This window comes from Lepidothrix coronata, unplaced genomic scaffold (genome assembly GCF_001604755.1).
Source record: "Lepidothrix coronata isolate B3197 unplaced genomic scaffold, Lepidothrix_coronata-1.0 Scaffold7, whole genome shotgun sequence".
Taxonomy (NCBI): domain Eukaryota; kingdom Metazoa; phylum Chordata; class Aves; order Passeriformes; family Pipridae; genus Lepidothrix; species Lepidothrix coronata.
The window spans coordinates 5,916,693-5,988,434 of record NW_016690187.1 but is presented as its reverse complement, the minus strand read 5'-3'; the positions used below and the strand labels follow the sequence as shown (position 1 = coordinate 5,988,434).

The window sequence follows — 71,742 nt, the reverse complement described above, 5'->3', positions numbered from 1 at the left end:
GGGGGGAAATTCATCCTCTGTAAATAGGTGGGATCTCTACTAGCATAGATTGGAGCTTAATATGGTTCATGTGTGAGAAATTTAATTGAGATGTAGGATAACAGCACACAAAACTCACTAAGGCAATTTGACTAAGTTAAAGAATGTTACAAACAGCCATACAAACTGTACCTATAGCTATCTTCTCACAGAGCTACTGTTTCTTTTATCACAGTATGAGCTTAGCAAGATTTTCGCTGTTCAAAAGGGCAATCTGGCTTCATTGAGAAATTATCCAGAGTTAAAAAGTTTATTTTAATCAGGTGTTAGACCAAATTGTTCCTATTAGACTACCCGTGAAACTGCCGTCTCTAAGCTGTTACATTAACCAGAAGAATCTAAAGAAAATGGGGTTAACTTCTTTAATTCTTTGGCATGTCCCTCTCATCCAGGGATTCAAGTCCCTTTGAATTATTTCCACTGCATATGTATTGGTTTACACCCATGATATGCTCTGGAGCAAATTAACCAGACCTCTCTGTAGGCAGGGAACAGGTTTTTCTGCTCTGCTTCCAAGTGTGGACAGTTAGGATAATGTGCGTCAGAAACCAGGACCCACATGAAATGCAATTGTGAGCCAGTTTGCACCACTTATTCCAAGAATCGTGGCAGGCCACCCACACAAATAACAAAGACAGTGTAAAATTAGCCCTCTCTCTGGAGGTGTCTGCGTGTAAAAGCATTAGCTGCACAAAGTGGTTGTGCAAAAATACATCAGAAATTCAAATTACCTTTCATAACACACTGTGTGTATTAGCTTTTCACTGCATCTGTAGCACTGATATGGCAGTGACTGAGGCATTGCCTTCATTAGAGGCTGTGTTATTACCCTAAATAAACTTAACTGGAAACTCCAGTGTCACAAAAACAAAGCTAAGTTCTTCATCTGGATCTCTCCCACTAATGCCCTTTGCAGCTGTGTCTAAACAGTGAATCACAAAGGAGGAAAACCACGGAGGTAAGCAGAGAGCAAGAGCTCTTCCAAACTGAGCAGCCTGCCAGGGGTACAGTAGTGGATCCCACATGCTGTAGCCCACTTGTGGTAGCTGGTCCTCAGCTGTGGTGAGTGAGCAGAGAGCACTGTGGCTCTCAGAGAAATAAAGATCTGAAAATACTACATCTGTGGATATCCATTTCAAAGATGGCAGTGCTGTCTGGGGAGAGAGGAATTGTGCCAGAGCCACAGCATCAGGACATTTGACTTCCTATGTAATTTGTGAATGCACCCTAAAAGGTTGCAGAAAACTGGATCCTGTGCTGCTGAGCTTCTGGATAGACAGGGATTCCTCCAGGTGACCCTATTTGGTACTATGGGAAGAACAGCCTTTGAAAGGGGAACATGGCAGAAGCTAAAAATTAAAAAAGATGGTGCAGTACAGTTGAGCAATGGCTGGGCAAATTCCATTATTGAGACATTAATGGAACTGAAAGGATAGAAATACCTAATGTGTCAGAGGCAGAGGATGTGTTAAAAAACCACCTGTACTAACAGGTTTAAAAAAAAAAAAGGAGGGGGAAGATGCTTATGGTTAGTTGTTTTCCCTGTCTCTCCTCTAGTGTTTGCTCATGTTTCTTGCTGCTTTGATGTTTTGAGCATCAGAATTATTGTCATCTCCTTGAAGCTTAAAAGCAAATGGGAAATTAGCAGTCCCAGTCCTGACCTTATTTCCTGTGCTGTGATGCAGAGACAAACTAAGGGACCTTTAAGGTCATTAAAATAGACATTCTTTGTCCTTCTCTTTAGAGGGTTTTTTACTTCTTGCTCAGCCTCAATACTGGCAGCCGGCACTGTATGTATTTTATCATCTTTTTCACTGGCCTTACCTTCCATGAATGGTCAGCTCTATATTCCTGTCCTCATCCTATGCACTGATGTCTGTAGTTAAAGGCAACTTAGCTGTTGCTAAATGGAAAAAAAAAAATAAATAAAAAAATCTTGTCTGGAGTGGAGCATTGGTGCTTCTACAAAAGTGCTCTGGTATAACAGGAGGAGGAACTGCCAAACGTTCTTCTTTCTCCCTTGCTATCCCATCTTGCTCTCCCCTGGGCTGGATGTTCACTTGTGCCTGTGATCTGACACTGGCAAAGCCAAAACCTTGTGTTTGGCCCCATGTCTGACTACACAGCACGTATCTGTGGCTACATGCAGATGACGTGATGTGGGAGAGGTAGAACTCATCCTGAGGGAAGATGTCCACTGAGAACAGCACAAAGGGAAAAGCTATCTTTTTTCCTATGGTCAGAAAGTTTCAAGGAGTTGGAGTGAGATGAATATTGACAGTCAGGGAATTCTTAAATAAACAGATCTCCTTAGCTAAGTTTCTGCTGGAAAGAAAAATGTACCAGAAAAATATCTTTGATTTTTTCTTTATTTTTAACAGCAGCATAAAACTGTGTTTAATCCCAGTAAAATAAACTAATGGATGAGATAAAAAGGTGTTCTTGTCATATGCAATAACTCTGACAAAGCTGATGGAAAAGTGACTCTTGGTTCAATTGAATAAGCTCTGTTTTCCTCACTAGTACTATTTTGTGGTCTGTTTAAGCAGAAGACAAGGAGTTCTCTTCATAGGTTGCACATTTATGATCAAATCTCTTGAATTCAAACTTTCCAGTTGGTTGTACTTAAGTGAAACTCTATAAAACTAGATGAGGGAGCTATCCCAACTTTTTTTATAGGAACTTTTGACTGTTGCAAATGAACATTACACTCTTTTATTCAGAAAATTACATACTTTTACCAGGTGTACCAATTCCTAATCGATTGCCTACAAGATTGTCTCTAGAGTCCTCTGAAGAAATTTGTGCAGAACTTAATAACTACTGACTTAAATGAATTATTTGGATAATTATTTAAAATCTCATCTCTCTGGAATGAATAAGTAGCATTACTAATTTGATAAAAGTTGTATGGCCTCTCTTGAAATAATAATTTTTCATTGTTACTTTTAAAGTATCTCTGGTAACAGCCAAACAAATATGCAATTTATGAGATCACTTAAAGCTGTTAATCTGCTGGCCAGCTTCAGATTTTAGTTAAAAATGTCTGGTAGCACTGGAAAAACATACCTATTTGGCAAACTGTCAGCTTTCTTCTGGATCAATGCTCATAAAAATATCTTTTATTTACCAAGATTAAACAATAACAGTTTGTTTTCCATTTACTATCATAAAACAATCATGGCATGAAATCTGGTACATTCTGCTAAGAAATATAAGTCCAATTAGTTCATTTGTTTCTGTCAACTCTTTGTCCAGGTCTGCTTTTACAGCCTTGGATGGTTCCAGATTTATTTTTATGGATTCAATTTTAACTCTGAAGGCTGCAACAGTCTTAATGTACAATCTATCACTCCAGTAATATTTTTTCCAAAGATGAAGCAAGACCAAGTAATCTGTTGTATTATATATTTGTTTCCTTTTAAAGAAATGGCAATTATATTTACCTGAATTTGATTGATTGAACATTTCTGGGTTGTTACGTTTCTGGACTGAACAAATAGTTCCGCACTGTGGATCCTCAGCTGAATATTGTTTTCTTATAATAACTGATGCTTTAAGCAAGTAGAGCCTCAATGTGATGTTAACCAGAATATTATCTGTTTGGGTTACAGGGTTTTCTTACATAATACTCTTTGCTGTTACTTCCAGAGTTCGGCAGCTGTTAAACAAATATTGCTCCAGAGTGTCTGCAGATTTCAGTGTTTAATTTCCCCTAGGCTTTTGTTTGTCATTCAACAAAATATAAGTACGTAATATTGATCAATAGGAAAAGAAAGTGGCTTCATCAAACGCAGTCCTGGAAAAAACTATCATTTGTAATAAAAGTTTTCTGTAGCTTTCACTCCAAAAAGAGGCAGTGTAGGAAGTAATAGTTATTCTTAAGGTAGGAAATACTTTTTTACTTGATGGCATACTAAAAATATCAGGAGGTTCATGGATAGGCCAGGTCAATAATAGTGTCTGTGGTGCTCTGTGAGGAGCCCAGAATAGACTCTTGGTGAAGGTTTCTTTTCTAGTGGAAATTTGGAGCTCCTGGGCCCAAGGTATGATTTTTTTAAATGTTATTTACTTAAAACAGTTTTCTGACTTTATTGTGAATTATATTTACTTTGTCTCAAACAAAGTGACTGCCCTGTGTAGTAAGAATTTAAAAATGGAATCAGCGTATGAAAATTGCAGCAGGAAAAGAAGCTTTAGAGTAGAAAAAAGCCATCAAGTAGACTGAGGACAGTGCATCCCTCTTGTTTCTAGAAATCTCTGACAGTTCCTTTTAGTTGGAGAAATGTGTTTACAAGTTCATTAGGGACATTTGCCAACTTTTGAACTTTGCCTGAAAGGCAAAACTCCCACCACCTTTGAGGTTTAAACCATAAAATGGAGAGAGTTGCCTGTGAGCTCTAAGGCAGGAATCTGGCAGCAAATGTTAGCATTTCACAAGGGGGGAAAAAGCACAAGGAACAGAGTAATACTCCCTCTCTGTGAAAAACAAAAACTATATATATATATATATATATATATATATAAAACTATAGGCACTGAAGACAAAACACAATGCTCTGGCCAGAATGAGCCTTGAACACAAGACTGTCAAGTGGCCTTCCTAATCCTTTTGCTGCATGTGACTTTTATTGGACACATAAGCAAGTAGGTATATTTCAACAGATGTTCTAATACTCTGCTGTGAATTAATTGGGAAAAAAAAAAAATAAGTGTTTTTCTTCTTTCTTTTTCATAACTCCACAGCAAGAGATGCTACAGAAGAGAGAGGAAATGAAACATGAATCATGGACTTTAGAAAGGGTACAAATAAAATGTGCTGGCTATTAATTAAACCAGTTTCCAAATGAACAATCTAATATCTTGTCTGTGTAATTTCATTATCAACAATCTGAAAGGGCTCAAATATTTCTGCTAATGTTTTAACAACAGATGTGGACTAGACTATGTTAATTGAGAGAGACTGTTTATCCAGTTGCCAAGAAACAGACAGTTTTCTTTGAGAATGCAGTGTTGTGCTTACAGCCTCAGCATCCTCCTGTTCTCCTGAAAGGTTTAGGAAGTCGAAGTTCTGGTAACTAAGTTACCCCTGACAGCACTGGAACAAGCTCAGCTCCACAAAGGGATGGAGAGTACCATTAGGCAACAGCTGATGTTCAAACATGTTGCACATTAAAAGAGAATACCTTTTGTTCTGTCAACGACTTTATACCTTCAGGAAAGGGAATTAGGTTTTCATGATGACAAGAAGGGAAGATACATGTTTAAGTGAAGATTGCTGTTAAAAAAGAAAGGCTTAATAGACTAATAATAAACCCATTCCAAACTGGCTGCCAGGTACTGTGAATAATTATCTGCTCATGTTGTCTGAGTGCTGTGGTTACACTTTGTGAGTTTGCTCCCTGATGCCAGTGATCCTGCTGTATTGTTGTTGACCTATTTCTAACATAAGAATGTGGGCCGGGAAATCTGGAATTTTTAACTCGTAAGACTAACAAGCTAAGAATTATGATTAGCTTTGAGTTAAGAACGTTTAATTGAATGAATGATGGATGTTTGATAACCTTTTCTGATGTGGTGTGCTTTTTATTTTCCACTTTGTAACTGAGGTATTTGTGTCTCTTAAATCACAGTCATCACTTTTGTCATTTATGCCTCCTTTTATTCCCAGCTGCTTGTTTCCATCTCAATCTTCTCACCTTCCCACTTTCAGTCTATCAGCTTGCTGCTTAAGGTACTTCTGCTCTGTGAGTCTTTACTATGGCCTCAAGGATGAACAGTGGAACAAACTTCCTTAAGGTGCTAATTTCTCAGCTTAATGTGGAACTTCTGCTCCTCCAACAGTCTTGGTGTCAGCTGACACTAAGGAATGAGAAGTCTGCTTTTGTGTACTGAGCAAGAAACCTTTTTTTCTCCCCTCTTATTCAGCTCAGACCTGCCTCATCCTCATCAAGATGCCTGATGCCCTGGACGGGGGGCTGTCACTGGGCTGCCCTCACTCAGTACAGGGGCACAGACCATACAGCCACAGCTTCAGAGGGAGCCATCATCCCCTGTGGGTGCTTGTGTCCCTGGGGCTGCCTACCTGGAGAGCAGGAGAGGCTTACTTTGCCTGCTGGCTTGTGGCATGTCTCTGGGTTCTGCTGCTACCTGGATTTTTCAGCATTGATGACAAAAGAAGTTTCCATTGGAAGCATTTAGTTTGAAAAGGTTTACAATCTGTTTTAGCAATCTCTTTTGCTTGGCCTAGTGGAAAACATGCCATCCTCTACCTCTCCATGTCCCTTCATGCCTTTTGGAGAGGCTAGGATTCCTGACCGAACAGTATCTGTCTTTTTGTGATGTACAGTCATCTGTAACAATTACCTTTAGAACAAGATGACTTGACTTTCAGCAAACTTTATCCTGAACGATCTGGAGAATTAGTATGACAGTTTGTGTTACAGAATGTCACACCAGATTCTAAAAGGGATCTAGAGAACTAAAGTGCAAATTAAGGGAGAACCTATTCACCTGCATCTAAGATCAGATCGAAAGAGCTCTGGCACTTAAACACCTGGACATCCATGGGTATCCATGTTTTTGCCAGACAAGCTATGTAGGCTCTGAGAGTTGCACTCAGCCTAGTCAGAGCCACTGCATTTATAAATAAGCCGCTTTGTCACCTGGGATCCCTCTTGCAGAGCCTGCCTGTGAGGCTGATTTGTAAAATGTCATGTAAGCATGAGTAAGATTTGGTGATTAAAAGAAGGTCAGCAAAAAGCACAGAACTTTCATACCCACTGTCATTGAAAAGTACAGAAGGTTGCAGAGGGAAGTATCATTATCGAAAAGCCTGGAGATAAAGTGGGATGTGAGAAATGAGCTCAGCACATTTGCAGACAAAAGGAACTGCAGGTCATGTTTTCTCCAGACAGGAAACCTTGGAACTCTGCAGCTCTTCTGCTAAAGGGACCCCTTCACCCTTCTCTGTGAAGACCATGAAGCTGTGGGGTACCAAGAAGATATGCACAGTGCCAGGAGAGCCTGGCACTGTGGTCTCACCATAAGAGACATTTCTTCTGGGGGCACATAAAGGTTTTGTTTCTGGTTGCTCAGGAAGAAACTGCTTCTACATTTTGTCTGGATGCTGGGAAAACAAGAGGGCCATCCCAGTATCTGTACAAAGCAGACTCAAGAGTCCCTGTCTTGTGCCCTGTGTTCCTATTGTGGTATCAGGGGCAAACTTGTTCTTTCCTGAAGAATGATGTAGGCAATTCACTCCAAAGCAGATTTGGTCTATGATTTGGTATTTTGGATGGTGTTAAAATCTGGAGAAGCTTTTCAGGCATTTTTACATGTGGGCATTGTGCATGGTAACCACAGGCATTGAAGCCTTTCAGGGCACAGAGGATGTAAGCATTCAGTTCAGGCTTGCAAATTCCATTCCTGTGACTAAACACCACCTATACCATCAAATGGAGCAGGCATCCTACAAGCCTCAGCAGTATATAACGGGTTTTAACATAATGCTCAAATAAATTGTGAGATGGGTTAAGGCAGTAGGCCCTGGAGATGTGATTTGCAAGATAATGTAGTTACTGGCTATACAATGGAAGAGCATTCTTGGTGTCTTGTAGATAAACATTGCAACTTGGCGTTCCTGAGTGATGAGTTTGTGCCTGCAAATAATATTACACCTCCTCTTTATCAATACTTCATTGTAATTGGAGCTGTCTATAAGCTGTGTCTCTTCTTTCAATTAGAAGCTACTGGACAACTCAACTGAAATTCTCTTTGCATTATCAAACCACAGGTTCACTCTTCAAAAAGCAAATATTTTAAATATTCTGTGTAAACTACAGCATTAAATTCTCATGTTTTCTGTTCCTCTGACAATCTGTTAGTCATAACAGGTAGAGACAAATATGCCCTTTGTATTAGTAATAGTGTTTGCTAGTTTTCCATTTAACCAAAGTAATTTTTAAGCAGCCTGCTGTGGGCTCAAAGTATCCATTATTGAAAATCAGACATGTTTAACTTGAAACTACAGTAGCTAAATATAAAAAGTGTAATATTCTCTTTTCCTTCACAGTGCTGGGAAAAACTCCAAAGGCCTGAGTTGAAGAGGAGAGATGTCATGTCCATACATGGGGGTAAAAATAGCATGAGAGACTGAATGGAAATCATACATTCAGCCTACAGCCATTAAAGGGAAACAGTAAGTTGAAATAAATGCCTTTTGATGCTTTGCTTATGTGACTTCTCCAAAGTACTTGTTCTTTACTCTGCCACTCACTATCTTCAAGCTGAGGTTATTCTCCCAGGCAAGGGAGCAGTACTTAATGTGTCCCTGTCCCTCTTTCTCTTAGTGCCTGCCCACACTTGCCTTCAGTACCCAAAAATGTAGCTTGCCTATCAAAAAACTGTTTACTAAATCAAAGCATCTCAAAGACTGACATTGTTCTACCAGCTACATAGTATGAAGTTACCCTTTGTTACAACAAAAAACTTGCATCTCCTATTCCTGAATGTATCTCTTCTGTTTCTGTTGTTTTCTTTCTGTGTCTCTTGGCAGTTGGCCCTTCTAGTTCATTGCTGACTGATATACACCATGGATACAGCTGTTCTCAAACTTCAACTACAGCAAAGCCCTTCAGGGGCTACGTTTTGATCTTCTCAGAAAAGTTTTGTTTTGTCACTATCACATCTGTGGCGTTTTTCTCTTTACTGTGTTAAAGATGAGTCAAATTTCATTTTTTTCCAGTTTTGACACATCCATAAACTGTGAGAGCACCAGGCTATGAAACTGTGAAAGATATCCTGCTGCTCACTTGTTTGGTGATTGGTTTGTTTTTTTTCTTTTTTTTAAAGCCAACATGTTTCAGTTACTACCTTTCCTTCAGTCACCCCTCCTCTAAGGTGTGCTACATGTAGCTGTAATATGTTCATAGCAAGAGTCTTCTCTGCAACCACCATACACACGACAAGCTGATTTTTGTGGTGGTTCTGCAGTGGGATACAGCTGCAGAGTGCACCCAGCCAGGTAACATAAAGGAAACTTTTCACCCGTTTCATAACAATGCCTGGAATTACAGGATCCTGATCCTTTTCAGACTTTAAACAAATGGCCTTGAGCTTCTTAAGAAGGAATTTTTGGGCTTTGTTATTTTAAGCTAGTTATGTCTGAAGGGAACCGCATGCCTCGTAGTCTCAAGTCTAAATTTACAAGCTGTAAAAAAACTTGCACAACTGTGTTCAAATAAACAGCTGTTTAAAATACCCAAGTAACAGAAAAGCCAAATCTGACAGAAATTATGTTTATATTTATTCAAACTCCAAGATAACATCTGATTTTTTCCTCTTATTTTCACTCCTTCCAGTGTAGGTGGAACTGATTCAGATGCTTTCCTAGGGAAGAGGGGGTGGAGAGCCCCGAGAAGCACCTGGTTTATGGAGAAGTAAGAGCTCTCTGAAAATGATAAAAGCCAGGCTGTGCTATTCCATTTGGGATTTTTTTGCAATTGTGTCTTCCTGTGCTCATATATATGTGTGTGAACCTTTGAGGATTACTACTATTTTACATCCTAACTTTCCCTCAGATTGTGATTATCCAGAAAGAAATGTGGAACACTCAGCCTATCAATGAATTACAGTACCCCATCATTCAAAGGATAATATTGGCCTCATACAGGATGCATTTGGTATACAACATGCTTTTCTTAGAGTCAATCTTATCATGACATTTGCATATTCTGCAACACCCATTTCAGCTGCTCTTTTCTGAAATGCCCTTACTTGCTTTGCAGAGAAAAAATAGTGAGGAATGTTTTCCTTGTGTAAGCAAAAAGAGGTCGAAGAAACAATGAGCTCTTGCATTTGTTAGCACTATAACTGACTGAAAGGCACAGAGCCACACTGTTCCCTATGGCTCTCTGCACATTCACTAGCTCAGAGCACAGCAGCTGGAGTTTGGATCCATTTTATCCATCATGTACTTCTACTAACCAAAACTGCATGGGTGACTGTATACCTGCTCTTTCTGTGCTTGTGATAGGTCCTTGCTTGTTTTACTGAGTAATATGGAAGAAGATTTGAAAGTAGATCTCCTAAAGCCAGGTCACAGCCTGAAAAATCATTTCACTTGTGCTCTCATTTCTCTTTCTTCTCCTCAAACCTGTCTCTCAGAATCAGAGGACACTGATCTTCAAGCTTTCACAAGCATTTCTGGAAACCCTGCCTGGGTTTGCCTATACACACTGCTTTTGGAGAAACAGCCAATCAGTTTCTGTTATTTTAATCCTGGTGCTTTCATATAAATATGTACCATTACTTGTAACATCTCTGCAGAAGGAAAGTATGTCTACAAGCACCAAAAATTGTGTCTCCAGTACAAAATGCAAATCTGAAAAATAGTGATGGAAACTTGATACAGGCTCAAAGAGACTGTAAGGTAATGCCACTGGTGTTCATGCTGCTTTCATTGGTTCTGATTCTTATTTCTTCTTCTATCTGTGCAAAATATAAAGGAGGTGTCTATGATATCTTTTCATGGATATTACTAGTAGATTTTTTTTAGGGATGGTTGAGTTGTATAATTAAAGGGCTGAATAATTAAAGGTTCTTCATGCCTTACATCCTTCACACTCTGGTCTGAAGCACAGCCGTAATCATAGCAAGGAACTTTGCTGAGAAGAAATTAAAGTGGAAGGATAACATAGTGGGAGTTCCTTCAAGTCTCTCACTACTATAATTTTATTCCATCCAAATGCTTATCGCAAGTAACCACAGTATGTTTCACTACAAATTTTACTGGACACATTAACTGCACATTAATGGCTCTTGCATAGCTCATATATTTGTAGCTCTAGGGAAAGGAAAAGCAAGGCCACTTTGATATCAGTTTATGTAACACAGAATTTTTTTCTTGGAAGGCTCGAGGCCATTAAGAGTATGAACTATACTGGAATATGTTCCGTATGGCAGTTTCTCAGGTACTGTGATAGCTAATCCAAGTTAATAATTAAAATCCTCTTCTATCCCTCTTTCCTTCAGGATGCAAGAAAGGCCTAGGCTTTCTTTTAATACCATATCATCTTTTCTCGTGTATGTGATCCTGTCCTCATTACCACAGCATACTTAATATTGTAGCGAGTAATATTTCATCTGGGTAAACAATCAAAGGGGAGAAGGGTTGGTTTGTTCTTTAAGATATATTTTTATCAAATAAGCCCACAGTGATATCAGTGATTGATGGAGCACTATTAGCACTGGCAGCCTTAAGACCCTGTTTCCAGAGTAGTAGTGCACATTTAGCTGAAGATTTTATCTTGGTTTGGGCAGCCAGAGAGCATGTTGTCCTTGTGCCCAGCCGCTGCTGCACTCAGCAGGCGATATTTTGGGATTTCTCTGCGTTGGAGGGACTTCTAGAGGTTGAAGGTGTAAGAGTAGCCATGAAAGGGAGATTAAGCCCAAAAACCTGGTTTCACGCTCTTGGGATATTTTACCACTTCTTCAGTTATAAAACATGAGGTTTTTTTCTGCTTGCCTGGTAGGATGCTGTGATCTCACAACTGCTGGGTGGTGCCCCCCCTACATTGGGCTCATAAAGGAACCATCACCATTACAAACAAAGGAATTAGCTGTAAATACTCAGAAATCTGAGCCTTAAAAACTAATGTACTTCAGGCTTGTTTGTTGTTTTTTTCCCCCCCATAAAATGTTCTGCTAGGCAAAGTCATGCATAAAATAGAGAATATTCGTGTTCTCCCTCAGTATATGAGGATGGGTCTTTAGAGTCCTATCACCAAACCAAAGGAAAAGGTTTGGACTGCGTTATATAAAATATGAAAGAAAATGAGTCCAATTCTCCCACTTGGCAGGGTAGCTCTTCAGCTTCTCCTCATAGGGGCAGGTAGAGCTGTAGAGGTTTGCTCAGAGCTGCAATTTAGTGACTCCTGGATTTGACCACCAGCTAATCTTCACAAAGACCCTGCAATATCAACTGTTTGCCTTTGGCCTCCAAATGTCAAATAAAACAAGTTTAGTTTAAAAATTCCAAAGAGCTGTTGCAGGAGCAATTGGAGATGCTGGAATATCTGCTTGCAGATGATTTCACAATTGTAAGGAATGGCATCCAACCTGCTCTCTGGCTGATTGACTTGCTCTGAGCCAAACATTTTCATGTTCTGTGTTTTTTCTACTACATAACTGTCAGATAGCTTTGGAGTTCATGGTGGGAGCATTCAGATGTAGTGCAGCTGTTCCTGTTGCTCTAACAGCTACTTTATATCCCAGACAGGTCACAGAACAGGACAAAAAGCAGCTGTGCTGCCAGTCTGTGAATCACAGAGCATCTTCCACCTGGGAAGAAAACTGTTATGTCAGAAGATTATGTATCTTAATTCTCCAAAGTTACTAGGGAGATGCTAATCAGTTAATTTCTACTCAATATGGTAAACTGTGTGACTAGAACTATCTCATAATGCCTTAAATGGGCAATACTTTTGGATTAAAGGGTTTTATTTCTGTATTTTCACTTTTTTTACAAACATGAGAGAATAAGGAGCTAAGTTAAACACCTTTGCTAATGAGTGTCCATCTGAATTCACAGCTTTAGCAATTTATTACTGAAGATGACAATTTAATAATGGAAATAGCTAATCAGAGAAAACAAAGTTAATGGTTTTCTCAAATAATGCTGGTCAATGACAGTGTTTGGGCTTGTGATAGAAGGAAACAAGTTGCTGAATTTTGAATTCTGGCACAATTTTTCAGATATATGAAAACACTTGCTTTCTCTCTTCAAAGCCTTGAGTGTTTGTAGTCGGAAGACCAGATGGGCTGATACCTGGGACCAGAGCTACTGCCAGTGCCTGCACATCTGCCTCAGCCACAGTGTAATGTGTGCAAATCTAGGTGAGAGACATTGGTTTGTGAGATTTATGTAAAGCCTGGTAGATTTACCAGATTTCTGACCATAGGCCGTGTCTGTTTGTGTGGGTGATTGCTGCACATTCTTACAGGGATCTTGCCGAATTTCCTGTTTTATCTTGAATTAATACTTTATGGGAAAATACATTGTGAATCTGTATAACTAACAGGTTTAGTAGCGCTCATCGAATAGCTTAACATTCAGAAGAAGCAAGCACACATGCTGTTCTCTCTGGGGAGCAAACCTATTCTGCAGGAATTCAACCCATTACATTTATTTAGCAGATCTGGAAGAAAGGACTTAATTTGATTTTGAATCGCTTTAGTTTTCATATTAGAGAAAAGCAATAACAGAAATCAAGTTACCTGGCACATTTTACATCAGCTAAAACTACCCCCAACAGGGTGTTGCTCAGGAACAGCAGCTTGCCAAGTCTAGTCTGGAGCAGCACTGCTGCTTCTGTAGCAGATCACTGTTTTTATGATGTTTGGACTTGCATTAAAGTTTTCTATCTGTTGTTGGGAGATAGTACATATATATCCATTTCTTAAAAACACCCCAACTCCACAGTGGAGTTTTTTGTAAGCTTTAGGTAATGGGCTAATCTGAACAATTTAATTGGTTTTTCTACGAAGCTGCCTTATCATCCTGTGAGGAGTGTGCCCAAAACTCTGAGGTGCCTTTTTGTCCCTGCTAGTTTTAAGAGCAAAGTTTTCTTGTGCCCAAGGACAAGAATTCCTTCCCCAAATCCTTCTAGAGCAACAGGATGCATAATGTCTCTTGGAAACTGGTGAGGACAGTCCATGCATCCCTCAGAATGTGTGGGTGGGTGCAGAATGCTCCCTCCAGAGCAAACTGTTTGGAAAGGCTAAATTACTTAAAATCCCACTCATCCACAAAACTGGTGCAGTCAAGGAAGAGTAGAAGAGTCAATAATCTAGCTGTTTAATATATTTTTGCAAGGATTATTTGGCAGTATCTGATTTTTTATGATGTTTAGCAGAGGGACATGCTGTCTTTCACTTCCTTCTCTAATCCATTTCCTATGTGTTAGCAAAGGGTAAAAAGTACTCGGGTACTGCACTACAACTGAGGTAACCTTATATGACAACAAATTCCTGAGGCTGGAATATTGTGACTGGTCTGACAAAATGTTGTACATTCCTCTTTTTTTCATTTAAATAGAAGAAGCATGGAAAGTTTGCAAAGGATGGGGGTGGAAGAAATGTTCTCTGTTCTCCAAAACTGGGTGAGAGGTTGAAATACAATTGAAATTAGATTGTTTGGATGTCCTTGATGGTACAGATGAAGCTTGTCTGGATGGAGTTTTTAACTACTTTATTTCAGTTTTCTTAGTCATAGTTTATGAAACGTTTTACGGTTTACTTAGGTGCATAGGAGCTTAGCTGGAAGCCCTGTTGAAATCTCAGTATCTAATTTTCCAGCAAGCAGTAAGCTCAGCTGACAGATTCACAGCATAAGTTCTATCACAGCATTGGCTTTCAAGAACTGATAAATTAAGATACACATTAATGCACAAAAGAATTGTAAGTGGCTGCAGTTTGCACGTTGCAAAAAATAATAATCTGTATTTAGAGCAATTGATTTCCTCTTCTGACGGACTTCTGAAGTGAGAATGCTTTATCAGTCTTTACTACTGAGAGCACTAGCACCTTTTTTGTAAGTAAATCAACTCTCATCTGGCAGAAGTGGGTGAGGAGGGTGGTTTGGAATCTAGAGCAGTGGCTGGCACAGATCCTCAGTGCTGGACTGACTCTGCTGACTTTGAAGTCAGACAGAAAATACAAACTGATGCAAAGTAGGTTTTTTGAACCATCACATCACTCTTTGTCAGAAAGCATCAATTCCCTGGACACCATCAGTTTGTTGGGAATAAACATGAACTCCTCTGCTCTGCTTTTATTAATTGCAAATGTGCTTTGTGAAAACCAGTAAAAGGGTGTTACCAGCTTAAGACTTTGCCAAGGCAGTAAGGTGGAGTTGCATGTGGGAATGAAGCCTTGTTTAATCAGGTTTTGTAATTACTTTGATACAATTTTAGCTGAAGCATGTTGAGTCAAGCAGTTCCTGGTTTAATACACCTACTCTTTAGTCTTCAGTTGCAAATTTTAGAATTTACCAAATACCTATTTAATAACCAATTTTTATTGTTGCACGCTGATCATCTACAAATATGCCTGTAGTAACTACATGTTGTACTTTTATGTGTTTTTACTTAAGTAACCAGTTTTAGATGTCAAATCTCCCCTGAAGTCTACTAAATTTTTGGATAGGTTTTAAAGATGAAAAAAAATCAATCCTCATCTTGAACTCACAACAAAGGGAAGTGAGCACAGCAGTAGCAGAGGTTTTCCCCCTCTCGTACCATGGATTTGGTTTAGTTTTACAGTGTTTTCTTGACTCCCCCATTAGATCTAGAGGAGGAATGTCCTCCATGGAGAGGTATATTGGAGATAGGGCTGTCTGAACGCAGAGGCACCCACGAGACACTTGCAGGTGAGCTGGGTTGGGGAGGAGTGGGTGTTACACTGCACAGCAACCTGAAGGTTCACAGCACTGATAGTTCGCTATCAGGACACACCTCACCTATTGTCAACACATGCAGAGGCTGTAGAGAGTTTGTAGCAAGAGGAGGTTGTTATTTATAGGCAATGGAAAAGTTTATGCCTCTTGTTTGCAATTGCAAATATACAGCAAAACTGTACATTCCTTTATCATCTTTGTTCAGTTGTTAAATCCCCAAGTTTCTTCCCCAGGAATCATCCCTGTTTCTCTGGATTTCTTGATTTAACATCTATAATCAAGGCACCTGACAATTACTCTGAAAGTTTATAGAGCTGCTTTTTTGGTTTTCTCTTACTTTAAAAAACAAACAAAAACCTGTAAAATCCGAAAACTCTGGGGTGTTTCTGAGGAAAAAAAGATTGTTGCTTTGTTGTTTTTTTTTTTAAATGAGAAAGGAACATCTTATAATTAGGAATAACAAGACATTCGTGTTTGTAATGAGTGAATTATAGCCTACAAAGTAGCTTGAATATTTTCAGCTGAAAGCTGCTTTGGAAGCTTAACATGGGATTAATTTTTGAAGTATACCTGGACTACCAAGAAGTTAATCAATGGAGTGTGAGCTATACCCACTTAAAAAGCAAGGACATGAAAATCAGTGCATTCTCCATGAGAGGCTCTTAATTATTTCCTTTCAGAGAATGTGCACATTATCTTAATTATACAGGAGCCTACGTAAAGGTACCATTGGATTGTATCCAATGAAAGCTAAAGCAAACAATATGACAAGAAAAAGGGCACTTGCGTCATTTCACTTTAGCATTTAAAATACAAACAATAACTAGCAAATAAAAAGCTCCTAGCTCATGGTGTGCTTACCAGTGCCAGCATACTTATTCCTTCACATGTAATCTTTAAAACAAAGAACTCCATATCAGAAAATGCTTTGACAGTCTTTTTTTTTATTTGTCTGCACAAAAGCAAGACCACATTTCAGCAAGGAGGCATGTTTCCTGTGGGGCTCTGCTGGCTTCATGCGATTAATGACCTCTGCATTTCCCAGATAAGTCTTTCTGTGTGAATGTGATCTTCTCCTGTGTGCATGAGGGCACACAGCCACTAAAAAAAAAAAGGCATCAGAACAGAAGGGTGATAAAGCTGGTGGTAAGACTGAGGTGCTAGAGCATTTTTGTTAGAGGTGCTATTGCTTTCTGTAAGGAGTAGATTTTGAGATGCTCAGTAATGGTGATTAAAATGATGAGTTATTCTACATGGTAAGCCTGTCACTCTGATCAAATCCACCTTGAGAAACTAAAGTTTCTATATCTGTGAGATCCCAAGATACTGTTTTGGAGACCTCAGCTTTAACATGTATGTTCAGCTGTGACTATGCACTGTTAATGTGCTTTCTTGAACAACCGAGGGGAAAAATGTCCAGATCTTTGTCCATTATCCCCTGAAAGGATACTTATACAGCTTCAAATGTCAGGCTGCTCTGGCATTTCTCTGCATCTTTGATCACTTTAAGTATATTTTGGTGATGCCATTCAAATGTTTCTCAGTATTGCCACAAAAAAATGTTATCACAATGTTACTTAGCACCATGGCTATTGCCACAAAAAAATGTTATCACAACGTTACTTAGCACTGCCAAATCACCTGGATGGTGTTGGGGAACTTCCTTCAGAGGATGGAAGGTAGAGGAAGGAGTTCTCCCTCATCAGCCTTTCTTACTTTCCTCTGACCACTTTGGGAGCAGCTCCTATCCTTTGAAAACTTTAGCCTTTCATGGAAGCTGCAGAGTCACTTCCTCCCACTTATGGGGAGGAAGACCCTAGTGTAGTCTCCTATGCTCCCTTCCTCTGCTCCCCAGACCTACACTTGTTGCACATGCGGCACTTTGCTGTGTCCTAGCGTGTTTTGAGGAGTGAAGAGCACATTTTCTGTGGGAAGACAGGAGGACACACAATCCTCCTCCAGCTTTGCATGAGTCAAAAGCTCTGAAAAGGTGTGTATGTGTATGTGTCAGGACAGGCACAGATGAAAACACTGCATGACATTTTAGAGATTAGTGTACAACACCTCTGATCCCTACATCTACTAAAGCATGGTACAGAGGAAGGGAGGATCACAAATGGCACGTTTCTAAGCACAAAACAGCTACCTCCATTCATGGAAAGGTCAAAATAGTCCTTAAACATTACTAATGAATTTTTTCCTATATTTAATGTTTTCCAGTGCTAGTGGAGCCTGATATATGAGAAGTGTTTTAAAACCAAATTCTTGTTGCTGTCAGGAAGCCCCAATTCAAGATGCACTGATCCATTCCTTCCTAGAGTGAGGTTAGAAGTCTGTTGAAAAGGACATGCGTCAAATATACCATCACAGTCCAGTGCATCCTGCTCTAGCAGTAGGGATAGAAGTCTTGGTAAAAAAAAGTCATGTTATCCTTTAGCTGTGTTCTGTAGTATCTCCCCTAATCAAACTAACTCCTAACTTATTTACACAAAAGGCAGAGTCTTTCTCTTTAGTGGGACTTTTTTTTCTAACCCTTCGATATCTCCTTCTCCTAATTTTCTACCTGTAATAATTGAACCATTCCCATATTAAATGACTGTACTTGGAGAGAGGCACAGGTACCAGAGTGCTACATAACTGCAGGGAAGTGGAAAACAGTGCAGTGAGACCTCTGTGGGCTTAATCAGCTTTGTAGGGAACATGCAGTCATTGACTCTTCCAAGTGCACAGCAAGGAAGGAAAGTTTTTCTCTGGCTGACAGCTAACTTTAAAGAGATGAATTTATATTTTTGGACACTGCACTTGGAATTCCAATTAATATTTTAATCTAGTAAATGGATGTGGCAATTGATGGCAGAGTTCAGGGGTTGGAACTATGTGAGTTTGAATTAATTAATGCTCTCAAAGTCAGTACTACTTTTGCATCTAAAGGGGGCTGAACAGATAAAGTCCTCTGATAATTTAACACTAGAAGGTTTGAACTTCCTTATAATAGAATAATTTCTCTGGGAAGGACAAATTCTGCTCCCATTTATTTTTGGTGTCACATTTACCACTACCAGCACTTTCTATGCTCTTTAAGGAGCTAATTTTAAAGTTAATGGGATTTTTGTGCACAAAGGGTTGGCCAGCCATAACTGCAGACAGCACTGACGTACCTGATTAGTAAGAAATGTGACGCTTTTGCCACTTGGCCTTCTGCCCAGTGGGAGCTACTTCTGTTGAGCACATCAAATGAATTCATGTAAGTCACCAAAGAACTGCAGGCCAGGAATGGCTGTTGGTTGCTACTGGATCAGACCAGCTTCTGACCAGTCAGCTAGAGAAATATCCTGTACTTCAAACAGTGGAGTATCCATTTAAAAGCATTTAAAAATACATACAACAAGATGGAGTTGTTAGACTGGAAAATCCTCTTTAGCATGATACCATCTGACCATTAAATATCTATGGAAAAGAGTTGAAATACCATAGTGACTCATCAAGAAGTTATTGAATTGTGTAAATAAATCTTTCTTTAGAATTTATTCATTGGTGTGGATGAGCTAACGAAGTCAAACATGCCTTTTTGTCTTTATGAAGCTTCACACAGAAAATCTGGCCTTTACACAATTCTCTGACTACTCTTAAATTCAGAGTAGTCACATTATGCATACTGCAAGAGAAAATTACTATTTTCTTCCTTTTATTCCAGCTTCATTTTAATGGGATTATAAACTGGCTTTTTAAATACAGTAAAAAATTTCTTCTGTTTCCTTCTACAGTAGTTTTTAATTGACAGTCTATTTTTGGCCAAGTCTTTGCTCAAAGGAGCTGCAACACCTGAATCCCCTCCCTCCCACCAACCTCCCTCCCTCCCATGTTCCCACTGCCAAAGATGAAGTAGATAGAAATGCCTTTCAGAACTGAATTGTTTGAACTAATGTCTCAGCACTGAGTGAGTGAGGTTTATAGCAAATAATGTGAATTTCTCAGGACTGTCTAGCCCACCTTAGCTGTGGTTTTATTTGGGAACTCTTATTGGTTTCTGTTTCGAATTTTCTCCTGATGCTTTTGTCCTACCACTTGTCACAGCTATAGGATAATTTGATCAATGCCTCAAGGCAATATTCTTATCACTTTGGAACTTCTTGTACTTCCCAGGGAAAGGAAATGCATTAATTTCAAAGCTGAGTCAACTCCTGAAATGAATTAGCACATTGGGTAAATATCTGAAAGCATATTTTTACAAGTAACTACTCACGTGCCCTGAGCTGTTCAGTTTCAGATGCAAGCAAGGAACATGTCCTCTGGGCTCACTTATGCACAGCTTTTGTGTCGACTTTGTGTGTTTGGGTTTTTTTTAAATCTTACTTTCTACAAAATCTGTTGTTATATAGATTATTTTCTTCTCCTCCTCTGGTCATAATTTCTGATCTCACTGACCAATTTCAGCCCAAATCTAGAGAGGGAAGAAGATTCAATGATGCTAAGTATTCATTATGTTTCATGAAACAGGTAGTTGGAGGTCTGAGTTGCAAAGGCTGTACCATGAAGTTGCTCATTATTGGACAACAGGCAATATGCAGAAGAGAGACACATTACAAATGCTCTGAGGATTGAAGACTTAGGGGAAGCAAAAATATCCAGCCTAAATCCATAGGAAACTGTCTTCATTCTAGAGCTGATGGAACTTTATTTCACTGATTCATTGCAAAAAAAAAAAATTCTTTCAATTAATTTTCTAAGAGGATTTTGAAGGAAACATACGGTATGTTGGTCAGACTTGGATGTGCTGAGTCTCCTTGTTTTGTCTTTGTGCAGATCACTGTGAGTGTGGACAATGTAATGGCTATTCCCTACCTCAATGCATGTTAGAAAGCTTAATTATTCTAAATACACAGTTTTATCAGGGATCCCAATGAGAGCAGAAACAGGACTAAATAGGGCAAAATATTAGCTGAGTGCTTTTGAATGTGAAAGATAAGATAAAGAAAGATCTTTTAAGTGCAGGTAAATATCTCTCTCCTTTATTTTTCATGTATAGTTCTTCTATCAGCCATTTAGAACACACAAGATTTAAAACATATGAGCAGAAACAATATTTGTAAATGAAATACCATGTTAAAGTTATTCAACTGTAAAAGTAGAGAACAGAATCCTACAGTATAGGACACAGATGTATAAACAGACATGGCCACAATGCCATAGTCTTGTAAGGGTGGTGCTCAGAAAGGGAACGAACACAGTCTCTAAATTTAAAGAAAAACAGTATTGAATGAGAAAATGCACAGGAGTGGCTTAAAAATTAAAATGAACCACAGCCTTAATTTCCTGCATCTGTGGATTTATTTCCTTAGCCTGCTCTCTTGGTAAAAATATGAACATCAAAAATTACAACTACCCACTGACATAATTTGCTGACACGAAGTGCATTTACATCTTGAAAGATTTAAAGCCACTTTTACTCTTCCCTCTTCTCCATGCTGTTTGTTTTCATACATTTATGTATGTTTGGCCTCAGTGCTCTCCATCTGATTCGGTGGTGCAGCTGTAATCCACTTCAGTACAGATATCCGGCTCTTCCTTTAGAAACTTCCTCTTGCTATGCTATAGCTCTTGTAAACGCCCTGACGGAAGTGGCTTTTTTCCTCCTTCCTACTGCTGCAAGAGGTACCAGAAGTACAAGTCGCTTAATAAACCAGACAACATTTGGTTTGAAAAAAGCCTGGAGAGATGCGGTTTTGCATTAGTTTTAAAGCATTTGTTTCTTACCTTATAGAAACACCATGCATATCACTCATGTTTAAACAAAATGACTGGCAAAGCCATAGACACTGTCCTAACACTTTAATTTATTAGAGTAAAACTACCAGGTTACTTTCCATCCTTTCTACTCCATGTATTTGAGAAAGAACATCTGTCTGGTAACAGTGATGGTTCCAAGTCAAGTATATGATTTTTTTTCTTTACAGAAAAATATATTTGAATGTGACTCCAGATGAAATTATCTTTATCTTTCAGCATTTCACTTTAAATATGTAATTTTAAAAATGAAAATTTAGGAAAAATAAAGGATACATAATATCATTTTTTCATGGCATAATTTTCATTATTTATCATCTTATGCCTTATATATAGGATACCAGGGACACTCTGTTCTGCCTTAGAAACACAGTATTCCAGTTACTCAATTTGGTTCTGGCAAGACATGATGATATGAAATAAGTGGAGTTTCCATTTCTAAGTATGTTAAGAAAATCCCAAAGGTCTGAAATGGCAGATGTTATGGGCATGATTGATATCAGCACAGTGAGAGAGACAAGATTCTCAAAAGACCTAAAACAATAGATAATGGCTTATGAGGCAAACAAAAAAAGGAGAGAAAAAGAGGCATTTTCTGCAGCAGACTACAGATGCTCTATAGGAGAAAGAGGGGCTGGTCAGTCTCCTACCATCACTAGAATGGAAAATCTGGGAAGTTGCTAAAGCAACTTGAAGAAAGGCAGCAGCACCTTCCCAACTACCAGGACCTTGGAGGAGCTCTGCAAAGAACAACTTCCAGCCTTTTGCTTTCATTTGCAGATTCAGGATGTGTAATGGAAAAGCCAGGAGGCCAAACTGCCCATACCTGTAGTGGGCCATCTGAATCATTTGAATAGAATATCACAAAAGGCAGTGGTGGGCCCTTTCTCTTAACGTGGAATGGATACTACCCATGTCTGGCCAGATTGTCTTTCTCTTTACAGCATAACAGAGGCCTCAGTAGACTTTTTCTTTTTTCTTTTTAAATAATCTTGGCTTAGAAAGAAATTGCTTAATTTAACAAAGTGCTTTCACTAAGATGGAGCTGTGGAAACTTTAAAGATGTGCATGACACTGGGTTGTGTGTTTCTTCATGCATTCTCCAGCTCTTAAACACAGACCCTGCCAAAGCAAATAACTGCACAGTATTTATCATAGTTTTGTTACTATGTAGGAATATTTTTTTGTTACAATGCTTGTGAAGGTGAACTATTTGTTAGCTCTTCCTCCCTTCCGTCTGCCAGTAACATGGAAATCCAATTGTGGTCATGAAACATTGCTGACTTGGAGCTGCAAGTCCCAGAATCAAACCTACATTAGGCAGCAGCATGGAGTTTCTCCCCTTGTCAAGAACCAGTTCTGCTGCCATGTGAAAGTCCAACAGAAGGTTTTTGTCATATTGCACTACTTCTGTAAATGTTACAACCTGTGAAATTACTCCCATTTCTTCTGTGAAAGGAAGACACTAGGCACAGAGAGTTTTGCTTGGGTTTTCTGGTTGTGTTTTTTGTTCTTGGTGGTGTTTTTTTTATTTTGAACTATAAACCTATTCCTAGTTACTCTGTCTAGTAGTTTCTGTGTGTGTTACCCACTTGCATGGTCTCTCCTCTGTGGTGAGATCTGCCCAGTGGGGCTTTGGTGGCTGACTGGCAGCATGTTGTCCACCTCCAGATGGTCATCCTGATGGGGTAGGCTTAACCATCTGCTGAGCTGGAAAACGGAGGAAACAGCTTCCAAATCTGGCCATTCCAGACCTTACCAGCACCTCTTGATCCCATTTGCTTCCATCCTGGGAGCAATGGTTGTCTGTTGTTCCTGGGGAGGCAGCAGAGGGCAAAGCGCAGGCTGTGACCATGCTACCAAGAGCCCAGCTATGCAGCCTGTAAATATTTCTTTGGTTTCCAGAGTTATGCTTATCCTTCTATTCTGTATGGAGGAATATAGATAAATTCTGTAATCCTTCCTGAGCACTGAAGGATTGTACAGATCTATTAGGAAAATTATGTGCTCAAAAGCATGGGGAAGACCAATCCTACTGTAGCAGGAAAATGCTACTTACAATGGACTCAGATATGGGAACAAGGTCCCATGGGAACTGGTGGAAGCACCTCATTTATATCTTTGAGTTATGTAGGAATGTATTTTTTTAGACAATGCTGCATCTGAAAGAATCCTTTGCAGGCAAAAATTGAATTAAGTCTTCTTCAAAGGTTTTTGCTCTTTTAAGAACAAAAGACAGTGACTTAGTGACATTTGTTGGGCTAAATTGTATTTCTCTGTGTGTATTTATACACACATTCATATGTTCAGGGCCAACACCCAGATGACAAATGTGAGAGTTATTATTATTCTTAAAATGTCTGTGTGTTTTTTACTGTGATGCTTGGTAGTACTGCTAATGGTCCTGTGGCTATAAGTCTTCCTGTAGGGATTTATAATGTAAAGCACAGTTTATCCCTCATCTAATTACTGCCTATAAAATTTTTTATTTGAATGTTTTCAAAATAATTTGGGAAAAAAGAAGTTGGCCTGATTTAAGTGACAGAAGACTTGAAACGACTTTTTTCCCAATCAGTTATTTCTTTGAAGTACAACTAGCAAATTACATTCTGAAGCAAGAGAAACTTTCATTACAGAACAAACTCACTTTTTGGTTACAAATATTAGAAGAAATAATAAGCCAGATATTATCCTAATAAGTAAGAGCCCAGTGCTGTACTGGCAGGACTTCATTGCAAAAAGCTATTGGCTGCTGTTTACATTTCAGACATTCTCTGAGTAAGTGTTGTCACAACAGACAAGCAATTATAGACAATAATGTCAGTAATTTGTGGATTAAGAACTCCTTAAGGATGTATTGGTACGCCCAGACAGTAGCTGCTTTTAGCTTGTAACTTAGCTGTGCTAGTGAAACTGTAACTTCTCAGAAGCAATTGTGCTCCCTCTGAGGTAGCAAAAGCATGGCAGGGGTTGAACTTCTCTGGGCTCTCCCTGCCTCCCTCACAGCTCTCATCCAGACACCTCAGCCTCAAAGAGCCATCTTAAATAGATATATCTATTTATGCATACTCATAAAATGGAAATATTGGCCATTATGTCAAAGTAATGCTGTGCTAGGCTCTTGCCAACAAAGCCAAAAAAATTAGATTTTAAGATTCCAGTACTATAAACACACCTGTGAGGAACTTCAGCTGAAGTCCAAGTCCCAGTGTGCTGTGCTGAAGGGCACAGAACCTGTGTTGATCTTCTGACTCACCCATTGGGACACCCATGGCTCAGGACATACTCCATATTAGCTTATGCAAAATATGTAGCGTGCGAAACATGCTCTACTGAGAAAATGTTGATTATTTTGAAGATCAACAAGAAAGATTCAAGTGTAGTTTGCACTTTTAAAAAGAAATCCTGGCATTTAAAAAGACCATCCCAAAACACGTATAGCAATGAACATTTTCAGGGACAAATTAAATACAAATAGACTTTCTTTGTGCTACTGTTCTTCTAGTTTAATTTCAATACAAAGCATTCAGAAAATTAAGAGCATGTTTAGGAAAATGACTTATGATGAGGGGAAATTTATCTTAGTAAGGCTGTAAATATGTGAAGTAGTGGGTGGCTTGGAGGGGTTACGAAAAAGAAATGTTTTTTTTCTTATCAAGTCAATTTTTCATTTTATAGGGGAAAATTTCAGAGAAATGCCTTGAAAGGTTTTAACTATAAAGGTAGAATATGAAAGGATATTTACTGGGCACCGCTAACCTGGTTCTTCCAAAGGCAGATTTGCCTTTAAACAGGAGGTATCTCATGTGCCTGCCTGTCAACGCTGGTTTAAAACCCCAGAGGACTCAGGTCCTTTTTGCTGTTTGTGCTTACTAATTCAGCATCTTTTCCTGAAGATGCTGTAATAGACCTTTAACAAAAGCTTATTTTGCCCACGGCTGCAGGTGAGCTTGCTGGGTGTTCAGGGTTCATTCAGCAGTGGCTGGGATGTGACAGTCTGACCCCATGCAGGAAGGCAGTGGGGTCCTGCTGCCCAGGGTGGCACCAGCTGGCCCATTATGCCCGCAGTGACTGACTCAGCCATGCTGTGGGCAGGGCGCCTGGCACAGGGCTCTTGCTGCAGGGACCTTAGCTGGCACTTCAAACAGGAGACAGTGGTTGAGAAACGGCTCTACATCCCTGACAGTGAAAGCAGCCTTTTGTCTGGTATCTCCTTCCCAGACATGGAGACTTTGTTTGCCTTTTGCTGGATTTTCAGTTGATTCTGGCGGTTTGAGTAATCCTGAAGGAGACTAGAAAAGTTTCAAATGCACCTAAAATTTTAGCAGGACATGTTTGGTGCTGCTGGTGTCCCTGCAGATCCCTGCCTATGTCCGAGCAGAGGCTGATCTGATTTCACACCCTTGCAACCGAGACAGAAGGCTGTGTGTGCTAAGCCAAGCTGTTCCTCTCCTTGTGCCTCCTCTCTCCTCGGCACTGCTGTTCGCCTTGGATAAAACCTCGCAAAGTCTCTCTTCGCCTCTCTGCGTCTCTTTTCGTTTCGAAAAATCCTTTGCGGGCCCAGGCCATAGTCGGCACCTCCGAGCCCGGCCAGGCCCGCGGGGCCGCACTGTCCCAGCGCCAGCCGGTCCGACCCCCGCATCCCTGCCCGGCATCCCGGCCCATACCCCTGCCCCGCGGCGGCCCGTCCCCGGCGGGAGGCCCCGCGCTGCCGCCGGCCCCGCTGCCGTCACGTGGCCGCCGAGTTTTGTCCCCGCAGCGGTATGAGGAAGTCAGAGCCGCCGCCGCCGCCGCCCGCAGCCCGGGCGGGCGCAGCCTCCGCCGCCGCCTCCCCGCGGCGCGACATGTGAGTGAGTACCCGCGGGCAGCCGCGCCGGCGGAGCCCCTGCCCGCCCGCTGCCTCCAGGGTGCCGGCGGGGCCAGGAGCCCCCGTCCGAGGGCAGCCGGGGGCGGCGGAGAGCGGGTCTGGGGGCGGGCCGGGTGCGGGCTCGGGGCGGGGCGGGGGCGCTCCCGGGGGCTGCGCGGACGGCGTCCCCGCGCCCCCCGGTGGCCCCCCCACGGACGGACGGACGGACAAACGGAAGACACATCTTCCCTCGCTCAGCAGGCTGGCTCTCCCCGGCACTCGCCTCCCGGCGTGAGAGCCCCGCCGGCGCCGCCGCCTCGATGGAGCAGCCCCCGGCGGCGGAGGAGTGGCAAGGGGCGACACAGAAGAGGAAGGCCTGGGCCAAGAGCCGCGACTCCTGGCAGGCATCGGAAGCGGAGGATTTCTCGGCAGCGGCGCTGGCCCGCGGCGAGGAGGAGGAAGAGGAGGAAGAAGAGGAGGAAGAGGAGGAGGAGGATCTCGCCGGCGGAGAGCTGCCGCTGGCCGCAGGAGCAGGTCGGTGCTGGGGGCGGCAGCTCGCGGGCCACGGGGATACCCGCGGGGTGGCCTCGCTGGTACTGACTGTCGGCTTCTCTCTCCTGCTCTGTCCCTAAGGCTGTCACAGCGTTCCCAACGAGAAGATCGCGATATGGCTGAAGGACTGCAGGTGGGTGCTCCCGCCGTCCCCGCCGGCGGGTCCCCGCGGGTTCGCGTGGGCAGCGCCGCGGAGCCGAGCACGGCACGAAACGCGCTGCGCTGCGAGCGCCCTGCGGTGCCTCCAGCCGCGGCTGCGAGCGGAGCAGCGGCGTGTGTCCGTAGGGCCGGAGAGGAGGTGGCTTTCAGCAGCTGCTCTCCCCTTGGTGTCTCATTAATGAGCCTGAAGGCTTTCAGCCACCGAGGGAGGAACTCAGCTGACGGTAAGGAAGGCAGCATTATTTTGGAAGCTGCACTGTTTCTCTCCGAGGGGCTCCAGTTTAAAGCTTCCGGTGTTCCCTTGGCTGGTTTTTGGTGCAGATTCAAAGAAACGGTTGCTTCCCCGCCAGTAGTTTCTGTGCGTCTAGGCCTCCAGGAGTGATGGCACAGTTTAGACTAACTTGATTTATCTGAGTTTCTTAATGTCCTCTATCATTAACTTGAGGCACGGTATATGTTGTCTGTGTTCCTGTTACTGTTACAAAATAATCTTTGGAACAGACTGACGACATTACTTTCTCTTCATCCTCAGTCATATAAAAGCATAAATGTAGCAGCTGGTTTTGTCCAGTCTTTTTCTCCATTCAGTCCTAACAGCCCTTGGAGCCGGAGTTGATGGGGAGAAGCTAGCAATTAGCTTTCCAGGAGCTAACGATGACATTTGAAGACCTCTCCTACTTGTTATTTCTAGTTTCCTTCTCCTTTTGAGAGCAGCTATGTTAAGATGAAAATTTACCACCGAGATTAGCTCTGCCTTTGTGATCTTTTGATCCAATAAGCAGCTGACTGAGCTTACTCTGTAACTGAAGTGTGGGTTTCTTTATAGCTACAGGGTCCTCTGTATAGTTTCCTTCAGATCTTTACAGGCTGTGCCTTGGAGGGGGTGTTGGGAGCTACAGGCTTGATATCATACTGTATCCTTAGAATATAATGTTAAGACCTGGCAGACCGTTCCTCCAAAATACTAGAATGGGAGAAGATTTTTCTGACTTTACCTCGAATCTGGTGTTCTGTTGGTCTTCCAAAATATATCCTTAAAAATTAGTATTATGAAATCAGTGCTTTATTAGAAGTATTTTTTGCGTGAGGAGGGCAAAAAATGGAGGAGTGGAAAGAGAAGAGGCCCCTGACAGAGAAATTCTTCATAATACTGCAGTGCTACTTTTGTCTGTATCTGCAGGATTTCTGTCTAGAACCTTCCCTGGTCCTGTGGTCCTTACTGTTTCCATACAGACTTTAAGGAATATCACAAAGCTGCAAACTGACAACATAAACGTCTAATAGATGGTAAAAATCTTGAGTAATAACACAAAGTTTGAGGTTTTATTCCTGTACTTTGGTAACTATCTATTGTTAAAACTGGCACCACACACTTCCACGGAATGTGTTTGCATCTCTGGCAGTTGCTTCCTAAAATATGGGTATCTTATTTTACACTCTATTTGCATATTTTACACAGAAGGAAATTAAGCAGAAGTTTAGTCTTTTGCTAATATAGAAATGCAAATTTAGGTGACACGTGTTTGTGAAACCTGTTGTGGCCCTTCCACAGAAGTCTTTTAAAGTATAACTATGTACTGTTGTAAATCCTTTCAGAAGAATCTTGTGTTCACCCTAGAAAGATAAAATCTTCATTTTTAAAAAATATTTCTTAAACCAAGCTATTCAGTCAGAAGTTAGCCTCTGACTCTAACATGCAGGATGCCAGCATGTATAATTCATGTCTGGTAAGTGCAATACCAAGCTGCCTGAAGTGGTGCACATCCCTTGTGTTTTGAAACTGCAGAATAGTTTAGTTTTTTGTGTCTAATATACATGCAAGCAGTAGCTAGCATGTGTAGTCAAGTGATAATTCAATTTGCAGTGTTATAAGTAACTGTATGTATAGAAACCTTGAACTGATTGTCTCTTGATTACAGTGTACATAGGCAAAGAGGACAGCATTAACAGATGACAGAATAGCCCTGCAGATACTCTAGTGTTTTATTTTAAAAAAACAGTGACATTTACAATTGTTTTCATTCCTGAAAGTTCCTATTTGTTTAACTCCAACATTTTTATTTGTTTATTTGTTTATTTGCTTGGAGCTTTGATTGCTACCAAGTGTGGTCATACACAGACAGAGCTTCAATTTCTGGTTCATCACACAACTTCATTCTTACAAGTTAGCTCTATAACAAGCTACCATATAGCCATTACTTCAAGTGAAGATTCAATCACTAAAATAAAGTATTTTCTCTCTTACATACTTTCTAAAAGCAGTCTTTCCCATTTTGTCTGAGTTTCTGTGTTTGTGAAATTAGAAGAAAATTGGCACTTTTAAAATCTCGTTTTCCGCTTTGAGTTGGCAGTAGTACCAAAAAACTTAATATCAACCCACTGCATGAATAGATCTGCTTATAAGATTTATTCCTTTCTTTGCTTCTAAAAGCTTCAATAGTGTTCTAATATGGATAAGAAGAATTACTGGGTGTCCCTTGATATTCATGTTAGTGGTTTGGGGCTCTTATTACTTGGCATCGCTGTTTCACATCTGCTTTGGAGGAGAGGAGGGTTCCTAATATTCCATGTTATTTCCTTGGTAGACACATTTTGTTGTTTTGTTTTTTTCTTTTTCTCTTTTTCTTTTTTTAATTGTTGTTGTTGGTTTTGGTGTTTTGTTTTTTAAATAAACAACTGAAAGCAAAACTCAAAAGAAAAAGCAAGTATTTATCATATGGTGATAAGAATTATGGAGGTTTAAGAAATGCCAGATGTTACCCAAAGTCTCTGGTTCATTCATGTTTTGGGAATCCTGTGCCTTTGAGAAAGGCCTCCTTTGCTCTTTCCCTGATACTTTGAAAAGGCTATTTGCAGTAATAAGAAAGCTTATAATAGCTGAAACACAAGTGTTTGTGTTATACAGATAGAAAAGAAGAAATTTTTGTCAACTCTTATTATGACGTGTATTATTTTGATTGAATATATTTAAACTCTGCCAGTAATACAGGGGATGTGGGAGGTATTTAGGAGCCATCTCCTGTAGATATGCAGGAAGTGAGTTCTTGAAATGCTTCACAAAGAAGAGATTTTTTTTTTGCTTCGAGTTTAAAATAAACATGGCTTCTGCCCAATTAAGGCTTTAAAAGCTGAAGTTTAAACACTTTCACAGCACAGTGCAAAATCCGTGTCCTGTTCTGGAAGACCACCCGACCAAAACTGGTAGCTGAGCAAACAAACCTATGGGCTGTGTATTGTCATCTTACCTGCTCAGTACCTGTCCCCCATGGCAGTGTGGGCATCAAGAGTTCATTCACTTCTTCTGTAGGCCAATATTGAGAGAAGTTATTGCTATATATATTAAAATACAATAATAAATGAGCGAAAGCAAATAGAAACCTGAGGCTCCTTTGATTCAGGCACATACCCACTTACTTGCTCTTTGCTGCCTGCTTGTTGCTGTTGGCCTCCCTCCTCCGTTTCTGCGTGGCCACTGTGTCAAGGCTGCTGGGATGTGCTGGGGACCTGCTATGATGTGCCTTCAGCAGGGAGGCCCCGTCCTGAGGGCACAGTAAGTGGAAGGGTCCCCCAGCCCTAATGTTCCCAAGTGCACAGGGCTACTCTGAGGCAGAGCCATGGCCCTTGCTGATGAAAATCAGCCTGGACTAGAAAGGCAGAATTGTTCACGCTGTTGTCCAAAAGGATTTTTGTGTGGTACTTGTTCCTTGTTTAAACTGATGTTGTGTCTAGTTCTTAAATGCAAGTTTTTCAAGTGCAGGGGGTATACGGCAATAGTGTACAACAGTGCAGGCAGGACAACAAGGGGTGTTGGACAGGAATGCTTTTCTGGTAGCTGCTAACATGCTTTAGAGGTAATGGACTTAATTTCTAAAGGGAAATGCCAGCTTTGGTAGTTGCTTTTATGGTTTTCTACCTGCCAGTGCATGTAGCACTGACCTGGGCTGTCAAAGTCAATACCAGCAAGTTTCTACATCAAAAAGAGGCATGGAAATAGCCACCAGGGAAGGAGAGGAAGAAGGTTGGAAGCACACCCATCAAAGCTGAGGAATAAACAACCAGCATAGTTATTACCTCAAGAACATAAGGCTCATTGTAGCGTGACAGGTTTAGACAATACACCCTATGTTTTTTAGACTCTGACTGGACAGACACGCAGAAACACAGGAGATCTGAGCCTTGGCAGAGTCTGTCCTGTCACCTGAAACACAGTTATGCACCTGGATGCTCTGGCTGGTTGCCTTAGTGTCCCACTGTGGTGGGGCTTTGCTTTGCTTTGCAAAAGGCACATCGAAGTGAACTTGCTCCATATCAGCAGGCCACATGTGGAAAGAGTGAGTTCTTTTCAGAAGGGAAAAAAAAATAAGGTTGTGAAATGTAAGGTCTGTTAGAAAGCAGATGCAAATTTTCCTTGCTTAATTTGGCCATGGCACCAAAATAAATACTGTATCAGAGCACTGTTTACTTTTAGGTCTTTGGGCAGGTTTATGTGTTTGTCTAATTAAAAATCCAAATGAAACATACATAATATAGGCACGTAAATCGTCTGCTGTCCCCTTCTTTATGAGTAATATATTTCTGATTTTGTTTTGAGCCTTGAAAGTTAATGCTGCTGTACTTAGTAGTGACAAGTCTTTGGTTAAATATATCTCAGAAACAAAATGTGGAAACATCTAGCTAATGTCAACAAGTGTAGCATGAACCCAGAGAGGAATTGGACCTGTCATTTTTGTGGTTTCTGCTGCTCCTTTTGAGCACCATGAGGTTCTGCAAATCTCTTACCCTTCAGGGAACTAGCAATAGGAGGCATCATCCAAATAAGAGTCAGTGTAAAGTATCAGAACTGCAACTGACAGCTAACATAGCTGTCAAGATTTTTATCTTGATTCTTCCTGATCACCTAAATACAGCTTTCCACCTCTCTCTCCAAGAAGTTTTAAATGTGTAGAAAAATGGCAGCAGTTTTTACTGCATCAATGAGATTGAATTAATCCATTCAAAAACCCGTGCTCATTTTTTCTTGGTGTTTTGCTGAGAAGCCCATAGTTTTCCTCAACAGGGGGCTGTTGCCCCTGAAGGTGTTTGAGCTTTGCAGTTATTAAGTTTTGGGGTGTTTCTCTACAAGGTGTATTTGTGTAGTGGGCTGAGGATCATTTAGGAAGTTATTGCCAGTCCTCAGATGTTTGTGCTTTCTGGGGGCGGAGGGAGGGACAACTGCTGCTATCACAAGCTTGTTACATGCTGTAAGGAAGGACATGAACCAGCAAGTTTTTTAAATAGTATTAATCTCTTCTGTGGTTTCAGAACGCCTCTGGGAGCCTCCCTGGATGAGCAAAGCAATCCTCTGTTGAAGGGTAAGGAAGGGCTTTATCTACTGAAACCTCTTTTGCTGGAAACTGTGCTTTCATGGACATTCATCTGAGACTTTGGCTGTTTAGTAGGAGTACAAACCACAGCGTGGTCCGTGTTGCAGAGTTATTCTCACATTGGAGCAATTGTGCCCAAGAAATTGGAGAAGGGGGAAAAGAATCTGAATAAGACTTTCTGGAGATATAAGTAAGCTCTAAAAAAACCCCCAAAATGTGCAGGGAGGTAATTTTGTCTCCAAGCTTGCAATCATTAGGCAGTCTCTGCCTCTAATAACTCTGCTTGCCACACCTGAAAGTTTTACTGAGCAGGTCTGAATACTAAAGTTCAAAGTACAGTGGGAATGTGAAGGTGGTGACAGGGTGCAGAGGAATTACTTGCTGTGCCTGGAGTCTTCACTTCAACTCTTAATCCAGTACAGGGAGGTGAGAGGGGAATGTCTAAGCTGGACTCAGACTCTGGATCCCCCTGGTAAGATGACTGGAGGATAGATAACCGAGCAGCGGAAGGCACAGATGTGTTGAGTGGTACCTCCAGGTTCCTGCTTGCAGTTAATTTGCTTGCACATTGACTCAGGAGCACAAAACTAAAACATTCTTGTAGTTGTTCTCTTTCAAAGTAATTTTTCTGTGTTCTGAAATATAACTTCTCACTTCTTAATGCATTTTTACTGCATGACTAATGCAGGGATTGTAAATATAGTCCGGTTATATCCTGTATCAAATTAAGTATCTTGGTAATATCTTTAGATAAGCTGCTGGAAGGAAAACACTGGAGCATTTTAGTTGTTGAAATGCTAACTGTATGTTTTCAGGCATGCTGGTGAGAAATGGAGGAAGTTTTGAAGATGACTTATCCCTGGGAGCTGAAGGTGGGTGTGGCAGGATTATGACTCTTTTTCTAGCAAAAAAAATTATGTTCAGTCATCTGATTTTTATTTTGAATGACAGCATTGGCTAGAAAATCAGGATGAAGCACATAGAAAAATGCAGGAAGATTTGCTTTTTGAAGTTATTTAGACTATTGCTAGTGTTAAACATTCTGGGTCTCTGACACAAAGGTCAGAGGCGGCCCTGAATTTGCTTCTGCCTTCTCATTTTAATACCCACAGTGACAGCATAGCCTGAAGCATTCACCAAGGCTGTGAGAAAATGATTTCTCCTACTTGCTCTTCTTGTCTGTGGGTTACTCTTGGCAGCCGTGCATGCCCCACTTCCACTGAATCCCTCGGGAGTGGCATGTGCGGGCTTTTGAAAGGAGGAATGAAATTCTGCCAGCCAAGAGGCAAACCCATTAAGGGCTAAGTGCTTTTAAAAATGAAAAGCACCAAAGCTGAGTAAGTGTTTTGTATTAGCCACTATATACACTTGCCTTTGCTAGCTGCTTGCCTTTTCTTTTCTCTTCCCTTTTTTAAGGGGAAGGAGATGTGGCCGTTCCTGGTTTACATCTTTGTAAAAAAGACTTCTGGCCTTTCTCTTGATCATGAGTTAGAGGTGTCCATAAGCAAACTAACAAAAGCACTGTGGATTCTGTTTCAACAGCAGCATCTTGAAGTAAAATAGCAAAATTTAACTGCAGGACAGGGGATATAAGACATTGTCTGTTTTCAGTGTTAAAAAAAAAAAGACAAAACTACTCTCCTGCTTTAGCTTTTAATCTTTTTTTGAATTACAGCTTTTGCAAAGTGTCAGAACTTGTATAGTAGAAAGCCCTTTTTTTCCACATTAGTCTTGCCAATGGTAGTCAAAGTAGTGGGACAAGGCCTGGAGGAAGGAAATATCTTTAATTTGTAAAGATTTAAGACTTTTAAGGAAAAAAGTTTAGCTGGTAATGACCTTGATCTGATAATGGTGGAAAAGCAGTAAATGAGTCCCTTGCTGCAATAGATTGAATAGGATTAAATTTTCTTACTGACAGTCTTTTCCACTTATTAGATTGCCTGTAGTACAAAGATTTCATAGGAAAAGTTTCTTTGTAATGATAATCCAAGGTCTGAGCATATGACGAAGAATACAAGAGTCAATACATTTTAGAACACCATGAAACATTTTCTTTTTAATTTTTACTCTTATAATTTCTAAGGACTTCTGGTTTTTTGTGAGTCTTTAGCATGACTTAGCAGAAGGTAATTTCCCTCTTTTTCAGATGAAAAGGTCCCAGTACTAGGATTGATGGTTGATTTTTCTGGGTAAGGATGCGGGTGTTTCTGCTGGGCTTTGCTTCCCATCCAAGAACAAGAGGACAACAGAGCTGCTTGGAGCAGTGCTGTGTGCCCTGCCAGACAGACAGCCCCTTTGAGGCTGGTATGAATGGCCTGCCCTTGTGCAACTGTGACTGCCTGAATCCAGATACAAGCCAGAGCCCTGTGTGAATGGTACAGAGGGCATTGGGCAGGGACCCCAGCCCACTGCTGAGCTATTTGAACCTATGGTTCAAATTAGACACTGGATAATCCTTATAGATAGGCTTACCTTCATATATGGGCAAGAATATTAAAAAGACCCCAAACAAATGTGGGATCTGTGTTTTGTATACGTTTCAGTTTCTTTGTGATGCCTCTGAAACCAAGAGAGAAGTTGGGAGGTTACTGTGTTTTACTCTCGGTTGCTGACTTTACCCTGCTGGCACAGTGAATTGAGATGTAGGGTTTTCCTGGCAGTGCGTGTGACATCCCTTTGCTCTTTTCACAGCTGATTCTGAGGGCTGCTATAACATACGTGTGCTTCTTGCCGGTCTCTTGGGGCAAGTTTGTTAATTCTCAGTTGCCTCTTCGGGGAACCCGTAATTTAAGCGTGGGGTTCAGTTCTGAAAGAATAATGCTGCCTGAGATGTTCCCACATGGTGCTTGGCCGATCTGTCTGCAGAAAGTGCTGATTTCCCTGTCAGAGGCTGGTGACCAGGTGGCTTGGTACCTGACAGCCAGCCTCCCTCCAGAACCCTCTCAAGTCCAAGCGTGTCCTCTGGCCCCATCAGCAGCACAGGCTTCACTGAGCTCTTGTCCATGTATTGCACAGCTCAGGCAGCCATGGCCCTGCCCCACTTTGCTGATGAAAAGGTGAACAAATAAAGACTCAGCACCTGGCCATGGGGCCAGCTGCCTTTCTGGTGTTCTTTACTTTCTCTATTGGAGGAATCTTCGTGTGCCTGCCTGCCTGTCCTCCTCCCCTTCCCACCCAGGAACAGCCCTGCAGCTGGTAATCGCGTCTTCAGTTGCAAAGCAATAAATGGTTTATATAACAACTACTAGCTTATCGCAATTTAAATTTCAGGTTTATATGATTAATGACGGTATGTAAACGTGTGTCCATGAGAGATTTTATTTTAAACAGAGCTTGAATAAACCAGATTATCTTTATATCAGCCCTTGACAGTCACATTTATATGAAAAAAGAAAAAATCTGGTTTATGCAGGAGTATTGATAAATGTGCTCACTGTCTGCTTCTTTGTACTGATTGTGGAAGTGTAATTATGAAGGGGTCTGGATGTAACTTCTTCTTCTTTCTCTACAGCTAATCATCTGCGGAGTGATACTCAAATGGAAACATGGTAAACATCTTTTTGTGTGTTTGTTTACTTCTGAGGAATGTTTATACTGGAGGGTAGGAGGGAGGATGGGCAGTGGAACTCATGGGGGCTACCACAGAGGTAAAGCACTTCTGCTCATCTCTGTTTACATGAGGCAAGGAGAAGATCTAGATAACACAGAAACAGTCATTAGGAGATGCAGAAAAAAAATGCAGATTTTTATTCTTCCAGGAGACCTGACATACATTTTGGAGTTGCAGGAGGAAAACAAAAGAAATGACAAATATTAGTAACTTATCATGATTAGCCTTCTTTGCCTCACTGATCAAGTCACCATTTCAGAAATTTCAAGGGAAGATTAGTTTTGCTTGTCACAGCAGATATCCTTTGGGAGTGGGGAAAAAAAAAGACTTTGAGAGAGGAGAGACTCCTGCTTTATAGTTGGAGTGTCTAAATAAAGTGTGCTGAAACTAGAACCTCACTGAAACTTCAGCAAAGACTGCACAGCTGCTGTGGGCAGCAGTGTCTCTAATCCTCTGGAGCTGTGCTCTGTAAATACACTTTTAGGTGAATACTCTGCCTTCTTTGGTTTTTCAGTAGCTGTTCTGGTGGGAGTGTGTGTATATTAGGCTTTATATGGTAAAATTCACCCTGGAAAAGTTTGTCCCCCAGAGAGATTGGCAGTAAAAGTGCGTTTGAGCACAGGGTACCACCTAATGCTCAGACAGCTTCTTCAGATGCTGGGAAGAAATAGTTTGGGAATGGGAAAGAAACTGGCCCGCAATCTGGGTTGGCACTCATCTTGATTCATTTCCTCCACTCTGGAGCCTCTTCAGCTTCCCCAGCCAGGTCCGGGGCAGTTTGCAGTCTTGTGCTGCTAGTGGGTGGCAGCTAGGATGAGGGGGAGCTGGGTATCCATGGCAGGGAGAGTGGCCTTGCTGCGGAGAGGTGGTCCTGGAGGAGGCAGCACCGCCGGGAAGTCAGGAATGGCAGGGCAAGGACTGTTCACCCAAGGCTGGGCTTCCTTACTGGAGGAGGGTGGGATCAGCGAGGGTGGGGCAGCAAGGGCAGATCGGGGATTTGTTTTCTCAGCTTGCATTTGCCTTCAAGTTCTTACCGTCTATGTACATTTTTACTGAGGCGTCCCAGGGTTTGCTTTTGTTACTGTATTTCAATAAATGACATGGCTAATATAAACCAGATAACACTGAAGAGGAAAAGAGAAATTCAGCAGTGCTGGAGGATTAGCTCTCCAGTGAGACAGAGAATCGAGTTCCCGAACGAAAGAGGTTTATCACAGGGGTCTTCTCTGTTTGTGTTGACAGCAATGGTGTACTGGCAAAGGACAGGAGGCTGCAGTTCCACCAGAAGGGGAGAAGTATGAACTCTACCGGGTCTGGAAAAAGCAGCGCAACTGTTTCAAGGTAAAAGAGTATTATGTTTTGAAGGTCTGTTCCTCGGTTAAATGGGTTTGGCTTGTTTTATGTGCATTGTTGCATTTAGCAGGGAGAAGGCAATTTGCATTTGGTTGCTTGAAAAACTTCTATTTTTTTTTTCAGTTGTAGTTAGCAGTAAATGCTAACAAATGGATCTAAACATTAGAAATGCCTGAAATTTTAATGGCATTTTGAAATCTGAGCTCTACAGATATAAATTACAGGATTTGATCTGTGATGTGTCTGGGCCGGTGGCTCTGGTGATGGGAGCCAAAACTTCAGATGCAGAGATCTCCACAATTATTTCCCAAAGTAGTCTAAGCTGTAGGAGTTGAAAGTTCAGTAAAACAATGTGGCTTCTGGGGTGAATTAGCAGTTGGACAGAAGGGACTGGATCTTGAAAGGAGAGAGGTAGATGGTAAACATCTTTCATTTGTCTAGTGTTTCTGAATTACTGGAGCTGTATGAGGAAGATCCTGAAGAAGTGCTCTATAACCTTGGGTTTGGAAGAGATGAACCAGATATTGCTTCAAAAATTCCAGCGAGATTTTTTAATTCATCATCATTTGCCAGAGGGATAGATATCAAAGTGTTTTTGAATGCCCAAATACAGAGGATGGAAGTGGAAAATCCAAGTTTTGCTTTAACAAGTAAGTATGTTTTTGAAGCACAGCTTATTTATGAGTTTATTAACTATGTAAACAACTCCAAAAGAAGGTGTGTGTCTAATATTCTGGCAAAACCCCTTTACAGCCTAAAGGGCAAATTCCATTCAGATTTCATAATAAAACTCTTGCTTGGTCTTAACTATGGCAAGAGGTGACTATCAGGGTTGTACTCCTTGGTGTGAGTGGAAGGGGTTTATAGTGCGGGAGGGAAATGAAAGGCATCCTGTAAAATATGCTGCCTCTGGTTTGTATCATTTCCATCTCCTACTCCCAAGCTTGTCTTCTGTTGTAGCTTTAGAGCACTGGAACAAATAGCAATATCCCTCTGTTTCTTGTGTTCTTCAGTTTCTGGGTGGCAGTGACCTATTTCTGTCATTGTTGAAATCTGGGACAGTATTTCTATTGACTTAGACGGAGCTTTGTTAAGTCAGTAATGAGTGTTGCTGAAATGAGGGCATAGCTGAAATGTGCTCTTGTAGTTGTAGATGGAGAGAGCAACGCAAGTAACACTTTCTTCCTAGCCTTTTGTAAAGTAACTTGCACTCACATACATGTGCCATTTTTTGACTTTGTAACAGCTTTCCATGCTGTTCTTTTGCATTTAGTAAAGATTCTTGAAATGGTTTTTCTTTTTTTTTCATAGTATGGTATCACTTTCGTGTTACAGGACTAGGCAGTGTTAAGTCAGCCTTTGGGGCCTTTGATATAAGTAGGAGGTTTGTGGGGGTGGGCAGAGGCTGTGATCAAAATTCCCTCTTCAGTTATGAAGAGCTGTCTTTGAGAATTCAAAGCATCATGTAGAGACAGATCAACAGGTCTTGGATGTGATGACAGCAAACGTCCTTGTAATCTCTGCCTTATGTTTCGTTCTTGTACAGGTCGTTTTCGTCAGATTGAAGTGCTTACTACTGTGGCCAATGCTTTTTCCTCTTTGTATTCTCAAGTCTCTGGGACTCCTTTGCAGAAAATTGGTAGTTTGAATTCAGTGTCTTCCAGCAAAGAGGCATCCAGCCCTCCCCCTTTAAATCGCAGCAATACAGCTAGTCGGTTAATGAAGACTTTGTCAAAACTCAATCTGTGTGGCACACAGCAAGCCGATGGTAGCAGCTGCTCAAGTCCCTCACCTGTTGAAAAAGGGAAGAGTCCAGCTGAAGTAGGGAGCGAGGAAAATGATGTTAAAAATGAATCTAAATTATCAAAATATTCAAAAAAGAAAGATTCTCCCTCTTTTTTGGCTACTGTAAAGGAGGAGATGGCTAGTAGTCAGAAAAAGGCTGGGAACACACATAAACCTACACACCTTCCTGCTGTGACTGATGATACACAAGAGGGGACTGTGCCTCCAGAGGACGTGCAAAGTAGCATGTTGGCAAATGCCCAGGACAGACCATGCGAAGAATCTGGTCTTTTGGACTCTCCAGGCCTCAGCAGCAGTTCTAGCACATCTGACAGCAGCGTCCTGACACAAAGGCTGTCCGTGGCACCGCCGGGTAGAGACCCCTGCGCTCCACTCGCAAACCCATCCATAATGAATCTAATGCTGCAGCAGAAGGACTCCTTTGAGATGGAAGAGGTGAGTGAAGATACATGACTTTGTTTGTGCATACAGTTTACATACCTTGCTATCTGCCAGCAGAGAATGTTCCCTCCTATGTAGTTGACAGTGTTTTCTCCAGGAATACTTTAAATTCTTTGAGTTGTTGCATTTTCTCAACAGTTGTAGGCTGCTCTAATTGATCCTCTTCATGAGGTAACTTGCTGCTGCTGCTGCTGCTGCTGCTGTTGTTGTTGCTGAGAGTCAGGAAGACAGTTGTCATTCTTTTTTTTTTTTTTTTTTAATGAACCTCAGGTAATTGCAATCACTGGCATGTGTAAATAGATCTAGGTTAGGCTGTGTATATATTAAAACCTTTGGGTTTAAATTTTTACTTAAATTTCCAGCTAGAAATCATTACTTTTGTTGCCTAAAAGTAAATTCAGTTTATTAATTGATATTGATTAAGGATAAATTTGTGAATAAAGCAAGAATGTTGCTGCATGAAACAGAAGAGGGGCTATCATGCAGGGTGAGGTGCTCATCTTGTGCAACTTTTGGTTTTGATAACAATCTGCTATAAGTTGATTTGTTCCCTGGAAATTAGCACAATGAAAGTCACTGTTTGACATGACTTTGGGGTTGGCTTAGTTACAAATTCTGTGCTAGCTGCCTTTTAATATCTTCATAAATGCATATATCCATTTTTTAATTGATAATTGTCCAAAAGGGAGTTTCATTTCCAGGTTCGTGTAAGTGTTTTGTTTATTAGCCTAGTAAACATGTGGTCTACAAATTTAAGAATGCAAATTTTTAACAGGCTTGCAGCTTGAATTGTGAGAATTGCATTACAGTTCTTAAATTAGCAGATGTTTTGCTGGACAAATTTCAATGTGACTCTTGTTAAAAGTTCAGCAGTTAATATTTTTGTCTATGTGAAATAGATATTTAAAATGAAGGATTGTGATGTCATTGGTGAAATGAGGGAAGAAAGCAAGTGAATAGAAAATCCCCAAAGTTTTACAGTGAATGATGACTTGATGATTTAGTAGATCCTGTAGTGTCATTGTCATTTCAAGCTCTTCTAGATCAATTAGAGTTGTAGCTGAAGGCGCTCATGAAGCAGAGAAGGTAATCCAGCTCTTGTGGTTCCTGCCGCTTGTTTATACCACTGTGTCCTCACCCACATGTTGTGTGGCCATCTATTGAACCAGAACAAAGGACTGGTCCAGTTGAGAGGGGGAAAAGGAACCAGTGTATTTTGATTTATTTTTCCTGGCTTCAGCCAGATAATTTTCTTGATCCAGTTTGTTGTGTAGTTACACAAATGTTTGCATTGGCACGATCGGAGGGGACTGAGTAGCAATGCATTTTGCTGCATATCCCAGAGGAGACATCCATTTTTTGATACTCTAGGGCAAAGTTTATATTTTGTATATATGTGTATGTATATATTAAAAGGAGGAGTGGAATTTTCCTTCAGTGTAAGTTGGACTGTAAAGACTTGCTGAATTCTACACAAGTGTGATGTATTTGTGAAGTTTTGGTTGACACACTTTGTGCAGTGATACCAGGGCATAAACACAGCTGTTTTGGCAAGATGACATGTGATGTGGGATGGGATTGCGGTGAATTTCTTGTCTATGCGATACAGCATATACGTATTAACTGTCTACAGATCCCTGGGAGGGAGGAATTCAATTTTGTTGAAGAAAATTTAGAACAATTCCTGGCAGCGTGATTTTATTTTTGTGCGTCTCTAAGCAGGGTATAATGAACAATAAACTGTATTAGAAACAGTAACAATAACTCCTCCCCCTGTTTTCCCAGCTTGGTTTGGAGTGCATTCATATACATAAGAAAGATGACAGATATATCAAGGAAGCTCTTTCCATGCTTACGAATGCCTTGGAGGTTTGAGTGCCCTTCGGAAGTCTGTGGCTGTGAAGATAACTGGTGTGGGAGTGAGTCAGGGCAGGATTTCCCCCAAACACCCACTCCTGAGGTGGCCAATTACAGTCCTGAAGGTCGTTTACCAGCATGAATATTGGCTGAAGGGACGGGGAAGGAGCTCCTGCGTGCTTGAGGAGCTGCACCGTGCTGCGGACGCAGCTGGAATGCTGTCTCCCAGCCAAGGACAGTATTTAAATGAGTAGAGGCTTAGCTGTTGGAAGGCTGCAGATTTAGCCATCAGAATCAAGACACCCTTCCTGGAAGGCCAGTTTGAACAAAGTGTCTGTGAAACTTGCTGTTCTGTGTTTAAAAGAAAATTAAATTTTTCCTAAACTTAAATGGTGAGCCCCTTCTATGCTGCCCTGCACTTGGACAAAATAAGGATTTCCCCCTTTGGTACAGTCTTCATTTCCTAAAGGAACAGAAACCTTTAGGTTTATCGTGCAAGATTAATGCTCTTCACTTATTAATGGTGAAAAGTTCAGGCCAAGTACTTCTCAAAACCCTTGTAACTGAGAAAATGCACCCTTGTGGCTGCTCTACACATGATATCAATGTAAATATGACAACTTCTTTAGCAAGTACTAATTTTGGCCTACATCAGTATCCTAATTTTACATCTTCAAATTGATAAAAAATGGAAATACATTCATTGCTTGGTAATTTTGAAATTAGGTGGGCAGCCCATTAGAGGGAAGGGTTGAGGATAGTTGCGTTAGTGGATTATGCATGGAGACTTGCATGTGATCCATTATGATTTTTTTCTGGATCACACAAGAGAGAAAACATATGTTTTGAACAAAACAAAGGCCTCCCTGTTGAGATTTTAGGCATATTTTTTTCCTTGTTTAAATGGTTGCCTGAGAACTGCTTTCTTAATAAGGGTGTGTTTCACAAATGGAAAAAGATAGTAGTGTAAAGGTGGTCAAAGGTGTTTTCACAAGTAATTTTAGTGTTTTGTCAAAGAGGAACTGAAGACTGTGTTGTCACAGGATGTGATTTCCAGGTCTTTTTGCATGGTGAGTGTAACCAGAGGGGAGTCCTGCACTGTGAGTGGGAGGTGCTACCCAAGGATCACTGTTCTCCTGCAGGAGCATTGCTGAATATCTGATGAAAGTTGGTTCAGGGGGAGGTATGATTCACTCCTTCAATCAGTATAGGCTGTTAGACTGGAGGAAAAAACCAAACAACAAAAGCACGTCCTTCATGTGCAGTGTATATAGCTTGGGCATTTTAAGCACTGGAACATATTCCATTTGGCTGACTAATGTTCATCTCCTCTTCCCAACAGATTCAGAGTACAGAGGGGGATCTACCACACGTTCCAGCTACGCACCAGCTAGCGGTGACCAAATCAAGGAAAGGTGAGTAGACTTCAACTGCTGGGAGACAGCCAGCTGCTGATCTTCCACCTCTGAAAGGCTGATTCATATATTTTAAACTTCTAAAGTTTCTTTTCTCTTTATAAATAAAAAAGATCTGAATTTTTTTGGTTTTTTTTTTTGGTTGGTTGTTTTTTTGATAAATCACAGAACATTACTACAAAGTGGCAACCAAATTATAGACAAGACAACAGCCCTATAACCTCACTGGCTGTTCTCACTGCTGTACAACTGATGATAGCTCAGACGACCTGAAATGTTAATTCAGATTGTGTGGAATTTTTTTTTTCCCTAGTCAATCCTGTAATTTAAGATACCCATTTAAACTAAAATTACGTTGTTTTAAACCTAAATTGCATGATACGTGGAGGTTTTTCCTATGCACTACTGCTCTGTCTGCAGGCTGGCTGCACAGAAGACTAGTGTCTCTACACCCACGTGGAAATTTTAGTCCTTCACAGGGGAAACACTGTGCACTGGCTCTTGTGGCTCACTTAGTTGTGCTTTCATCTCAAATTCTTATTTATATGTTTTGTGCTTTCATCTCAAAGTCTCATTTATGTGTTTTATGGCTTGGGAGGGGGAAAAGGTTGATCTTTAAGTTCATTTCATGATTGTTACTTTGCCCCATGTTAGCAAGTGAAGTCTGTTCTCTAGCTAATACATGTAATAAAAGAAGAAATAGAGATTGTTGCACTTAGTAGATGCTTAGCTGCAATGCAGTTTCTTGCTGAAACATGACTAGCATCTCTAGACAATAAGGAGAGGCAGAAACAGAGGTGATCTTACTTGTATTTTCACAAATGAACTGACACTTGTGAGCTGTCAGCTGAATTGCATTAACATGGTTGAGAATGCTCTGGACTGAGTGCTGGAGGTTAATGCCTGGTTACTGGTGATAGCTTGTGCTGCTATTTCATCAGTGCTTTGCTCAACCCAGCATTGTACTCACTAGGCTTCCTCTAGTACAAACATAAACTCCTAAGAAGGACTGCCAGAAACTGCATCTCTAGCTGTTCCCTTAGCTGTATTTTGGAGTCCATTACTAGCTTTAAGTGATTACATGAAAAGAGAGATGCACTTTTTACAGGGCAGGTCTCTTGTTTGTTTGGCCTTGTCAGTTGCAGGAAGAGCTTTTTGGAGAAGAGCAGCTTAAGGAACCAGGAGCTGCAGTCGGGGAGAAGAAAAATTAATTTTTTCATCTTCTGAAATGCTAGTTTTGTGTTCTGTTCCCAGTAGTTATTTTGCCCTCTTCTTCCACCATGCAAGGGAAAAAAGTCAGATGGTTCTGTGTTATCTGCTGAAAGGTACCAGCAGTTCCAGCAATGGGACTTCAGTAAGACAGAAGCAGAGTATGCTGGCTCATGTTTCCCAGGCAGTATGTCCCACCCGTTTCTGAATACACTTGGCATACATTAATGGTGACATTTTATTACGATGCAAGCATTGCCTGGAGTTTTCTGGGACTTAAGAATATGGATGCCTGCACATTTGCTGAAAGTTAGTCTGAGACCAGCATTTTATTTCACCTGGAAGATGTGGAAATCTTGGGGCTTTGTTCTGTGTAGGTTTCAGTAAAATTGCCAAGAGGAAGACCATTTGATGGAGAACTTATCCAAAACATTTAAAAAACTATAGCCTTTTTTTTTTTTTTTACAAGTTGTCCAACATGAGACAACATAGAGGCCTGTTTTCTCAGAGAGTGAAGGTTCACCAAGTTTAAAGGCATCCAAAGTTAATGGCCTCTTATTAAAAATGCTGGCCAATGTGTCTGAATGTGAAATGCCACTCTCATTAGCAATCTCATGAGGTGGGATTAGCATGAAATTCAAGCACAGGTCTTCTGGTGCAATGTTGATTTCAGTTTATGATCCTCATACAAACCCACCTTTTTCAGTGGCGTTGGCTCCACTGTGCATAAGCACTTATAAACAAAAAATTTGTTCCAGTTGAGTGCTTCCCCTGAAGGAATACTTCAGTACTTTTTTATTTTTCCTTGTGAGGGTACTTCTGTGTCAATTAGACAACTCAGAGAGTTGGTTCTTTATAACAGACTGTTATAAACCTTGTTGTGTCATTTTACATTTAAACAGAGGGCTGTGGATGCTTCCTCTGACATTTACAACAGTTTGTAAGGCATTTTAAAAAGGCCTTTAGTAAGTTGTAAAGTATTCAAATTAAAAAAAAAAAATTCTCTTTCCTACTGAAATAGTCTGGAGACTTAAGATATTCTTGAACAACACACTCTGTTGCTGTTTCGGCTCACTCATTAAAGCATGTTTCTTATTTTCAGATTAGCTTTATCTATAAGTGGTAAGCTTAGATTTTACAAAGTGACTTGCAAATGAATACTTTGCTATAGTACTGTCTTTTATGTTAAAGCCTTTATAAAGTATACAAGAAATTCTGTATTGTAGTAACTAGTGTTATGTAGTTTTCAGGTTATGTCTTCCAGATTATATTGGACTATACTAGTTTTTGCATTATGCCCAAACCTGGCATTCTGGTTTTGTTGTTGCAGACCTCAAATACAGATGTATTTTTGTACATGTGGGTTTTTTTTAGGAACACAGTAGAGAAGAATGAAAACCTTCAGGTATTTTGCACTGTAAATATACAGCACTGCTAAATGTCCACTATAAAAAAAAGCTTATTGAAAAGTTATCTGGTGGAAAGATTTGTTAGTTTGAAAACAAAATTCTTCCTGACAAAGTTATACAGCAGCACCTTCCATTCCAAAAAATACCCAACAAACAAGACAAATATAGGTACAATGCCTAGAGGATGAAGTATTCTTGAGGCATTATCATTTGTGAGTCTCTGGTTGTTGACGTCAATGGCTCTGTGAAATTTTGAGTAGCCACAGACCCGGGGTTTTTTTAAGGCATCTGACATTGATAGTGATTAATTTTGAAAATTTAGCTTTTGAAAGGGAAGAAAGCATATCATCAGCACTTCCTGTCCTTAATATAATGTTGTATTTATATCTCTCTATGGGTGCAGCTCCACAGGAGATTTGAGATGGGGGAAAAGAAGAAAACATCTGGAATAGATTTTGTATTTGTGGGAGTCTGTGCTTATCTGTCCGGATACTAGATCTGTCTCAGTCCAGGGACTAAGAGTTTTTGCAGCAGGGCTGCCTACTGGGCTGGTTTTGTTAGTGCTGTGGTACAGAGTGTGATCAATATGTGAAAAAGGGACAGGTGATATTTAGTCCCATAATGGGACTAAAGTTGGGAATGTTATTTTAATTTATTAATTATCTCAGAACATACAAAGTTCATTAGATCTTTCCCAATAGTGCAGGCACAAGAAATGTAAATGTTAAAGCTTAATGAACAGATTCCATGTATTTTTTCTCCTCTTCTGTGTGAGCAGTACAGTGACACAGAAGGAGTGAGACTGACAGTCCATTGGTAGCTGATTATTATGTTACAATAGATGAATTATTCAGTCCTTAGATAGGGATTCTCTGATGAACCTGTGTTCTCATGTTTTGTAAACCACAGACTTCATCATCTTTTTCAGCTTATTTAATGTATTTATGAATACCCACATTTCTTCTTCACTGAAGTACCTAAATGTACTTTGATTTTATTTTTTTATGGAGCTTAAAACAGCAATCTAAGGGGCATTTTCATTTGTGCTCTGTTTAACTGGGATAAGAGTTTGATTGTTCCTTCTGGTTTTGTTCATCTTAGCTGGTTCCTTCTCCCACACTTTCCTTATTATGCTGCCCCAGGCCTCCTCCCACTAGTTCAGAAGCTTTCCTCTGTGTAGTAGCTTTTGGGTGCAGTGATCTTTTTTCAGAAGGTACAGTTGCCTTGGGGTTATGCAGGGCAAGGGATGATTCCAGGTTGACCCCTACTATCCAGCCTTTGGTGCTGAGTTTTCTGCATTTGAGGTGAAGAGGGGAGAGCCATATCTCATCAAAAACTCTGTCTCTTAAGATGCTCCATTGCCAGGAGGCATTTTAATCAAGATCTGAATATAACTGTATCTTTTTAAAAAATGTTTTCAATTTTCCCCTTCTTTACTTGAATCTGAGAGATATTCAGGTGCCATATAGCAGATTGTATAGCTGGTTCAGTAGTTTGACAGGGAGGGTGGATACCGTTTTGTATCAGTATATCCCAGCATAGTAGCTGGTATTCCCAGTCTTTACAGAACCAAACCTTGTCATTTTGCTACTGAAGTAGTAGAGATTCCTGTTCTTTATAAGTTTTGACTGCATTTACATCATAGTGGTATAATGGAGAACTCTGAGAATTTGTAAAAGACAAGGGTAAGGTGTGGTAGAAGATGACTGCTCGTAGTTAGAAAACGTGTCTTCTCTGATGTGCTTTAAAATGTTCAAAGTAATCCTAACAGCTCTGTAACACAGAAAGCAAGGGATGACTGTATTAAGGGGATGTCTCCTTAGGTGGAACCAAGGTAGTATGAATCTGTTTGTATTGTGCCAGTCTCTTGGCATGCATAAAGACAATGAGGCAGCTGTGATGCCTCAGCTTTAGGCTGACCTGTTGACTGGCAGTGTGTGTTGTGTAAGGTTGTCAAAGCATGTGTGTAAATAACAAATGCTATAAAAAATTATCCAAAAACTGATTTTAACTTTTTTACTGTGTCTCTGAGAAGACCAAACATTGATTTGAGGAAACATATAGATGTAATTTTCATTTTTATAGCTGAAAAGGAAATATTGACTGAGGAGGAAATAGAGCAGCAGGTCAGTATTTCTCTTGAGCAGCAATAAACTTCATGCGCATTAAAACAGATACCAGTATGTGCACTGGTGAGTTACTTTGTCTGACCTAGTTGGAATCTCTCCCCTAAGAGAGGCTAAGGCTTTCACCAGTAGTGCTTTTTTCTCTTAAATTAGAATTCACCACATAGGAAAAGAGACAGAGAAGAGGTCAAAGTAGGTAACTGTTCACCTTGAAGGAGGTAACAGCTTCCCACCAGCCTCAGCTGTAGTGACAACCTGTTCATGTCATGCTCTTTCAGCCGTATTAATTGTATTGGGCAGTTAATAAGATCTAGTCCAGTTCTCAGGGAAGTAATTTCCATTGTCTTTACCGGGAGTTGGGTGGGGATGTCTGTCTTTAGGTAGAAAAGTTGTTTATCCTCGCAGGATATTGTGGCTACCATGATAACAGAACAGCAGCACAATTTGAAAGGCACTCCCTAAAAGCTGTGTGAAATCACTGATACAGAAGCTTAGCAGGCAGTGTGCCTCTCCCCTGGCGTTCACAAACTGTACAGGCTCTTATTTCTGCGTTAGTGCAATGTTCATCAAAACTAATACTAAATAAAATGAGTTTTGAGTATCCAACAGTTTCAAAACAGTTTTCATCATGCATTCCAATGAACTGAGCTGTGAACTGGGATTAATTATATGATGGTATTTAAGTGGTTGAAAGAATGTGGGGCAAAATTCTGCATTAAGCCTCTGAGAAGACAGAAGCAAGCTCTTGCCCAAGGGTGAAGAGGAGTAGGTGGCAGGGGTCTAAAGGCTAGAGGCCACTGTGGTTGCTTCCTATCTCCAAGCTTGTATACTTTTCCTGAGACCTAGAGGTGAGATAAGGTTGTCGCCCATGCTACCCTCAGGCTGAGCAAAATGTTTATGGTGCTATAAGGTAAACTCACACTTGGTGAGTGCTTCCTGTTTCCCGTTGGGAACAATATACATGCAATAGTATACTGCAGAGCTTGCTGAGATCTCCTTAAAGCAGCTTTATGAGTCCACTACTTGCACCAGAGAAAGTCACTCCTGGGAAACACTGAGGATTTTAGAACCTCTTTAGGCTATTTTAACACTTACCTAATGTAAGTAGAAAGGAACAAACAGGAGAATTTTATCTTGCATGTATAAAATGAGCGCTGGGAATGTGCTTTGGCAGATTGCCCGTTGATGTGTAAAGAGCAGAGGACCATCTCCAGCACTTGGCAGAGGCCCCTGCATCTCCCTGCTCATGTGATGCTGTTCCTTTGGGTGTATGGGGTGGTGTAAGCTGGTAGGAGAAGAGGGATCTTCTTTATCTCTGTGATTAGGAGGGGTGTCAAATCTGTACTTGCAGCCAGTGGAGGAGTTGCTTTTGTGTTGGCATGTGAATTAACCAGTGATGCAGTTTTGTTGAAGGGGAACTCCAGCTGTGACAATATCTGCAGAGTGTTTTTTTCCACAGCACAGGAAAGAAGAATGTAAAAGGTGGCTTCTCTTCCACTGCTGCTTGAAGTTTCAGAAGTAGGGCTTTGCGTGAGAGAGGTTTTGCTTGAAGCAAACAAATTGTTTCTCTGTATTGTTCAAAGTGGAACTTGAAAAGGAATTGTTATCCACTTAATGTTACTTTGATGTAAAAGGAAAGCACATACTGAATGTGATTGGGCTTGAAAGGCTGTGATTTGTAAATTACAGTTGTGTTTTGCTTGCTTTAAACAGACCAGCTGTTACGGACAGCGAGTCAGCACTCCGACAGCAGTGGCTTTGCTGAGGACTCCTCCACAGATTGTTCTCCATTTAATCAGCTTCAGGTAAGGTTCTCCTAATGTGGTTGAAATATGAATGATTATTGTGGGACAGAAGGGACCTGGGAGGACAGGAGGGATGTTGATGTTTGCTATTGTGACCATCAGTCTGGGTCCTATAAAATTACAGTTTTCAGAGCTGGACCTGCCAAGTCCTGTACAGAACTGTGTTCAAATTTGAAGGCCTTTCTGATAGGTTAATCTGGATATACTTGGGTCTAGAATAAGCTCTAAATTCAGTATGTCCTCTTTGCTGTTTCTGGAGTATCTTTTCTCACTATCTGAGGCTCCAGCATTGTAGTCCATTTCTCTCATGACTGTAGTGGGTAGAGATTAAGGTTATGATTGCTATTCTGCTGATCATTTCAATTTTTGTATCATTTTTACCTTCCTGCTCTTCCCCCACCTCTGTATTTTTCTTTTTTTTTGAGTTAGCAACTGATAGAAAGTGAAAACAATTTCATACTAACTTTACTGTGAAGGTAGACTACTTTTAGTCAATCTGAGCTTTCACACTTTTTCTCCTTCCAGTTCCTTTGATCTCTGTCCCAGACCTTGCTGTGATACTGACCAGAGACTGCATGTCTTAGGGAAAGCTTTTGTTCCAGCATGGTGTTTAGGTGTCTGCTCAATGCACATGTTTGCACAGCGTTGTACCTGATATTTTGGAGAGCTGTTCTCTTGCTTCTCCTCAAACATTTGCACAGTAATAGCCATGATGTGGTTGGCCTGCCAGTAGACAGAGAAAAGCCTTGAGTCACACCCTGGCCCCAAGGCTATCAGTTAGCTGTCTGGGACCTAAACCGAAGCTTGAAGGAATAGAGAGATGGGATTCTGGGTACCTTCAGTAGTTTCATTTCTGTGGCTTGCATCTGCTGAACTTTTTTTTGCTGTATGTTTTTTCCCATGTGGCACACCAAACATTTTAAAAGCTGTTTGGCAGTTATTAGGAAGAGATTTTTCACCCTCCCCATCCATCACTGTTGCTTTTCCCTTTTGGTACTGGTATTCTGTGCTTTCCAATTTAGTAGTTTTTCAATTGAGTAGCAAAATAAAAACCAAGACAGTGATAGTCTTTGTGTGTCCCTTAAACATAAGCTTATGCTTTCCAAGAGAAGAAAGTGAATAAAGGAAATTATAAGCCTGAGTCTCTGCAAAGGCATAATAGTCTGAGTTGTTCTGCTCTCTACTAATGCATGGCTGCACTGAAGTTGACAGGCATGTTGAAAGGTGAGTCAGATTAGAGTTGGTCACTCCTGATCTTTATATTGGTTGCAACCTGATTGAGTCCATTAAAACCGTGTTGCAGCTAAGTTGCCCCTTTACTGGAATACTGGTGGAGTTTATCTGTGTTGGCTGTGAAGGGAAGAGATTTTTCTGCTTTCTGTCATGCTGTTTTGAAAAGGTGTATTGAGACTGCACAAGGTTTGTGCCATGGAGTTGCTAGGCTCTCTTCTGCCGCCTTCACTGCTTTATTGACACAAAGTGCTGAGCTGAATTCAGAAAACGGGTGAATGATGAGGCATGGGGTAATGAGAACTTGGCAACTAGTGAAGAGAATCTGTGAAAAGATGAAGGGGATACAGAGGAGTCTATATTGTTTCTTAAAAGTATGGTAAGTTAGTGCCATCTACTGTTAAATAATTGACTCTAGCAGCCATAGCTTATCTCTGAAACTCAGAAGGAAACTCAAAATTTGAACTACATTGCCTTTCATCTCTGACTTCAAAAATAAAAATTTCCGAGGGAGATTTTTATATTGAGATGGGATATTCTGCGAGGGAGTTTCCTGTTGCCAAAGAAACTAGAGAATTCTCCATCCAAGTTCATGAAGTTTTACTTGCCTTACTCATAACTGAACAATGCGATGGAGGATTAGAGACCCAGATATAGACACACATAGCCCACGTGATTTCACCTAGACATTATAATCTTTTATTCTTATAATAGTTTTAATTTGAAAAGTATCTGAACCTGCACAGTCATAATATTTTGTGGCTGTGCTCTTAAGTGCAATATAAAGTACATACTTACAAAGATGACCTTCGTGACTGAAATCTTCTAGGTGGTTGGAGAAGGAACTATATATAGCCTGGCATACACCATACGTAATGTCTTTGTAAGGAACTAATAATTAATATCCTAACGGCAGCGAGAGCTGTAAAAATCAGAGATGGGAGAATTTTTAGTTCGTGCGCCAACTATGGTAAACTTTCAAGACTGTACTTTATAGTTCTCTTAGGAAAATGTCTTGTCCACTTGACACCAGTCAATCAGGCCAACCTAAAGAATATGCATAGACCTCTTTTTTCCTTTCTCATAAAAATACTTTTCCTGCCATTTGTTACCTGTTAAATTGGCTCCCTTACACGTGCTCTGGTTTAAACTGTGATTTAGAATGAAAAGGGGAAGAAGTATCAGGAGAAAGGAAGGAAGGATGAGCTAATAGTACTGAATGCAGTCTTCTATTGAGATTAGCATCCTAATGTGAGATTATCAGTCTTCAACAATTCTGTAACTTAAAACAGGGCAGACTGGTTTTCCCATTCTTAGTGTTGTCCTGTAACAGTAGTTTCACTACAGTCTGCAGTTCTCCTCACTTCTCTGGATACATTTCCTAATACCACCCTTCATTTCAGCACTGTGAACCTTTGTATATGGGAGATGCTATGTACCATCACCCAGCTATCCATTAGTCATCATTCCCTAAAATACTAGCATTTTACTCTTTTATTCTACTACCACTTCTATTCTTCTGGCAATATAGAAGTTATTGTCAAATCAAAAGAATGTGTGAAGTGTTTTCTCTTTAAAAAAGAAAAAAATCTTTTGGTGACATACTTGACTGTGTTTGTAATGTATCTGATATCATGGTTTCTTTGTTCTCCTTCACTGTGTCTCTTGCACACTAACTGCATTACTCTTTCTGCTCCCCACTCCAATGCCCAATGAATATGGAATTGGAGAAGGCAGTAGTTGAGTCTCCAGTATGTTCACTCCTTTGCTGTCTCTTATGTGTCCTAGGTTCAGGAGTCTTTGCAGGGCATGGGAAGCAGTGCTGACAGCTGTGACAGTGAGACAACTGTGACGTCACATAGTGAGGAACAGAAGACACCGATAACCAAGGAACTACCGTGTTTCAATAAGTTTGAGGAGGAGGAAGAAGAAGATGATGAAGAGGAGGACGAGGATGATGATGATGAAGAGGATATTATCTCTCAAGTAGAGAGACGAAAGGTAGGGGCACCTTCTGGTAACAGGAGTGAAGATAGAAAAACTATTGACTATAAACCAGAAAAAAATCAAGGACAAGAAAGCAAGTCATCTCATATATCAGAGACAGTCCAAGGGGAGGTCGGCTCTAAAGAGGAAGACATTTCCAACAAGGAAAAAGAATTGGACCTGCTGGAGGAAGGCAGTGTGTTTGAGTTTCCTCAGTACCACACACACCATATCCTCAGGTCAATGGAGTCTTTGGAAGGTGATGGTTCCTCCACATCACCTGTAGACAGAGTTCAAGTCGCCTTGCAAAGAGCTGAGATGAGGATCATCAGCTCATCTTCTGATTCCAGGGCCAGATGCACTCTGCTTAAATCAAAAGATCATCTGAGGAAGCAGAGGCTTTTGTTTGCTGAATCAGGCTATCCTCTAAGGCGCTCTCAGTCTCTCCCAACTGCACTGCTGAATCCAGTGAAAGTGGTGTCCTCTGTAAATGTCCAGTTAACTCCAGGAAAAGAGACGCTGTGCAGTCCTCCTTCTTTCACCTACAAGTACACACATGATGAGAAAGCAGCATCTGAGAATGACAAAAGCGAGGATGAGGCAGCCGCCAGCCAGCCGGTGTGCAAATCCACACTGTTTATTGCGCCTTCATCCTCCAAGAAAGAAGTGCCCCAGACTGGGCCCAACAGGCTGTCTGAGGAGCTCAGTCCCACCAGGGTACACAGCTGCCCGCTGCACACACCAGCCCACATGTCCCAATCAACATGCTCCCTCCACTCCCTCCCCACCGAGTGGCAGGACAGACCACTGTGCGAGCACATGAGGACACTCAGCACCCACAGTGTCCCAAGCATCTCTGGCTCTTCCTTCAGTGCCATGCTTTCCCCCTTCAACTGTCCCTTCTTTCCAAGGCATGCTGGAGTTCCTCATCGCCCTCTTGCCATCAACCCACCCTCCACTGTGGAGATGCAGCTACGCAGGGTCCTACATGACATCAGAAACTCTCTGCAGAACCTCTCACAGGTAAGAGGAAGCCAAATTTTGCCCCTGGAGAAAAGGGCATCTTATTTTTTGCTGCTGTTTTAGGAGCTTCTGTTTAAAGTGGCAAATTTAAAGTGTTAAAAGTAGGGAGTTTTAGGTTAGATATTAGCAAAAGGTTATTCACCCAGAGAGTGGTTGGACATTGAAACAGGCTCCTCAGGGAAGTGGTCACAGCACCAAACCTGGCAGAGCTCAAGAAGCATTTGGACAGTGTTCTTAGGCACATGTTGTGACTCTTGGTTTTCCTATGCAGGGCCAGCAGTTGGACTTTAATGACCCTTGTGGCTCCTTTTCAAGTCAGGATATTCTGTGATTCTATGGTCATCTCTCCAGTGCGCCATTATTTTTGCATTTAATGCTTTCTTATTGCAGTTGACTCAGATTGATTTGGATTTTTTTAAAATATTTTTTATTTTTTAGCTTTTATAGATATCCTTGGGTGGGAGGGAGGAACAGTGTACTCTTTATCAGCCATTATTTTAAGATTAGAGTAATTTGCTTTAGATTTAAAAATACATATTCATAGAATCATAGAGTGGTCTGGTTAGTCCTTTGACTTTTCTTCTGCTCTTTGACATACTTCCTATCCAACTAATAAAAATGTATTTTTTCCTGGCAAGTCGCATAGCTTCACTTGTCATGTCACTGATTGATCTCTATCTGTTTCTGTGCTGTTTCGTGCCAATTTTTTGCACTTTCAACGCTGGAGCTAGTCAACATGTTCCTGATATTATCAGTCATTTATTAAGAATCGATTTTGTCAGAGCATGTGAAATTTTGTCCATCTCCTCAGAAAAGAAATGCTGAAGAATGTAAGCACATGTATTTTACCAATTTCTGCCTCACCTGCTCCTCCCCTCCCAGTTGCGGCTGTCCCTTCTCTCCCATCCTGGTACCGTTGTTTTCTTAAGTAGTGATCCAGTTTAGGAGCCTGCAAGCTCCTGCAGGAGGCTCTGTGGGCAGGGCAGTTCAGTCTCTCTTTATGAATACATGAAGACTATTCAGTTGTAGACCTACGATTTCTGTGGGTTTAGCCCAAGAACAGACACGTGCCTGGCTGCACCATATTGCAGATGGTAGGCTGAAGTGGGCTTTTTCTGGACCTGTTATTTTGTTAATTTTGCCATTTGTTAGAAGTTAGAGGTGAGTCCACTGTTCCTTTGGTTATACCATCTGGCCCTGTTTCTCAGAGCAAATTTGGTACTGTGACCAGCTCTGCAGCAGGAAGCTGTGACCAACTGCATTTTAAGTCAGCCATTGCTCAAGGTAGTGGATGGTGTGCCTGGGAGGAAGTATTTCCATAATTTAACCTTCTTTGTAGAATTTCCTCATGTATACCAATTGCAGCCTTGATTTGTGTAAGGTTACAGTGTGCTACAGTACTTTTATGACATATACTATGGTAACTAAACATACTGAAGAAGAAACCTCTGTATTAAACCAGAAATCATGCTAAAGATAGTTGAGTTTAAAAATAGAAAAAAAAAATCACTAGAGGGGACAGTAACGTCTCCTAGACCACTTCCTCCAGCATATTTTGTCTAGACTAGTTCCATTTTGGGGGCTCGGCCCTTCTTGTTGCAGAGGTTTGTATGAAAATGTATTCCCTGTTTTTTCCTACAGCAGAGATCAAGTTTAGCACACAGCATACTTGGTGGCTAAATAAAAAGTTGAGATGTTTCAAACGTGATTATGATTTTAGGAAGGAATAAAGAGGAGTAGATAAATTCCTGATAGAACAGGGAACAAGAGAAAGCTGGCAGAGGAAAAACAAACCCATCCCCTTGATGTGATCATGTTTGAGCACAACTTCTCTGGATGAATGGACGTGCTTCAAATTTTCCATGGCATATCAATAGTCTTTTGAATTCTTTCAAAATTATATTGGACAAGATGTCTTTTTCATGTTTGAAAAGGTAAATGTTTTTGCTATTTCCACTGTTCTTTGTTGTGCCCTGTCTCTACATGTAATAACTCCTGAGTTTTATCTGTTTGCTCCATATGTTGTTGCAACATGCAAATAGAAATTCTTCAACAATCTTTTTTTAGTGAGAGATCATTAGCAAGCAGGGCTCTTTGGATGTAGGCAGTGGAGTGAGACTAACAACCAAAATGAACAAAAACCCCCCAAACTAAGAACTGAGGAAAATCTCACAACAAATATGACTGTAATCATGATTTCAAAATAGGACACAGTTTAATTTGCTCAGTTCTGGTTTTGAAGTTGTTCTTTTTATCATTAGCTAAGACAGTTTAGACTACTGAGTTTTCAGGCATAAAATACTTTGTGCAGAAAAACTTAGCTTTTGTTTCTACTCACTGTGTCAGACAGGATTAATTTGGTTTTTCAACCACAGCACACTTGCATTGCAGAGCTTTGGTGCACATGCATTACTTAAGAGGTTGTGCTGCCATTTTTTAATGTTTCCTATTCCTGCCACAGTATTTACATAGAAGAAATTTCAATGCCAGAAGGGGTGTGTTTTAACAGTGGCTGCTTTTGAAGTGTCTGCACATTTGAGAGGATGAGTTCATAAATGAGATGGCTGACTTTCCCATTTCAAATCGTTTGTTTCTTCCCTAGTACCCAGTGATGAGGGGTCAGGATCTTTCAGCTGCCACTGGTTACACTACTCAGAGATCATCTATTCTACCTCTCTATGAAGTAAGTGAGCCTATGTAGTGGTACTGAGTAAAAATTGAATATGAAGAAACATCCTAAATGTATCACAGATTGTGCTAACTTTGGGCAGTTCCTTGTCTTTGCTCTCAAGAGATAACAGAAGGCTTCATCCTGCAAATAATGTTAAAAGGGAATTAATTTAAATACATAGAAACCCCTTCACGTGTTTGCTTGTATGATGCAGCTGAAAATGTTGTTTTCTTGAGAAATTGTGAATGCACAACAGGCAGCTTCCATCGTATGCTGAAGTTGCTGAGGTGCTGTTAAAGGGCTCATCTGGGAAAATGTGGTTACAGGATCCAAACTTATTTTAATTTTTCCCATGTAATTAATTTTTGTATTTCCTCCCCTCTCTCCCTCCCAAGAATACTTTCCAGGAGCTACAAGTGGTGAGGAGAAATCTAAACTTATTCAGAACCCAAATGATGGATTTGGAATTGACTATGTTGCGTCAACAGACCACAGTTTATCAGCACATGACAGAAGAGGAAAGGTAAAATGATCTTTAAAAAAAAAAAAAAAAAAGAGAAAATATGCTGATGTATCAGGAAATATGTCGCTGCCCCTGAAATCAGAGCAAGAAATCTATTAGTTTCAATTTGAACAATAGTAAAGCTGAGTTTTTGCCAAACCTTGTTTACTGTACTTCTTCATTCTAGAGGTTTTTACTCTTTTGTTTCTTCTAACCTCTACTTCTGTTAATTGATGATTTTTTTTTCTTCGTCCTTTCTCCAAAGTGATTCTACAGCTGCAGATTTTAAGGACTTTTATGACAGGGTACTTGAACAAAGGGTATTGCAGCAGAAAAAGTCTTAAAGGTTTTTATCTTAGATCTCTCCCCCCCACCCATCTTTGTAGGTGTAAATAAGAATGAACATTGTAGCAGTCAGATACTTTTCCAACTTTCAGTGGCTACTTGGCAGGCTACAGATGGCATTCATATTCTAACTCCATGTGTTTGTGCTTACCATAAGTTGCAGTATGAGGTGGAATAATTTTTTAAACTGCTTTTATCTATTTAGTTTAGTTGAATCAGCTCTTGACCTATCATTTTAAAAATAAACATGTTTGAAATCAGTTAGATTGTCCTTAGACAATGGCTTCCTGGCCAAAATGTAGCTGCAACTACTAGGGAATCTGTAAAAACACAGGAGAAGTAAGACATGATTACTGAATTGCTCTGTGGTTGTTGTTCTTATCAGTTTTAAATTGAGTTTGATTAGATATATGTATAAATGCTGATTTCTTTGGTTTGCACATATTTAAACATTTAAAGCTAAAATTTTTGGAGAATATTCTGTGATACACTGTGTTGTTCTGTTTTCTCCTTTAAAACATATATATTTTCTTTAAGTGGAGAAAGACTTCTGTTCCATTTAGGCGTTCAGCTAATTTCGCTACGAAAATTTTCCATGAGTTTTCTGTGTTCCACTTTGAGTTCTCCTGTATGAAGTCCTTTACTCATGGGACTGTCCTGCTCAGTTGTCCCTCTGCGGTGTGCAGCTGAGTGCAGTGAATACTTTGTTCTTTTTGTGATGGTCTTGGTGTAGATATGAAGCTGATCAGCTACAGGGCCTGAGAAAGTCTGTCCGCATGGAGCTACAGGAGTTAGAGATGCAGTTAGAAGAACGCCTGCTTGCTTTGGAAGACCAGCTGAGAAGTCTGCACATGTCTTCACCTTACAGACCTCAGACACACATAGTAAGTATTATTTTTACAACAACATTATGTGTTTTCTCAGTGTAATGTTCATCATAGAGTCATGGAATAGTTTGGGCTGGGAAGGACCTTTAAAGGTCATCTAGCCCAACCCTCCTGCAATGAGCAGGGACAAATAATAACTCATAACTATTAAAACTCTGGCAGTGGGATGATATCTGGGGAATCTAATGAGGCTGTGTGTATTATCAGGGGTCATATTTTCTTATTTTCAGTCTGCATTTCATCTTGGGAAAAAGGTGTGTGACTTTCTTGGTGATAATAAGTATCAACACATACTTTCTGAGGTTTTAGGTCTAAGAGGCAGACCTCTTCCATCAGTGGTTTCTTCTTTTTCCTTGTCATGGCCCTGAATTCTCAGTTTTGGTAGGTAGTGCTCATGTCTACAATAATTGGGGGATGGTGATAGTCTTTCTGGCATTTCTCTACACTGATTTTCTTGTGAAATGAGAACAGAGAGATGAGAAATTCACAACATTTCTCTCCCAATAAATGGAGTGTTCTTTCTCTCTACTTCTGTCAATCCATGGCACAAAAAAAACCCAGGAAAATCCAGTTGTCATCTTCAGTTTTTTCCTCTATTGCCTTTTGTAGCTCTTTGAGATGAACATATGACTCCCTGTAAAGCAGTGGGAGAAGCTCTGCTCCCACAAACACTGCCCAGAAGCAGAAGGGGGAATAAAAGAGACACTTGTGTATGTTTATTGGTGGCATGGCAATGTACTTTCTCCTATTTTTCACTCAACAGAAGACTGTTCCTCTTTTTTCTGCAAGTCTGTCGTCAGCCAAACAAAAGAAGCACAGACAAAAAGTATCATATGTTCTTCCTGGGTTTCATTCCTCTTTTTCAGCCAATCCTCTTCTGTAGAAACAGCACAGGCACAGGACACATCTTCCTCTTCAGTATTTTGTCATAGGAAAAAAATTGAAACCCAAGAACAGGAAAATATGGTATTACTGTGATCTCAAGCCAAACTTGCATTCTTTGAACCATATAAACATCTTTTTATTTGTAAATCCTTTTATAGAAGAGGGCCAACTTTAAAAATTACTGAAACAAACTTTCTCCAACCAGCTTTGCTTCCTGTTTCCAGATTTCTGGTTTTACAGAAAATTGTCTGAGATGCAGCATGTTTATATATTAGCTTCTGACAGCTCTAAAGAAATCCTCAGTGCATTAACTTGACTTAATTTTTCAGGGTATGTATGGAAGCAGAAGTGCTGATAATCTGTCATGTCCATCTCCATTGAATGTCATTGAACCAGTAAGTAATTGTTGTGTACTGTATGTTTTACTGAGAAAAAGAACCACAAAGAGTTTACTTTAAAAAAGGTTCCAGGAGAATAATTTGACACATAATTTGAGAAATACTTTACTCCCTTGAATAGCTTTGTTGAGAACAACTGCAGTTTTCCTTAAGAAAATTTAACTATAGGTGTAAGTAGCTGTAAAGGCTTGTTTGCTTTTAAGAGGAATATGTAGAAGTGAGATGTTGTTTGCATTTAGTTGATACAATGGCTACAGGGTGAATTTTTCTAGGGAAAAATTATCTTTTAGATTTCTGTGCATTTTATGCTACTGAAAACAAGTAGTTCAAAAACTGCAGAAAGAAAAGAACAAACAAACAAAAACACTTCTGTGTGTCTCTGTCAATGGCTCTGGCAAGATGTATAAGTATTGCAAAAGTCAGTGGCTTGGGGAACTGCCACAATTTTTATTTATGTTGGCTTTCAAAAAAGCACATTCCTTTTTATTATTCTCTTTGTTGCAGTCATAAAGGCAAAGCATGTATTTATTTTATAGCTGTATTTGTTACATGGAAGGAATGAGTAAGTGATTAAATAAATAGCAAGAAAACATAGTTGTGTTTGTATGTGACTTTCTTTGTATGCTTATTCACGACTGTTTCTTTTATGAATCCCTAGGTCTCTGAACTTATTCGAGAGCAGTCATTTCTGAAGTCTGAACTGGGTTTGGGACTGGGAGATCTTGGACTAGAAACTCTCCCAGCAGAGGGTACAGAGTCCGTATTCTCCCATGGAAACTCGGATTCCTCTTCAGTGTGCTCTGGCCATGCAGGTAGAAAAGCTGGTGTTGGATCCTCTGAACTAACAGGAAAGTCTAAGAGTCAAAGCAAGAAGTTGTACCGAGCCTCTGTTGCCTTAACACCAACTCCCCCAGTGAGAGCAGGCACTGGACAGCAGATGGAAAGCTCTGAGGAGCTTGCAGACCCCAAGCCAGAGGTGGAGCACCAACTTGAAAAAGTCCCTCTCATGCCTTCAGTTGATGAAATCCACAAAACTGTGGAGCAGGAGGAGCTGCAACAAGTCATACGGGAGGTGAGGAAGGAGGGGCTGAGATACAGGATGTTTGAACAGTGTTTACTGAAACCTAAAGACAGGCTGGCTGTAACTCCTGTCCATTGGCATATTCTCTTCCCTCTCAAGCCACGCCTCTGTACTGTTACTGCACTGTGTCTGAAGGCTCAGAATTTGTCACTAGGTGTTCAAGCCACAGTTACATTCATGTGCAAAGCAGCAGATGTTTTATTCAGTGATAGTGATTAGCACATAAATTAATAGCTAGTTGCTGCTATAAGTCCGGGTGGCAAAGAACTTGTCATCTCAACTACTTGGTTAAGTAAGCAAGCAGTAGTATTTCAGATTGCCAAGAAAAAATTTCTGTCATATTTGCTTGCTAAAATGCCAAGTTGGAGTTAATTTGAATGGTGAAATAATGTTTCCGAAATAACGCTGCAGTAAATGGTAAACATACTTTCCCAGTCCCTCTACCCCAACCTCTAAGGACTGTAGAATATAAGTAAAGCAAACTGAAGGCAGATGAGAAGTTATTTCAGACTTTAAGACTGATGTTGGACCAATCCTATTGGACTACTTTTGTTGGCAGTCAATGAAAGCGGAGAGTGCTTGGTTATTTTTCCTGTAGGCCAGGTTAAAAAACAGGACTAAAACTGTGTGTTTTGTTTGTTAGTGGCATGATCTGCTTTCTGGCAAGTAAAATAAATGGGAAAAGGAAGCCAAAGAAACTACTTGTTCTGAAAGGAAGTGCCTGTGAAAAAGTGGAGTGAACTCTGCTGTGAATACAGAAATGGGAATTTAGCCTTTAGCTGAGGGTCATTGGACCCTTAGCCTTTAGCTTGTCCCTTAAAGGTTTTGCATGGCTCTACCATAAACCACTTGAAAGACAGGCAAGATGTCACACCTAGAAATGTAGAACAGGCCAGGCTGTAACACTGTGGTACCTTCCAGATCTGCCTTTCTTGAGGCTGTAATTGGAACCAGCTTTACCTTAGTTTTGTCTTTAAAACAGATGAGATACAGGCCACTCATCTCATGATAAAACAAGAGCTGTAGTCCCAGGAGAATCTTTTTCCACATCTTCACCCCTCTTCTCTTAGTGCAGAAAGAGGCAGTGTACTAGACCATAAGGTAGCCTTTTACTCATCATCTGATGACAAGAGTCTGCTGGGTCTGTCTCTGCAAAGTAGAGATGTTTTCTTGGCTGACTAACTGTGGGCTTTGCTATGTGTAGGCACTTTACAGTGAGATTGTGAAGCAGTTAAAGCATTATCAAGGAGTGTTCTGAATAGCTCAAAGCATGCAAAGATATTTACTTTGTTTACCTTTGATCAACTCCATAAATAACCAGAGCTGGGAGTGCAAAGAATAATGCGTAGCCACAAGCATTAACCATCTGGGGTTAAGAGGGTGAAGACTGGCAGTGAGGTGAAATGGAGACCAGCTTTCAGTAAGTAGCCTTATCGTGCTGAGTAGTGAGTGCTTCATCCCATCAATAGCCCCATTAGAGTCAGTGGGATGAGTTATGGGAAGTGGCATTATCCTGTGGAAGGAAGGGTACTGCAGTCAGCTCACAGTGAGGTACCACCAGACCTGTACTTGGTATTAGGATCTGAACACCTGGCCATCACTGATCTTTACAGTGGACTTTGTGATGCTGCAATGTTCGTCTCTACTTTGAAAGTCAAGGGAAGAATGAGACAGTGGCAAACATTCAGATGTCTTGATCTCCATTATCGTCCTGCTGCCATCTTCTCTAAAGTAGCTAGGGTTGGAAGGAGTCTTGAGAAAGGCCTTGTTTTGGAGATACCATAAAATAGTCCCAGACATCCCAAATTCTCTCTCTTTCTGGTTCATTCTTTTTTTCATGTCTTTTTGAAGAGATTCCTTGCCTAATGCTCAGGGACTTTCACATGAGATATTTATTACACCTTGCTTTTTGCTGCTGATTCTGCGGTGAAGCCAGAATGGGGCATTTGTATGTGTACGTATACAGGCCGTGTATCAGGGGAGGGTGTCACGGTGGAGGGTTGCTAAAGGAGAAACTGAGATAGGAAGGAGAACTGGAATTCCAATATCCTGCAAAAGCCAGCAGAGACAATAAAGAGAGCTGGAACCAAAGGACGGAGTTATTTCAGTCAATATTTTCTCTAAGGTTAACCTGTGTGAAAGTTCCTCTTTAGCTTCATTAATTGATGGCAAATAAAGTTACTTACTCTTTGCACAGAGATTGTTATTTGGGTTGCGTGGCACTGAGGACATTGTAATGCTGAAAGAATCCACACTGAACTGAGAGGCTACTATTCAAAGATGAGTACTCAGCAAATAACTGAACTTGAGTCACTTCGTAAATGTTTGAGCACACAGAGAGATTGTCCTTCAGTTTAACTTCATTGGCAGTGGTTTTCATATCAACTCAAGATTCTCAGGATAAGTTTTGCAGGTCAAAGTGGAGATGCATTGGCTCAAAGCACCTGGTATATTTTGCAGACCCAGAATATGCTTTTAAACATTGGTCAGGAAAACCTTTTGTATTTCATAAGAGCTAAAACAGAGCATAAATTGAAATATGCCTTGCTTAAGTAGCCCTGTTGTTAGCAAAGGAATTCCAGTTTCATTGTCAAAAGAATGAAATCTGGTAGGATGCATTCCTGATGTATGCACTCATAAATATTAAACCCTTGCTTGTTCCTCCCATTCTCTGTAGCTGCATGACCTTGTGTTGGGGAAAGAAAAGTGAGGCAGTGGGTGTGATATGCCTGGGTGGGCTGTAATGCGTGTGAGCTTTGACCTGTAACTATTTGCTGGCATTAAAAAATCCCATGGTGTTAACTTCTAGCATTAATGGACTAACTCCTACAGGAAAACATCCAACAACATGAAATGTTAAAATGCCAAATAGTAGCTCTCTTGTTTTGATGAAAATACAGCTTAACCTCCACTGGAGTCTCACATGAAGTACTTATTGCTTTACTTGTAGGTCACAGTGTCACTAGGAGTGCCACCAGACCCTCTCATTGTCTTCTTCTCCAGTTTAAAAAATGTGGAAGTTTAAAAAGCTTTCTGCTTAAGAGCAATGGAAGTTTTGATTTTGCCAATGGTTCTCTATTGTAAATGACAATGAAGTTACATTATAAAGAAATGTATGATTTTCCTGTCAACATCTGTTTTAAGAGGCTGTAATGAGTCTTTATGAGAGAGAGATGGTCTGATAGAGAATCTTCCTTTCCATTTTCTGTTCAAATCTGTGTTAGCTCAACATTGATCAAAAATATATGTCGGTTGTTCATACTTCCTGTGTGCAAGTGTTGGTTTCCTCATCTTACTATCTTGAACATAAAAACTGCTGCTGCTGCCATGAAGAAGTGGCACAGGAAGAAAATAGAGTAGAAAATAATACTTTTAATTATAGGAAATGTACCTCAAGATCAGAAGCAGGAGGACTGTGAAAAGCCTCGTTCCCATTTGTCATTAGTAGATGAAGAACACCAATCTCCAGAATTGACACAGTGGCACATTTCACTCACAATCAGTTCTTTATTAAGCAGCAACATATTACAGTGATGGTAACTCTTTACTTAGGAGAAAGATCACTGGTTTACTGTTGTAAAACTATCTATGAATGTGGTACTATGTCATCATTGCAATATTGAATATTAGTGTTGTACCAATGTAGTATATGTACCATAAATGAGTGATTCTCTCCTCTTTCAAATGATCATTTTTCATTCAACCGCTAAAAATAACTGATGGAGCATTCATTGACTGCTTTTCTGTCTTTTGTGCAGAGGAAGCCTTGGCAGCAGGCTGTGTCTTCTGCAGAGCAAATAGAATGTGCACCTTGCCCTAAATGATTTTTAAGGGAAAAGACAAATATTGGCCATTGGTCATGACACACGCGTGGTACTGAGTCACTGCAGGAATCAGTGCTGTGCTCATCACACAGGAATGACCTTGCTGAGGCTGGAGAGGGAGGAGGAAGCAGTGGCAGTGAAAGAAAGCAGTGGAGGGTGGCCTAGTTACCATCCAGACAGGAAGGTGAGAAGCAGAGGGCTCAAATAGCACCAAGGTCAAGCCAGAAGTTGTTGGAAGAGATAAGAATAGAACAGGAGTTGCTTTGCTTCCAGTCTCTTGTCACAAGACTGTCTGTCATACTAGACCATTTATTTGCTAATTTGGGAAGCTTTTATCAGTTTTCTTTGGAAAGTGAGGTTTATTTTTGTCTGTCTGTTGAGAGAAGGGCATGGAATGACTGTTTTGTAGCACACTCACAGAACCACCCCATGTGATACTGAAGAAGAAAAATGGAGAGAACACAGGGGCTCACTTATGACTGTGGCCTGCTGGACAGTTGGGGTGCCTTGTGCAGATTTTCCTGTGCCTGCATTTGTAAATCCCAAAGCCTTTACTACGCTGACAGTGATTCTAAAGCTTTGTACATCTATGTGTATGTATCAGCATAGGCATCCTCTGGACTTTCAGCTGACAGTAAAACAGGTCCTGTTACACACTGGCTTCTCTTTTGTCTGTTCATCAGCAAACAACCCAACTGCAAACCTGTTTCCCAGTAATATTATAGTCTCTGAATTTCTGCTTGATGCAAAGTAGTAATGAAATGAGGAACTTTGCCACTAATGGTTTAGGAATTGAACTGCCTGCCAAAGAGAACAAGGGATAAACAACCTGTTGCTAATGCTGCTGCCACCCTTCTGACGTTTTGCTTAATCCTTTTGACGCACCAGGAAAAGGGGAGACTTAAAAGAAAAAGAAAAGTGTGTTGCTTAACTGAGCTGATGAGTGCTTCTGTGTGTGACTCTGGGCCAGGCTCTGGCTGTTACCCCACTGCACCCTCTCACAGTCGTTGTTCTCCCCAGTCCTTGGAACTGCATCTGATTTGTCCCTCCTGAAGACCATCCAAAAAAAAATAGTTGGTGCCACAGATTTCTTATACTTGCAAGAAGCCCATAGTATTTTTCTTTGTCATGCCCTGCTCTTTTCCAGCATAATATGCTCTTGTAGAACTATGTTTTGCCTCCTTTTCTCCTTTGTTTCCTTTACTGTAGCCATCAGCGCTCCGCTCTTCCTTTGTTCTAGCCTCAGCCACTGTCAGTTGCCTTATACTAGAAACTCCTAGGTGTGTTTTATATAAAAATTAATGGAAAAATGCTTTGTCACAATCCCGTGAAAAATAGCCTTTGCTTGCATAGATCACATCCCAGTGGTCAACTGATGATTAAAGCAACTCTTGAAGTTCTCTGTTTGTCTTTCCTGCTGTAAGTATGTGATTAGAATTCATCTCCTTTTGAATTACATGAAAACAACAGCTGATGTTATACTCCATTTGTGAGGTAGATCAGTCCTGCCTTCCTTTTCAAGAGAATAACAACTTGTCAAGAAGTAGTGCATTTGGAGTGCTTTTGATCCTGAAATGCTATTTTCAGAACTTTGCATAGTTGAAATGTATTTTTTCTTAGCATAAAACCAGTTATCCTAAGTGTAAAACATAAATATATTTACCATATGGAAAAATAGAACTAGTTTGGTTTTCATTTATATGATTGGCAAGAACTTCAAAATTACTTAGTTGTTTTTCCATTCTTCTAATGTTTTTCCATTTGCATTTTTTGAAAGTTGGCTTTTTGATGGCGTATGCTTTCATATGTTGATAGTGTCAAACACATCTGCAATATCATTTAGTTTTATCCATTGGTTATATAACTTACTGACCTTAAAACTTCGGCTAATCCCTTTCAGATCAAGGAATCTATTGTTGGTGAAATAAGACGAGAAATAGTAAGTGGATTGTTAGCAGCTGTATCACCCCAAGGCAGATCTGCAACTGCAAAACAAGATGCACAGCCATGAAACTGGTACTACAGGTAATCTTTGGGCATCTGCAAGAGCCAGATTTTATTTTTTTATCGTATAAAATATCACTGTTAACTTAAACCTTCCTTTGTTTGCATTTTGCCCTTGAAACACAGGTGATCAAAATTGAAGTTCATTAAATAAAGAGAATACTGATAATCCTGGATAGCTTTGGAAAATCAGCTGGTTTATAGTTGGCCCATTCTACTGTCAGCTTTTATATAGTGGTCCTTGATTTTTAGTTTCAATATGCTCTGTGATGACTTTGAATGTGAATGCATCATGCAAGAGGATTTCTGTAGTTTGCCTGCCTTAGATATTAATATTATAAAAATACATACTTATACATAACAAGCAGACTTCCAAAAATCTAATTTAGATCTTCATCTTGCCTTTTTTTTTCTGTAAGGTTGGATATAGTCGGAAATGCTGTGGGATTCTGCTTTGGGCAGCACACACTGGTGAAAGTGTCAAGTTGTTTTTGCTTCAGGAGGTGTTAAAGCTGCTGAGATAGGCTACTGTGTTCGACGTTTGGTTCTGTGGTGTGTACCTTTCCTTGAGTTCATCTGTAAAGACTTAGACACTTTAACTAGTTCATTACTTTCCTTAAAGCATCAACAAAATTGTGGCGCTCTGAAAGGTTTTTTATTTATTTGTATGTCCCTGTTGTAAATTTTTATGTAGCTAATTTCTTTGTCTAATGATGCATCATGAAACTTGAAGATTTCCAGACATAACCAATTTATAGATAACACGTACGCATTCAGCCTAGCTTTTAAAAAAAAAAAAATAGAAAAAAACTCCCACAACAACCCTCCTCCCCAAACACTGACCTCTATGAGGTATTTATTGTGCAATAACTGATCCACTTTAAGAGCTTGAAATAACCAATAATGGTTTCCACTGCTGTTACTTAGTGCCACTTCAGAGGAAGGAAACAATCCTGTCATAAAAATTGCTGTTAATTCTTGGGGCGGTTACTATTAGCAGAGTGGTAGAATGACATGAGGTTACTTAAAACTACTTAAAGTTCTGACACTGAAAGCCTTATCTCTATGTAGAAGATAACTTTTAACTAATTTTGTTTGCTTCCTTACTGTTTACTCATCCCTCTGTAGGAAAGTGCCTTACTTAAGCACTGTGTTGTTTTTTTTGGTGTTGACTACTTGCAGTCATACCAAGAGAAGTTCTCTTTTGCTTCATATTAACCAAAACGCAATAAAAGTACTGATCTTCTGAAAGCAATTAGGATTTGCAACTTGGAATGGATGAATGACCTTGCTTGTATTATGGGGAAAATGGAAAAAATCTCTTTTCCTTCTCCATCCCTCACTGACTGTATTTTCAGTTAGCCTGGTGAATATGCGTTTGTTCCAATGGAGCAAATTGGAAGTCATTGGAGTTTTTATGTGGTCAGATAGACATTTAGTGGATATGTAATATCCCTTTTGGCTGTGCTTGAAATCTCTTCACTCCTTTGCCATTTTCATCCACTAAAACTCTTTACACTATGTCAAGGTCTTAAATCAAAAATAGTTTCAAATATTACAATATTATATGAAAAAGTTTATAAAATTTTAAATTGTGTTAGGAAGACACACAAGGGCTGATTTCTTAAAAAAGGTGTATATTAAACCAATAAAATATTTATTTTGCCTATAATCTGTGTCAGTGTTTTTCATTTTGCATGGTTTACTCTTAGGCAAAATAAGTAACATAGATTTGATCAAACAGTACATGGACTGGAGAACAGCAGGAAAGCTCAGGACTTGGGTTTCCAAAAGCTTTCAGATGTTCAAGGGACCCTTCATGCATAGGAAATGTGAGATATAAATTTGAGAGCAATGTTAGCAGTTAAAACCACACTCTTAAAATCATTGCCCTCTGTTGTGGCTCCAAGAATTTGGTTAGTCTTGACCTCTCCTCAGAGTTTGTCCCTGTGAATAGAGCTAGAACTCTCCTGAATACCTTATTCTGCATGCTTAAAAATTGAAATATAAACCCTGACTTACACATGGCAATCTGTATATGAGGTAGTAAGCTGCAGTAGATACCTGCTTTACCTGGCAGCTTGAATGAGTACACAATTCCATTCCAGAATGCCTCAGGAGATCAGCCAGCCAGACCCAAGTGCCTGCAACCTTCCTTTGCTAATGCACAAACCCGAAACCTGCTCAAATACTTAGATCAGCAGATGCTCCCCTTGTCCCCTAGCTAGATAATTAGCAAAGTCAACCACTAACGTAGGTCCTGTGCCCATGTGCTACTCAAGAGCGGCTTTCCAAGAAAGGTGGCAACTGTGGCACTCACGGAGTGATGAAGGAAAGCATTTCAAGACCTAGTGGCAGTCGAGCAGAGGTTGCCACCAGCATCCTTTGACACTTTCTCCCACAGCATACTCCTGAAAGAGCTGGCAGCCATTGGCTTGGACAGGGGCACTCTGTGCTGGGTTAGGAACTGGCTGGAGGGCTGGGCCCAGAGAGTGGTGGTGAACGGTGCTGCATCCAGTTGACGGCCGGTCACTGGTGGTGTCCCCCAGGGATCAGTGTTGGGCCCGGTTCTGTTTAATATCTTTATCGATGATTTAGATGAGGGAGTTGAGTCCACCATCAACAAATTTGCAGATGGTCTGGTAACCATGGTGGTAGTGGATCAAGGATTGGACTTGATGATCTCAGATCTCAGCCTTCCAACCTGGCTGATTCTATGATCCTCCATGGAGGTGGCAGCCTGACTTCCTACTGCTCTGCCAAGAAAAGTCACTTATAGATAACATCCTGGAGTATCTGGGGCACTTCAGATCATAGCAAGTAAGAGCATTTCATCTCAGCTGTGCAAAGCCTAGTGTTTAACATATCCAGAGAAATTTAAAATAGTGCCAAATTTTCATCCAGACAGATTTCTGAGGTTTGGGCATAATTTAACATAAAGGCATTTCAAAATTACATTTCTAAAAACTGTACTAAAACTAATAAATATAAAAGCATCTATTTTTCCATAATCTAGGTAACAGATTTTTGCCATTCCTAAAAACACTTCCAGCTAATATTTTCTGAGTGACATTTATGTAGATATAGGAATATCTATAAAGTTCTGTTAAAAAAAATAATTTTAGTGCATTTCTCTCATACAGGTTAAGCTGAGCTGGTATCAACCTCTACTGACAATTCAGCTTGTGCCTTAGGAACAGCCATCATTACTATTGGACACACATCTAACCTGGGTGGCTTATCCTTTAGTAATGTCAATCCAACTGTAATGGTTTTGTGAGCAAGGAGAGTTTTTCTTTTGTTTAATGATTCAAACTCCTACCTTCCTTGCAAATTAATCTTGTCCTTTTTTTCTGCCAGCCTGGAATTTGATGTGAATTCTGTGCAGATTAAAACACCTTTATTAGTGGCTGATAAATATTGGTCAATCAAATTTGCTGTGAATAAAGCCAGCAGTAATTCCAGAGATATTTTGGAATGTTTTTCTAAAGCTCACTATGATAGTGATCTTTGTTATTGCTAGTTGGCTGTAGGAATAACAGGAGAACCCACCTAATCAACGTGTGGCTTAAAGATAGGTGGCATTGGTGGAATTATGGCTTTTATAATCGCGAGGTGGCTTATATGGCACCAGACCTGCTGGAGACAGATGGGGTTCACCTGTAAGGAGAGAAAGGATTCTAGCCCATGAGTTGGCAGGGCTGATTTGGGAGGTTTAACTAGGTTTGAAAGGGGAGGGGGATAAACCAGGCTCCCTAGAGATGAGCCTAGAGATGCCAGTGTTGGGGGTCAAATCGATAACCCAGCTGGAGTGCCTCTACACTAATGCACACAGTGTTGGTAACAGACAACAGGAACTGGAAGCTACTGTGCAGCAGGAAAGCTGTGACTTAGTGACCATCACGAAAACATGGTGATGACTGGAGTGCTGAAGTGGACAGATAAAAGCTCTTCAGAAGGGACAGGCAAGGAAGGAGGGGCAGCAGAGTGGCTCTGTTCATCAGGGAGTGTTTAGACTGTAGAGAGCTCAAGCTTAGTGATGATAAGGTTAAGTGCCGACAGGTAAGAATCAGAGAAGGCTAACAAGGCAGACATTCTGGTGGGAGCCTTATAGAGCACCCAACCAGGATAAGGAGGCAGATGAATTATTCTATAAGCAGCCAGCTGATGTTTCATTATTAGTGGCCTTTGTTCTTGTGGGAGACTTTAACTTGCTGGATGTCTGCTGGAAACTCAACACAGTGGAGAGGAGGCTGTGTAGGAGATTCCTGGAGTGTGTGGAAGATAACTTCCTGATACAGCTAGTAAGTGAGCCTACCGGGGGAGGGTGTGACCCACTAGACCTGCTGTTTACAAACAGAGAAGGGCTGATGAGAGATGTGGTGGTCGAAGGCTGTCTTGGGCACAGCAACCACAAAATGATATAGTTTTTGATTCTTGGTGAAGTAAAGAGGGGCAGGGGGGATTTAACAAAACCTCTACCTTGGACTTCCAGGGGATGGACTTCTGCCTGTCCAGGACACTGGTTCAGATAGTCCCTTGGGAAACAGTCCTTAATAACAAAGAGGTCCAGGAAGGCTGAACATACTTTAAAAAGGAAATCTTATAAGTGCAGGAGCAGGCCATCCTCATGTGTAGAAAGACAAGCCAGCAGGGAAGAAAGCAGATCTGGCTGAATAGAGAACTTTTGCTGGAACTCGGGAAAAAAGAGAACCTTTGGAAGAAGGAGCAGGCAACTCAAGGAGAGTACAAGGCTGTCATTAGGTCATGTGGAGAGAAAATTAGAAGGCAAAGTCTCAGCTAGAACTCAATCTGGCCATTGCTGTGAAAGATAGTTAAAAGTTTTTATAAATGTATTAACAACGAAAGGAGAGTAATGGAAAATCTCCATCCTTTATTAGACTCAGTGGGAAACATTTTCACCAAGGATGAGGAAAAAACTAAGGTACTTAATGGCTTCTTTCCCTCAGTCTTTAACAGAAAGACCAGTAATCCTCAGAGAACCAGCCCCCTGAGCTGGTAGACAAGGACAGGGAGCAAAATAGACCCACTGCAATCCAGGAGAAAGTACTTAATGGTGACTTGTTGAGCCACATAGGCGGTCGAGTTTATGGGACTAGATGGGATTCACCCAAGGGTACTGAGGGAGCTGGCAGAGGAGCTTACCAAGCCACTCGCCACTCTCCATCATTTATCATCAGTTCTGGTTAAGCAGAAAAGTCCCAGACAGCTGGAGACTGGCCAGTGTGACACCCATCTACAAGAGGGGTCTGAAGGAGGATCCTGGGAACTGTGGGCCTGTCAGCCTGACCTCAGTGGTGGAGAAGGTTATGGAACAGATCATCTCGAGTGCAGTCACGTCACATACGGGACAACCAGAGGATCAGACCCAGCCCGCATGGATTTAGGAAAGGTAGGTTCTGCTTAACCAACATGATCTCTTTTTAGGACCAGGTGACCTGCTTAATGGATGAGGGAAAGACTGTGGATGTAGTCAGCCTTTGATGCTGTCTCCCACAGCGTTCTCCTGGAGAAGCCAGCAGCCCACAACTTGGACAGGTGTACTCTTTGCTGGGTTAAAAACTGGCTGGATGGCTGGGCCCAGAGAGTGGTGGTGAACGATGCTGCATCCAGTTGGCTGATTCTGTGACTCTATGATTCTAATATAAAGCCAA

At 40.7% G+C, this 71,742-nt stretch overlaps 1 protein-coding gene and 1 long non-coding RNA gene across 3 annotated transcripts; one reads left to right on the top strand and one right to left on the bottom strand.

Annotated features, from left to right (window-relative positions):
* The first annotated feature begins 26,344 nt into the window (after positions 1-26,344).
* SSFA2 (sperm specific antigen 2) lies at positions 26,345-67,739 on the top strand. Its single transcript, XM_017838266.1, has 18 exons — positions 26,345-26,660; positions 26,760-26,811; positions 32,139-32,188; positions 33,016-33,072; positions 35,712-35,748; positions 37,053-37,151; positions 37,605-37,813; positions 38,710-39,404; positions 42,610-42,682; positions 49,140-49,231; positions 52,250-53,470; positions 56,073-56,153; positions 56,537-56,664; positions 57,722-57,872; positions 59,090-59,155; positions 59,817-60,230; positions 65,964-66,088; positions 66,487-67,739. Exons 1-17 carry the CDS (start codon positions 26,447-26,449, stop codon positions 66,072-66,074), a joined length of 3,750 nt encoding a protein of 1,249 aa, XP_017693755.1. The 5' UTR covers positions 26,345-26,446; the 3' UTR covers positions 66,075-66,088; positions 66,487-67,739.
* On the bottom strand, positions 50,608-52,265 carry LOC108509043. 2 transcript variants are annotated; one of them, XR_001878570.1, is made up of 3 exons: positions 52,067-52,265; positions 51,256-51,383; positions 50,608-50,786 (listed from the first exon to the last, which is right to left on the bottom strand). It is a non-coding gene; the product is annotated as an uncharacterized LOC108509043 (long non-coding RNA). The 2 variants fall into 2 exon arrangements; XR_001878569.1 differs by having other exon boundaries at positions 51,260-51,383.
* Positions 67,740-71,742: the final 4,003 nt, after the last annotated feature.

Bases quoted from the DNA above. Each gene is read 5' to 3' on its own strand.
- SSFA2 (XM_017838266.1), top strand. From the start codon at position 26,447: ATGGAGCAGCCCCCGGCGGCGGAGGAGTGGCAAGGGGCGACACAGAAG. The intron at 42,683-49,139 runs GTGAGTAGACTT...TGCTTTAAACAG, and splicing joins GGTGACCAAATCAAGGAAAG to ACCAGCTGTTACGGACAGCG. The intron at 53,471-56,072 runs GTAAGAGGAAGC...TTTCTTCCCTAG, and splicing joins CTCTGCAGAACCTCTCACAG to TACCCAGTGATGAGGGGTCA.